The sequence below is a fragment of the Nyctereutes procyonoides genome, unplaced genomic scaffold (assembly GCF_905146905.1).
Source record: "Nyctereutes procyonoides isolate TBG_1078 unplaced genomic scaffold, NYPRO_anot_genome, whole genome shotgun sequence".
Taxonomy (NCBI): Eukaryota; Metazoa; Chordata; class Mammalia; order Carnivora; family Canidae; genus Nyctereutes; species Nyctereutes procyonoides.
In genome coordinates this window covers 3,718,280-3,775,047 of record NW_026575029.1, presented here as the reverse complement: position 1 = coordinate 3,775,047, position 56,768 = coordinate 3,718,280, and the positions used below count along the sequence as shown (strand labels likewise).

The window sequence follows — 56,768 nt, the reverse complement described above, 5'->3', positions numbered from 1 at the left end:
CCTTTTGCTTGCTTTGTAAATTGTTATTAAAGAGTTTAAAAAGCATTCTGTCCCAAATGAAATGAGATTTATGATGGAATTTCCCATAGGCTGACAATTTCTGCCCTGAGAGAAGTTTTTAAAAGAGGTCAGCACATCTCCCCTTTGGAATGACAGTCTGCCAGATGTTACAGAAGCTAGTTGCGAAGTATAGGAATCCCCCAACCTCATCTGCCATCTGGCCCTCATCATTGAGAGAGCAACTCTGGTTCAGAGAGTGGAGCTCTTTGGTCAGTTGAAGAATCCCACCTTCATCAGAGGGCAGGGAGGGAAAGTGAGTCTTTTTGGATATTGCTCAGCTTTGCATCTTCCTAGAAATTAAACAGTAGGCTGAAATGCGCATCTCAGAGAGATTAAAAAACAAAACAAAATGAATTCAAGTGAGATCTGGACAAATGCAACAAGGCATCCCAAAGTTTCTCAGACTCTCAGGCTTTTAATAAACTCAAATAAATCAAATTGCAAATCAAAACCAGTATCACCTAGAACTCCACCACCCAGAATTAACTGTTATGAATTTTAGGTACTCTCAGTCAGCTCTCTATGCATATATGCAGAAAAAAAGAAATTATTTTAGAATGTTGGGATCATATTATACATGTAACTTTTGATAAGTAGTATTAGATTTATGTTTATTTTAACAGAATAAAGAAAATCGCAATTAGTTGTTATCACTAGTATTCGGATTTTTTCACTACATGAAGGATTGTTTCCTATGAGATCCCTCTAAGCTAATGAAAGTATATCATGAGAAGGATTAAGAGATTGGAACTTTTATGTTTTTAATGACATGCACTTCCATTGTATTCAGTGTTGATTTAGCCCCTGCCAAGAAGGGGAGTAAATGATCAGAAAATTAGCATTACACTTGCTTTCACATTTACTCCCCACTTTTCATGATATTTGCTTATTACATTATTTTCATACTGTGATATTTTATGGTGTATTACATTTTGTTATGTGATCATAATTTCCACAAAGCTATTTAAACACAAAGATAGGACATTATTATAAATATTTTCAGCCTTCAACTTTATTCTTATGGATTTACTGTTCAAAATTCCATCTCTTTTTTGAATCTGCAGCACCGGGCTCCCTTTTATACACAGGTTTCCTTTGTCTCATTAGAAGGATTTGCAAGTTCAAGGCTAAGTACAGGATTTCTTTTGCTAAAACCAAGTACAAAATATGGGTCAAATTTAAAGACTTGGTAAAGGGCTATATATATACTGCTTCTACATATATTTCCCTCCTTCCATCTCTTTCTTCTTTTTTGACCATAGTATTATTGCAGTTACCATTATACTTCTTTTCATATGGCTCAGTGCAACCTGAGCAACTCTGCTCAGAATTTCTATTTTCTTTGAAATAGTGTAGATGTTTTCTCTTGACATCCTTCTCAGAGTCCATTGGTCTGTTCCTCTGAGATATAGTTTCAGGGCCAGTATGTTTTCCTATCCATTTTCTATAGCCTTAAAATTAGGTGATGGGGTCTGGGGTAAGAGACATCATTTGGAGCTGTGTTAAGCCTCTGTTGGAGGAAGTGATTTCTGTTGTTTTATTGTTGTTCCTTCAGACTGGTTAGAAATCTAGAGGAGATATATCTTATTACTCTATGGAGAGAACTCTCTTGTTTGGTATCATTTCCTCAATTCAGTATGGAGTCCTGGGACTAGGACTGCCACTGTAAAAGTTGTTCTTTACACAAGGGCTCCTGGCCTAAAGATATGTGTGGCTGAGATGCTCCACCACACTCTGCTAATTGGTACCCTATGTCAGTTTGCATATATCTAGAGTTGGATATACCTTTCTCTAATTCATGCAAAGTCAGAACTTCTTTCCTCAGAGCAAAGTAAGACCCTGTTGATCAGTGTCCAGGTTTACCTATCTGTTCTCCCAGCTGCTCCTCTCTACTCATCCAAACCTCAATCAGCAGAAAGGAAGACAGGAGAGGCATTAATGAATATTTTCAGAATTTTGACTTGTTTTATTGCTTTGGAAAGTCAGAAGTCAGTCTGTAGTTTGCCTTGCCAGAATCTTCTGTTTTATTCTTGGCCTCTATTTTCCAATTTTTTGTTCTTTTTCAGGTGTTGCTGGTGAAGTTTTTGCTGGTCTTCTAGTTCTTTTTTTTTTTTTTCTTTTTCATTTCAGTTGGTACTGGAAGAAGGAGATCTGGGATCTTCCTTGGCTCTAAAATCTCTACCTGAAAGTCTAGAATAATTTTTATAAGTTAATGATTTAGGGTTTTTTTTGTTTCACATTTAGTAGTTCATTCCTTCAACATAATTCATTCAAATATTGAGTGTCTAGTATATGGTATGCCCAGTTGTAAGTACTAGAGACACAGCAATGAATAAGACAAACAAAACTCCTGTGTACCTCTCGCAGTTCCTACATTCTGGAGAATGAACAGAAAAAAGAAGCAAACAAAGACATAAACAAAATACTTTCACTTTAAAAAAAAGATTTTATTTATTTATTCGTGAGAGACAGAGAGAGAGAGAGAGAGAGAGAGAGAGAGAGAGAGACAGGCAGAGGGAGAAGCAGGCTTTCTGCAAGGAGCCCAATGTGGGACTTGATCCCGGATCCGAGGATCACACCCTGAGCTGAAGGCAGATGGTCAACTGCTGAGCACCCAGGCATCCCAACAAAATACTTTCAAATAGTGATAACACAAAGAGGATAGGCTATTGTGAAGATGAAGATAACACTGGAGAGACTGGTTAGCAGAGGCATATCCCTGGACTGAATGTGGCGAGTTTTAGCTAGATGTGCTCTGGACTGCTTGTGAAATGAAACTTGTCATCACCTCCAACAGAACCGAGGCCCTGTAAAACTCTGGTCAGGAGATATGATGTGGGCAGGGGTTTGTGCTGGTTTTCTGAGGGAGGAACCTGCCATGCTGAGATTGAAGCAAGCATGTTTGAGAAGGGCAATTCCACTGGGTTCAGCCAAGATTACTATATGATGAGAAGAGGCCAGCTATGGGAACATCTGTAGGAAGATATTTGGAGCAGAGGACATGGCAGGGTCCTGAAGCAGATCTGTGTTTGCTGAACAGAAAATCAATATGGCTGTGGCTTAATAAGCAGATGGAAGCCCATGATGATTAGATGTCATAGGAGGACACAGGGCTAGATTTTATTTAGGACCTTGTGGACCAACCTGAGGAATCTGGCTTTTATTTTAAGTGAAAGAGGACTTCAAACACAAGAATTATTTGAAAAAAAAAAAAAAAGAAAGAAACATTTATAGGTCACTGTACTACATGATAATGGTTATACGGTGGAAATTGTGGGACTACTGCAGTAATCCAAGTGAGGGACAAAAGTATCTTGGACTAGAATGGCAGAGGTAAAGATGGAGAAAAATAGGTGCATTTAGAATAGATTTTAAGAGATAAAGCATTACTAGGGGATTAAATGTGGCTAGAAGAGATGAAAGAAGGATGATTCCTGACTTTTTGGTGAGAGCAGATGGATGATGAATGATGATGTTATTTACTAAAATGGAAAAGAATGGAGTTGGAAGATGTTTTAGGGAAAACTTTTAGACAAGTTTTCTGTTAGTTGTCAAAGTGAACATCAAAAGGCAGTGGGATATTCCCATCTCTCGTTCAGGGGAATGGTTATGAACACTGTATTGGAAAATACAGATGTTACTGCTGGCCTAGACAAAGGCAATTTCTATGCGGTGTCAGGCACAGAAGTTCAACTGAAGTAGCCGGAGAGAATGAAATGTAAAGATTTGTGGGCATTGAGTATACGGAGCTCTTTTGAGCTTTACTGTGGAAATAAATATTAGGGTGCATATTAGAAGAGACGTGCAGGTCAGGAAGAATTTTTTTAACCATGGGAGATTCTAACATGCCTGCTTCCTATTGGAATCATGTAGTAGAAAAGGAGAAGAGTAATTCTGGAGAATGAGGGAGGTTAATTGCAGAAGCTGAGTACTTGAGAATTCCAGAAGAGCTAGGATAAAGGGGAAATGAGCTTTGATTGAGCAGGGACAATTCTTCCATTGAAACTGGGGACAGCAGGAAGAGGAGCAGGAAGATGATGGCAGAGTAGGACCCTAGGCTCATTTTGTCCCATGAACACAACTAGATAACTATCAAATCATCCTAAATACCCCAGAAATTATCCTGAAAAGGATAAAAGACTGACAGAAAAAACTCCACAATTAAAGCAAGAAAGGAGGCCATGTTGAAGAAAATGGGAAGTGTGGAAACATGGTTTAATGGAGATCACAGCTGCAGGAGAAGGAGCCATGGCTGCAGAGAAGAGAGAGAGAAAGAGGAGCACACAGGGGAATGCACAAGGAGAAGGTTGCCCCAAAGCCACTTGTTTAGAAAATGAGAGGGGCTGTATTCCATGAGGTTTTGAAACCACTGGGGCTTAAAGCCAGGAGTTTTAAATATCAGCAGGCTTGCCTGGGATAGAGCTAAGAGAGGACTATGCTGCTCCTAGGGAGAAGGCAGGCAAACAACCAGGGGCAGTCAGTATGGAAATTACAATCTGAAGAGCACCTAACGCACACAGTGAGGAGATTATTTGTTCTTCTTAGAGTATGTTCCTGAGAAACAGCATTCACAGGGACACCTCTGAAGGAACAAAGGAGTTTGCCAGTGCCATTTTCCTCCCCCATCCCTCAGCATAAACACACAGCCACCTGTGGGAAGCAGTGCAGCACAAGCAGTGGTTGCCTAACTTGCTTACCCCAAGCCCCACCGCACTGAGTTCCAGTGGAATAGCCCTTCTCAAACATGCATGACTCAGTTCCAGCATTGCATGTCCCTCCCCCAGAAGACCAGTGCAAACCCCTGCCCACACCATGACTCCTGACCAGAGAATTTTGCAGGGCCTCAGTTAGAGTGGAGGTGATGACAGGTCTCATTTCACAAGCAGTCCAGAGAATTCTAGCTAAAACTCACCACATTCAGGCCAGGGACCAAACACTGCCCAAAGCATGCAAGGAAAGGCTCTGCAGAAGAATGGCCTGAAGGACAGAGCAGCCAGGACACAACAGCAGAGTGCACACACTGCAGATACTCTTTGAAGTGCTAGGCCTTGGGCACTACATGACCTCTTCTCTATAAGGGTATTAATTTCAGGAGGAGGAGGCATAACTGGTTTTTCTAACACAGAAAGAAGGCAGACTTAGATAAAATGTGAAGACAGAGGAATTTATTGCAAATGAAAGAGCAGGATAAGGCCAAGGCCAGAGATCTAAGCAAAACAGATATAAGTAACATGCCTGATGGATAATTTAAAGCAGTGATCATAAGGATACTCACTGGGCTTGAGAGAAGAATAGAAGACATCAGTGAGACCCTTACCACAGAGGTAAGAGTTAAAAAATAATCGGAAATGAAGAGTGCAACAAATGAGAACAGAAACACCCTTGATACAATGAACAGCAGGCTGGAAGAAGCAGAGGAATAAATTAATGACCTAGAACAGAGTAATGGAGAGTAATCAAGTTGAACAAAAGAGAAAAAAAAAGAAGTACAGGCATACTTTGTCGTGCTTTGCAAAGATTGTGGTTTTTTTTTACACACTGAAGGTTTTTGGCAACCCTATGTCAAGCAAGTCTATTGGTGCCATTTTGCTGACAGCATCAGCTTACTTTGTGTCTCTGTGTCACATTTTGGTAATTCTCACAGTATTTCAAAAATATTTGCTTTCATTATACTTGTTATGGTGACCTGTAATCAGTAACTATAACTTGCTGAAAGCTCAGATTATGGTTAGTATTTTTTACCAAAAAAAGTATTTTTTAATTAGGGTATGTACATTGTTTTTTTATAGACATGATGCTATTGCATGCTTAATAGACTACAGTAATATAAACATAACTTTTGTATGCATTGGGAAACCAAAAAATTCATTTGACTCACTTTATTGTGACATTCGTTTTATTGCAGTGGTCTGGAATCAAACCCACAATATCTCTGCCTGTATTAAGTGCATCCCTGAAGCTAAGAGACCAAGGAGAACAAATCAGGCAAAGGAGAACAATGAATTTTTAAAATGCAACATAGTAATGATTCAGTATAGGATTTTAGATACTGGGTAGTCAAAGCCTTATAATTCTCAGGTTCAAATGCAGAGTTTTGCTATGGCAATTCAAATTAATTCCTAGAAGGAACTGTTTTACAAAGCCTAATGAGGTGTGACACTGCATGAGGCTCTATCATGGAAGCCACGGAACCAGGCTGCCTGTGCTTGAATCCTGGCTTTGCTATACATTTGCCATGAGGGATAACTCTAGGTAGTTGCCCAGTTTGTAGAGAAAGCCCTTTGCAGAATGCATGGTGCAAACTAAATGCTCACTACTAATCACTACTGCAGAGACAAAGGTATTACTGATATGATGATGATTCGGTAAATTTAAAATTCCAATTGCGATGGAGGGGAGTGATGACTGCTCAAAACTCCTTGTTTTCCATTTTGTGCCAAATAACCCTCCAGATCCTTACATGGAACTACCGTGCTCCCTACCCCAATTTCCTTTCTGATCCTTTCTCTTACCCCTCCCCTTACTCAATTCTGCTCCAGTCACACCAACTGTTCCTCAACTGTGCCAAGCTTCCCCCTCCCTCACGGCCCACACAGTTGTTTTTCTCTCTGGCTCTTTCCCTGGAAATCCATAGTGATTTCTCCTTTATCTCCTTCGGGTCTTTGCTCAGATGTGATCTGCCAAGTAAAGTTTCCTACCACCCTATTTAAAATAAAATCGCACAACTCATTCACCTCTGACACTCTGTGTTCTCCCCCACTCCCTGTGTACCTTACTTTTCATCATGGGATTTACAAATCCTATTTTACACGCAATCGCCTTTGTTCCTTCCAGTGGCAGGTATGCTTCATGTGAATGGGGATTTTGCATATTTTTTTCACTGTTGGATCCCCAGCACCTAGGACAGCACTTGCTCAAAAATATTTGTTAGATGAATGAATGAATGGATGAATGAATGAAGACTTGGTGGAACAGGGGTGCTAAAAACACCACACTGGGTATCTTGAAGCTTCAGAGTATCCTTCACATCTCCATTCCAATCAACCAAGGGTTACATAGGCTAACCACTTACTCTTTTAAAATTAAAGAGACCTCAGAAATATTATAGAGTTTCTTTTAACTCAGCATTATTTATGTAAATAGGGTTAATAATCTGTTGGTTAGTGTCGTAGATAAGAGAATAGAAAAACGAGAGGGAACGAAGTCATACCTCCTAATTTTGCAGTCCAAGGCAGCACCTGACTTCAAATCCATGGTATTAAACAGCTGCCCTTGCTACACTCTGTTGTAATCCCTCTGCTTTAGCAAGATAGACTGTAGCTCTTAATTAAGCGTATGTGCCATTTTGCAAGTAACTTCATTTTCTGTTATGCTGGCATCTTCCCCCAGGGCCCCAAATCTCACTCATGTTGGAGACCATGTGATCTTGCCAAATTAAAGCACCTCAATTTCTTCTCATCTTAAATGCTCTCTCTGCGGTGAATATTGAGCTGACTCAACCGCTAAACTCTCTGTCAAGACTCTTTCTCCTGGTTGCACAAGGATGTTTGCATAGAAGAGTGGAGAGCTGGCGGGTCAGTGCACTGTCCTGAGGCCTCCAGTGAGATACCGGTGGTCCCTGGACATCCAGTTGTCTTTGGTCTGCTGAGATGTGGCTGCTCCAGTTCTTCTCTCAGGGCCCGTGGCAAGGCATTTGAGGGTCCTGGATTTCTGAAGGTGAAGAAATCCTCTTCTGATCTCTGGTCACTTCTGTCGGTGCTTCTGTCTCTGGATTCCCCATAAGCCATGTGTGGGTTTTGGGCAACTGGGGGGCTTAACTTGGTGCATCACTCTAGATACAGCCTTCTACCCAGGGCACTCTGCTCCTTCCCGGGCATGTCCCACTGACCACCAGGCTCTTCCAAGAGGTGTGTAGCCTCCTTGGGCTTCTCTCAAGGAAGTGAGAGTCCAGCTTCAGTGTTCTCAGTATGATACCCCTAACTGGGACTTTACACACATCTTATTGATAGTTTAAGTGGAGCTTGAAATTGTAGCTTCTTGGTTATTTCAAATACCCTCCCTATACAATACCCTGTAGTCCACAAATATTTATTGTAAAAAGTAGTTTCTTTTGGGAAAAGTATATGTCTTTTCAGAATCTGCCCCAAATATCATTCTTATTGGTGTTCAGAGAAGCTGTATAGTATTGCATGGTGTTTAAGGCCTGGACTCTGGAGCCACCCTGCGGAACACTGGATTTTTCACTCCCCACCTATGTGACCTTGGGGAGTTAGCTAATCACTCTGTGCCTCAGTTTCTTTATAAAATGTGGATGATGGTAGCACCTACTTCATAGGGTGGTTGTGAGGATTCAATGAATTGAAACACTCAAATGCTTGGAACAACATCTGGCACGAAGTAAGTGCGCTGTGTTAGCTATTTGGAGCGTCATAACAATAATTACCCGAAGTACCTATGTGCTGGAAGCGCACCTGTCGGGCCAGTGGATTTAGGCAAGGTAGCCCTTGCCTATGGTAAAAGGCGGAAACATCACTGCCGTGGACAGTTTACCTGCTTCACTGCCACCACTTTCCTTTACCCCGTCAGAGGAATTTAGGATCTTGGACGCTGAAAGGAGAACGCAGTCCACTTCATCCTCTTCCTCGTGATGCTTCTCTGTAGCAGAACCACAGGTGGCCTCAGCTTGGTTGGGAGGCGGCGGCCAAGCGTGCGAGTCGGGCCGCGGGCGCCCTAAGCAGCCACGGGAGGGCGCGCTGGGGCCACGCAGCGCGGCGGGCCCCGGGGCCGCAGGGGCTGGAAGCGAAGGCCGGGGCTGGAGGCGGCGCTCTTCTCCCCGCGCAGCGCAGGGTGCGCGGCTGGTGGGCGAGGGCGGCGCCACGGCGGGGACCCGCGCTGGGGGTGCGGGCGCCCTCCACTGCGCGCCCCCTCCCCAGGGCTCCCCGTCCAGGGACGGCTCCCCGGCCTGGCGCTCACCCGGGCTCATTCCTGCAGCTCAGGGGCTCCTCCCAACTGTCTGCCCCACGCATTCCGCCCACTAGCTTCGCGCCGGCGCGGCCCGTTGCCTGGTAACCGGGTGGCCGGGCGTGGAGCAGCTGCGGTGTGCGCGCGGGGTGCGGCGGGGGTGCGCGCGCGGGGTGCGGCGGGGGTGCGCGCGGGGTGAGGGGAGGTGCGCGCGGGGTGCGGCGGGGCTGCGCGCGAGGGTGCGCGCGGGGTGCGGTGGGGGTGCGGCGGGCATGCGCGCGGGTCTCCCGGGTCCCGGGGGGCGCTGCTCGTCCCGCCCGCGCTGGCCCAGCTGCCTCGCGGCGCGCCCCCCCGCCCCCCCCCCCCCCCCCCGCCTTCTCCGCGGACCAGGACTCGATCTTGATCGTAGGCTGACGCTTAAGACCGCACCTGTTGGACCGCAGCTGTGTGGACCAAGGGAGATGCTTGGAGAGCCCGCAAGCACCCAGGAACTTGCTCTGCTCTTCATTCCATTGTTTTTGTTTTTTGTTTTTTTTTTTTTTTGCTTCCCTCTTCGTTCCCCCCCCCCCCCCCAGTCCATCCGCCGCCCGAGTAGTTTCAGGGTTTGGGTATTTGACCGATCCAAAATACAATACTGTGAAAGGATTTTAGTTTGCTGTGGTGAAAAGATGACCCCTATTTCTAATAAGGACCTTCAAATAATAATGAAATGTATGAAAATGTGCAACTTAAAGCTGTCGCGCACCCACTGATCTCCAGATGTCAAAGCGCGCTAATTTCCTGTGCACCTGCGCAAACCACTTGCGGAAGATGGATGTTGCATTGGAATCTGGAACTTGTTCAGTTAAGGACCGTCTGGCGTGGCTGCAGTCCATACGTTGTGCAGACCACAAAATGACGCTCTTTAAGTAAAGGTTTTAATGAATATATATTACTTATTTTGCAATCGCAGCCGTTACAGATAGACTATAAAATAATTGAAAATTCAAATTTTAAGTCACAATAAGGGATTTAAAGTCATGATACAATGATTTATTATATCATGATTACATGTTTTGCTTTTATGGAAATGAAACTCATCATGATAAGTCTCAATGTTGACTTGCTGTACTTTCTTGTTTCCTATAGAAATAGTCTCTAGAAGATTTGATGATCTTTCTTGTGGCATCGTAGACAATTTCAATAAATTGTGTTTTGAGAATTTATGTTCTCCATTGATGACTGGTAGTGACAAAGCTAGCTTTTTCCCCTGATAGCTACACAAGTTTTCAGCAATGTGTCTGTTAAATTATTACTCTAAATAATTCAGAGTATTTTGAAGTGAGAATGTAGATAAAACACTACTGCAATTTAATAAGGTAATTTCTATACCATTGTCATTTCCATAACAAATATTGTATTTCATGTAACAAATTAATATCTAACAATAATATGTTAATATAATGTAAAGTTCTCTAATAACTCTAATTTGTCTGTGTGATATATGTAGATGATGATGGCAAGTAAATATTGGTTATTACACAGAAATTTCTTGGGGATTTAAATGGGAGGATTTTGCCACACCATTTAGTATAGAATATAAAAAGCAGATGGTGAGGGCAGCCTGGGTGGCTCAGCAGTTTAGTGTGGCCTTCAGCCCAGGGTGTGATCCTGGAGACCCGGAATCAAGTCCTGCGCCGGGCTCCCTGCATGGAGCCTGCTTCTCCCTCTTCTTGTGTCTCTGCCTCTCTCTCTCTCTGTGTGTGTGTCTCTCATGAATAAATAAAATTAAAAAAAAAAAGGCAGATGGTGAGTTACAATGTCAAACTCAAATTTAGCCAGTGCTCTAATTTCAGTAGAGACGTACTTTAAGATACTTCCTCATCAGTCAGAAAGGCAGTTCTTTACTTAGAAGGACAGTTTATTTTAGAAGTTAGGTCAACAAGGCCTTTGGTTTTCAAACTTTTTTTTTTTTGTAAACTAAGTCATGTATATATATTCTCAGAAGAAAAAATAATTCATCAGAAACTTCTTATAATTAACATAAAAAAGCCCATCTTTGAAGCCTACAAAATTATAAAAATTAATACATTAAGAAAAATGTTTTAAATGATAAAATGTCTATGATATGAATGGCATCCTCTCCGAAGAGGCCCCTTGGGTAGGGCCTCACATCAAGACCCTCTTTGCTGATGACGGAGAACTTGCAGGTTGTAAGAAGAGAACATGTCCCTAAAAAATGAGGGTGGATGGTGGACATATCTCTCTGGGGGCATTCACTGCATTGGCGAATATACATTGAGGAAGTCTTATCTGAATACTCGGGATCACTTAAAACTATTGTCACCTATCACAGCCTATACTTGAAATTCTAGTCTGAATCTAGCAGTGATTCAATGACTTCTCCGATCTGACCATGAGTTTACTTCTCTGAACAACAGGGCACCAACAAGATTGTTCTGAGGATTAGTGGGATTCTGTGTGACGGGTCCCACTATAGTAGGTAGGTACAGTAGCTACATAGGAGGGTGACTGTGAACCGGAGCTCTAGACCTCAGAGTCTACGGTGAGATTTCATGAACTGTTGATATCTTTTCCTTATTTAAAAAGATTCGATACTTCAATTAAAAAAGATTCAACAATTCTAGCTCAAAAATAAAAAATGTATATTTTAAAAAGCAGGCAGGTGTGTTGTCTAATTTGTATTGTATGTTAACTTTGTTGATGCGTTTACCAAACTTCTAAAAATTTTACAAGCTTCTAAGTAAATGTACATTTAGATGGCCTATAAAATGTAAAGTCTTCATTATGTTTTATTAAACTATTTTTGATAAGTTTTATAATATTGCTTCCATCTCCCAGAATTAATAATTATAACTATTGACATATTTGGTTTATATTTATTTAGAAAAATTAAAACATTGCATAAAAGTAGACTCCCTACTACCTCCTATCCTGTTCCTCCTCCCCATGTTCTTCCCACAAGAAACCACTATAATGAATTTGGGGTATAGCCTTACAGTCCATTCTTATATTTTTAGAGTAATTACTTATGTATTCATGAGTAATGTAGATGATTGCACTTGTTTGTTTTAAAATTTTTCAGAAACGGTATGATAATTTATGTTTTATTCTGCAGTTTGCTGTTTTTACTCAAAATTGTATGTTTTTTAGGTCTTTCAGTATTAAAAAAATAAGTCTTTAATTGAGTTTTGAAAATGGGCTTGAAATATATTTGAGTTCCTTCAGCATTTTTGCCTTTTTGGTCTCCGTTTATTTATTTATTTAAATTTTTAAAAAAGATTTTGTTTATTTTTGAGAGAGATAAGAGTGAGAGAGTGCATGTGCACATGCGCGCGCGCGCACACACACACACACACACACACACACACACACCACAAGAGTGGGGTGGGGAGGGGCAGAGGGAGAGAGAGGCAGACTCCCTGACAAGCAGGGAGCCCAAAGCAGGGCTCAGTGCCAGGACCTCAGGATCATGACCTGTGCCGAAGGCAGATGCTTAGCCGACTGAGCCACCCAGGTGCCCCAGTGTCCTTTTTTAAAAAAATGTTTTTAAATTATCACCAACTTTTAGTAAAATTGGAGCTACATGCTTCATTTTTTCTTGAAACATTAGGAGGGAGTTGCTGACATAGTGTGCCATTACTCCTGAATATTTTGATATGTATCTTACAAGGACATTCCTCATTATGAGCACAATACAGCCATCAAAATCCAGAAATTGGCACTGACACATTAGTACTATCTAATCTTCAGGCTCCACTCAAGTTCCACTGATTCTCCCAATATTGTCCTTCTGAGCAAAAGGGTTCAGTCCAAATTCTTGCACTGCATGTATATGTCATGACATGCATCTTTAATCAGAGTCTCATAGACTCAGTTTCCTATTTTATTTGGTGGATTGCAATTGATTATCTTCTTTTGCTAACGTGATCAATACTGTTGCTTAAATTTTCCTAGTTGGGTCAGTGGGCATTTTTTTAGCTGGCTTCTGTGTACTTTTGACATGTCTCCTTTATCACTAGAGCATTTTGTCATTTTTTTTTTTTTTTTTTGGCTAGACAACCAGATGTTCCAGTCTCATCCCATACTTTCCCTACCCTCACCTTGAAATCAGCCCTTTACCGAAGGCTTCAGCCTTGGTTTCTTTTAGAAGAGAATGGTATTTAGGAACTAGAATGTGAGTGTGAGGTGTGAGTGTTGTTATCTGGTTATAGCTGCTCCGGGGCCATCTTAGTGGACAGAGCTGGGGAATCTCTGTACGTGTGTGTGTATGTGTATTTACATAGATATGTGTACCTATATTTGCATATCTGTGCACACATACATAGACACATCCATCTCCATATACATATACAAACACATGAACATTCCAACTATATTTAGTTCTCTATCTCTGTGTACTGAGAACCACGAGTTCATGATACCTCCAATTCCAGTCCAACATCACAGTCTCCTTCTAGTCTTCTCTCTTTCCATATTTGTAATTTCCCTTGCCAACAGTGAGAAAGTTGACTCCCATTATCTTTTATATGTTTACTTATATGAGCAACACCTTTGTAGATATCCATTCTCTCAATGCCAGTCTCTCACCAAGTCCCCATGTGGAGGCTCTGACTACTTACTGATGCCAGTGCTCCCCCACACATGGGTGTTCCCTGGTCCCTCTTTGGGAATGGATACCCAGTGTCTGCTTTTACAAGGTTGTGAAATGATTCCTCCATTTTTTTCCTAAAAGCTGGATTGTTTTACCTTTCATATTTAGATTTACTAATTCATCTGGAATTGATATATTTTTAAAGGTTTTATTATTTATTTGGGAGAAAGAGTAAGTGAGGGGGGGCATGAGCAGGGGGAGAGGGAGAAGCAGACTCACCACTGAACAAGGAGCCAGATGTGGAGCTTGATCTCAGAACCCTGGGATCATGACCTGAGCCGAAGGCAGATGCTTAACCGACTCAGCCACTGAGGTGCCCCTGGGAATTGATCTTTATATAGAGTGTGAGGTAGGTGTCAACATCCATTTTTAAAATTATGGCTATCTGTTTGACCCACCATTTATTGTAAAGAATATAATTCCCCATAAAAGTTATATGCTTTATATTAAAATGTATTTTTTATTATATGTGCTCTCATTCTACCATCCTGACCCTAAATTTCCTCATTGCCAAGTTGCTCAAGTCAAGTAAGATGATTATTTGCTTACCTAGAACTTAGAATTAGGTAAAAAGGAGAGTATAACACAATTTCCTTTAGACTTCCAAAATGGGGAAAAGCTCATTCTCCTGGTCCTCTGAGATTCTTGTGGGCTCTTCGGCTGCTGTTAAGCCTTCAGTGTCCTCTACAACACTCAGATTTTCAATATTTAGAAATGAAGTCACTGATGAACAGAAAAATCTGGCAAATTATGCATTATACTTGCTGGAGCCTACCTGTCACTGTTCCTGCTCCTGTAACACTGAATGAATCATTATCTTATTTAAAATTGATAAACAAAGTTTATAATCAGAACACTTACTCTGAGGGATGTTAACTTTCCTCCCTCCCTAATGTATTTATTTCTCCAATAATTAAGCTTTTGGTGAAATATTTTTACTTCTACTTACTGGTATTGAGAATTGTGGAATTTTATGAAGAAAATAATTTTCTAGATTGGTATAGGAGAAAACTGAAACATGGGAACGTTTAGGAACTTTTGAAAAGCTCTATAACTGGTCAGTGACAGACTTCCTGATTCTGACACACTGGTTTTGCCCAAATCAGTTTATTTTAATGTTTTTTTCCCCCTATAATACATTATGGTTTTATGAGATAGGACAACATTTCATCTAAATTTTATAAAAGTATAGAGGAAGCATAAATATAATTAATGCTAGAACTCAAAGTTCCTGTTTCCTGATGTGATATCACAGTTCACCTGTCCTTTCTCAGTGGGGTGAGACTGTTTCTATTTCATCTGACCTTATAGACAGTGGAGCATATTCTATCAGGAGATGTGCTATCTGGGGTCACATGTCTCTGTTGATTCAACAACTTTCCTGAAAATGTCTGATTATTTTTTTTTTGATTGTGAAATTCATTGCTAAAGGACAGAGTTAGAATCTGTACTGACAATGAAAAAAGTCTGTGAGTCACAGTATTTCAAAATCTTCAAATGGTAGCTCCTCCTAGAGGATCCGCTTTCACCTGTTGATTAACAGCTGAAGATTCAAGAATCTGGAACAGATTCAAGAGAACTGCACAAACACAAGCTAGTCAAATCTTTTCTTAGCAATCCATTACCAGACTAAAATACTTCTTGTTTTTTTTTAGCCTTGGAAGATCTTGTTTTAAGCCTGAGATCACAAGGCTATCAACCATAGCTGAGATCTACAGAAGTGTGAAAAAGTGATCAAACTTCTCCCAAGATATAACACATTTGGGTAATTTCCGTAAGACAAGCACATTGGTCAGAGGGAGGAGACACCACAGAGGAGGTCTACTGTGTGGAGTGGGCCATTGACAGCTCAAGGGCTTGCTCCAAATTGAACACCTCTACTCTCCCTCCTCTAAGTTTCCTTTAGTGTTGATTTTAGCCTGATTTCATCTGTACAGAATGAAGCCCACAACTCACTAAGGATGGCCACTAGCTTCTGCTCTCAGGAAGTTGGTTGCCATTTTAAGAGGACTTACGGTGGTAAGCTGGGGACACTGTGAAAATGGGTTGACCTAACTCTGAGAAGTTTGGTGTGCTAAAGGGGTAGACGTAGGTCACTATCAAGGTAGCTTGAGAAGGAATAGTTGTTAGGGAAAGAGATATTATTATATCTCGTATAGTACTTGAGCACCCTCACAGACTGGGAAGAGTCAGCGACAAGGACAGCATGGGAAAAATAAGTTGGGAAGACAACTTGAGGAATGAAGTAATGAGCATGATTTGGACCAAGAAGAAGACAGAAAACCAACAGTCTCTTTGAACATGGGAAGCTTTGGCCATTTTGTACAGATGATATGGAGATTTCCTCCTCCTGACAGAGGCCAATGATGGGGAATGAATGCCCTTTCTTTGGAACAAGGCCCTTAAGGCAGATCAGCCCTCTGTGAAGCTTGCTGAGGATGAATAGGTATTTATTGGTTTGGGCAAATTTAGAGGTAGCGGTTTCTGTATCCTGCTCTAGACTGAGGAGTCTAATTCAGCCTGTACAACTCTGAATATACTAAGAAACTTCACAGGGGTGGATTATGTGGTATGTAAATTATATATCAATAAAGCTATTATTTTTTAAAAGAACACAACATAAATATGTATTTGTCACAAGTCTGTTAAATAGATTCTTAAGATTAGAAATGGTTAGGACCAAAAGAAACAACATGGGTAAGAAGGGGCGCCAGGGTGGCTCAGTCAGATAAGCATCTGACTCTTGGGTTCAGTGCAGGTTGTAATTTCAGGGTCATGATCTCAGGGTCACGATCTAAGGGTCATGATCTCAGGGTTGTGAGATGGAGTCCTTTGTAGGGCTCATGCTGGGTGTGGAGCTTGCTTAAGTTTCCCTTCTCTCTTTATCCCCTCTCTCTCTTAAAAAAAATAACATAAATAGAAATGTTCCTCCTTGTTCAGATCATTCATAAATTCCTTTTCTGGAAAGTGCTTGATCAATGCTAAAATAATAGCAATATCCAATGCTCTTGCTATGTACCAAGCAATAACCCCAGTGTTTTACATGTATGAACTCATTCGATCTTCACAGCAGCCCTGCGAGGAAAGCATTATTTTTCTTCCCATTTTACACACAAGGAAACGGAAACACCAAGAGGTTTCTCCTATAGTTAACGATGGAGACAGAATTTGAACCTGAGTCATCTGGTTTTAGAATCCATGCTCTTGAATACCTGTCTCTGCTGCTTCATGTGATTTCTGCACAAGAGATGTAATAGCTTTTAAGTTTAGGATGATTATAAAGCTTTCATGAGGGACGCCTGGGTGGCTCAGTGGTTGAGCGTCTGCCTTTGACCCAGGGCATGATCCTGGAATCTGAGATCCAGTCCAATATTGGGCTCCTTGCAGGGAGCCTGCTTCTCCCTTGGCCTGTGTCTCTGCCTCTCTCTCTCTCTGTCTCTCATGAATACATAAATAAAATCTTTAAAAAAAATAAAGCTTTCATGGGACAACAGAGCCCTCAGTAAGCTTTGTAAAAATTATCTCCTAGATTTCATTTCAATATAACTGACTCCAGGTATTAGAACTTGGCGATTATGAAAATGAGCTCTGGACACTGGCAAAGCTGAACCCAAACTAGTTCTGCTATCTTCTAGATGTAAGCTATAGAGAAATCATAAAATCTTGCCAGACCACAGTTTCATCAACCACGAAATGAGGATGATTATCCCTACTTTTCAGGGTTGTTCTAAGGCTTAAAATAACTCATAAAAAATATCTGACACATTTCCAACTAAGTAATGTGTAAACCCCTAAAAACTATTATGATGTATACTTTTCACTATTTAATCCCGGGTTCAAAATGGTGTTTTATGCCTTTTAAATATTCTTTGGTGTCAAAAATCAAGAGCCAATTAAATGAGGACAGCTATATCAAGCCAGAAGATTCAAGAACTAGATACCTATTCCTGATGGTTCCAGGAGAGTTGCCATTTCACACTGAGATGGATCAAATACATGAAGTTCGTTGGAACTTCTCTTCATGTGAAGAGGGTAATTTTATTTTTTTAAAGATTTACTGGGATGCCTGTGTGGCTCAGCAGTTGGGTATCTGCCTTTGGCTCAGGGCATGATCCTGGAGTCTCGGGATCCAGTCCCACGTTGGGCTCCCTGCATGGAGCCTGCTTCTCCTTCTGTCTCTGTCTCTGCCTCTCTCTGTGTGTGTCTCATGAATAAGTAAATAAAATCTTTTTCAAAAATTTACTTATTTATTTAAGAGAGAGGAGTGTATATATGTGTGTATGAGAGAGAGTGGAGGGGCAGAGGAAGAGAGCAGACTCTCCACAGAGTGGGGAGCCAGACAAGGGGCTCAATCCTAGGACCCTGAGATCATGATCTGAGCTAAAGGGAGATGCTTAACTGACTGAGCCACCCAGGTGCCCCTGAGGAAGGTAATTTTATTTATTTATTTTTATTTTATTTAATTAAATTCAATTTGCTAATATATAGTATAATCCCCAGTACTCATCACGTCATACCTCCTTAATGCCTGTCACCCAGTTATCCCGTCCCCTTACCCACCTCCCCTTCTGCAACTTTTTGTTTCCCAGAGCCAGGAGTCTCATGATTTGTCTTCCTCTCTAATTTTTCCCCATTCAGTTTCCCCGCCTTCCCTTATGGTTCACTTACTATTTCTTATATTCTACATATGAGTGAAACCATATGATAATTATCTTTCTCCGATTGACTTATTTCACTCAACATAATACCTTCCAGTTCCATCCATGTTGATGTACATGGTAGATGTTCATCCTTTCTGATGGCTGAGTAATATTCCATTGTGTGTGCATTTATTTATTTATATATTTATTTAAATATATATAATTTATGTATAAAAATTACATACATATTACATTACATATATTATATATATAAATATAAATTACACCTTCTTTATCCATTCATCTGTTGAAGGACATCTCGGCTTGAGGAGGGTAATTTTAAAAGCTTGAGTTCATGCAACCTGACTGCACCAAAGATTCACGGCAATATTTGTTACACCCAATGGTAAGTTCAAAGCAGTTCTTATATATTTTAAGAATTTAAAAGACTAACAGAATTAAGGTTGACCCCAAGTAAAAATTTTTGTTTCTCAATCAAAGGCAAAGAATGACAGCAACGACTAAAACTTTAGTTATAATTTTGTAGCTATAGAGAGGACGAAGTTCCCATTATTGACTATATGCATTTTATTTGAGTGTGTAGATTTTTAACTGAATGCTTACAAAATTCATGACATAATACCAGTCACATTTATACATTATTTCTAATTCTTATGATTATGCCAAATAAATATTTTACAGATGAGGCAAAGTATCAGAGAACTTAACTTTTGTACAAGACCACACAATTAGAGAAGAAAAATTTAAACTCACTAATATTCCCTAGTAATAAGTAATATGTTTTGGAAATCTTTAAATCTATGAATTCTAAACACTATTATAATTCTTTCTCTCCATAGTTTTGTTTTTGTTTATTTATATCAGTATTAACTTGTAGTCCATGTTTGTTCTCTTTATAATAAAGTACATAAGTACTAGGTAATGTGGAATAATAAAAATATTAAGTAATGATTTTATTAAGTAATGAGTAAATAAGGAGATTGTCACAGAATGTGCTCTGAATAAGGATCTAGATTCTTTTTTTAAAAAAAGATTTTATTTATTTGTTTAAGAGAGAGAGAGAGCATGCAAGCGAGAGAGCACAAATGGAGTGAGGGGCAGAGGGAGGAGCAGGCTCCCCTGCCAAGCAGGGATCAAGTGAGACTTGATCCCAGGACTCCAGGATCATGACCTGAGCCAAAAGCAGATGCCCAATCGATTCAGCCACCAGTGCCCCAGGATCTGGATTCTAACTGCAGGCCTGCCACAGGGCTTTAACACCTTAATCTTCAGGACAAGGGAGATAGACTGGACAATCTTTGGGACTTTACCAGCCCAAACAGTCCAGACTTGCACTTGACATTGTGTTTATCATGTTAACCAGCTGGCTATCCCATTCAGTGAGGGCATGCTATCCACGTGGCTAGGTTCTTGATTCAATTTAGAAGTCTCATTCTGTTGCAAGGGTCATGGACACCACCTCTGACTCATGTCATAGCTTCTAGCTGAAGGCAAGCAAGGAATATGGATTTCTTTTTTTTTTAATTTTTATTTATTTATGTTAGGCACACAGTGAGAGAGAGAGAGAGGCAGAGACACAGGTAGAGGGAGAAGCAGGCTCCATGCACCGGGAGCCCGACGTGGGATTCGATCCCGGGTCTCCAGGATCGCGCCCTGGGCCAAAGGCAGGCGCTAAACCGCTGCGCCACCCAGGGATCCCAGAATATGGATTTCTTATGGCAAATTCGGGGGTTGGGGCAAAATGGCAGAAGAGTAGGGTCCCCAAGTCACCTGTCCCCACCAACTTACCTAGATAACTTCCAAATCATCCTGAAAACCTATGAATTCGGCCTGAGATTTAAAGAGAGAACAGCTGGAATGCTACAGAGAGAAGAGTTGGTGCTTCTAACAAGGTAGGAAGATGGAAGAAAATTAAAAAAGAATCCAGTGGGGGACGGACCCCCAAGAGGAGCCGGGCTAAGGCCGGGCAGCGAGATCCTCCAGGACAGGAAAGCCCAGTCCCGGAGAAGCAGGAACTTTAACAGTCTTCTTATGGCAAATTCATTTGCTCTGTTCAAAGTACACATTAATGGTATCTACACATAGCAAAGGAAACATACTATTTTTAAAGTGTGACAAAGTGGTCCTTGCCAGTGCAGCTCCTTTAGTGTGCAAGAACCAGAAGGAGTCTAGCATCAGAAAGAAGGGGGTCACATACTTTCAGGAATGAAAAGTTTTGTAACATGAAGTAGTGCTCTGAAAGGGTCATGGTTGGGAGCTTCGGGAACTCAGCAGCAACTGGAGCCCAGATACATAAAAGGCAGGCCTGAGCCACTAGTGCATCCATGGGCATGATTGTGCCTAAAGCAGGCTCTTCTTATATGTGACATTAGTTGCATCGCCTCAGTGGTTTTGTGAACCAGAGATATGTGCACACCTTGGCACATACACATATGATGGCCAATACACACTCCTGTGTTTTTCAACCCCTATCCTGCAGACAAAGAGACAGAATGGGGATTTATCCTCATGAGAGGTAGTTCTCAAACTCACAACATGGTTTTGCTTTTGGTGCAGAAATAATAACTTGCCTATACTCTCTCACCACTGAAAGATTGAATAAATGAATGAATGGAATAATTTTTATCTCCAACTATTTGGCACTTTGTATAATCTTAATTTAAAATCCATTTGTGCTTAATATTTATGGTATAGGTAGCAATTAGGTTTTGAGAGCAGATATTGTATTCATCTTTGAATAATGGACAAGGGAATTGTGCCTTGGATTTTCATAAATAAAACATGCTGACATGCCTTATTTCTAGAGAAAGGAAAACATGCTGTTGGACATTCTCTGCATATTTAGACAAAGTTTTCAATTAATTAAAAAGGTAATGTTGGTATCTGATTTTATGTTCTTCTGAAATGAGTGTTTGATAATATTACTGGAAAATTTGAAAGGAAATAATTATAAGCAACCACTTCTTATAAGTGCTTTGTTTTAAAATTAAGCCCACGAAGCATTCTAGTTGGCTTTAAAACATCCATTTGTAAATGTACACAAATGTAAATGTATTCAAAAGTCCTATAAAACATCTCTTACTTGGTAGGTTTTCAAGTAAATATTTACTGAGTGCTCTCCAAAATGAATAAACTTGAGAGGATTGTCTTGAAATGGTCATTTAGAGAAGATAAATGGTTTATTTACTTGAATTATCTAAACATCTCATTCTTTTTTTTAAATCGCCCATTTTATGCTTATGGTTCAGATGGCGCAGCATAAATAGTAAAAGAACATCAGGTTCTGATGGCATGATCATTAAGAGTAATGTTTAAAGTTGCAGTTATCTAGGATGGAAATAAAATCCGTTCAAAGGTCAACTTGACAAATTTTGGCAACTACAGTTGTTAATAGAAGAGACCCAGAGTCACATTCTGTTTATCTTGGAGTGTTCCCATGTTGGACAAACTGGAGATTATCTTACGAAGAGATGAGTAAACTGTCCGTGTGTCACATTAACCACTATGTTTTACTCTGCTTACACAGGTGCAAGCATATGTGAAAACTAGTACTGGTTTTTATTCAATCATTCATCCTATTGGTAGAGAGTGTAGCAACCCTATCCTGTGCTTACTCTGAAAACAAACAAACAAACAAACAAACTTGCAATTTAGTTAATCATGAGTCCAAAGTTCATAGATGCCCAGTTTTTAATCTTAGTGGATAATTTCATTGATCATTGTTGACTTTAATAAGCTTGTAAATAGGAACACAGTGATTAGTTTTTTACTAAGAAAATATGTTATTCTGTGAGCTAAATCAAAACTGGTTGGCACTCTTTCTTCATAGCATGAATTCCTTTTTTTTTTTTTTATGAATTCCTATATAGAATCTGGTGTGAACTATTGAGAGAAAAATACTGATATAGGGGGACATATTGCTGTCTCATTTTTTAAAAGTTTTAATTCCTTTTCAACAATGCTATTCTTATTTTGTACTATATGTATTTAAAAAAATTTTTCCGATTGCATTCATTTCTTTTTTATCTAGGTTTTATTTTAATTTTAGTTAACATACAGTGTTATATCAGTTTCAGGTGTACACTATAGTCATTCAACAATTCCATACATCACCCAGTGCTCATCATGATAGGTGAACTCCTTAATTCCCCGTCACCTTTTTAACCAATCCCCTACTTGCTCCCTTCAGATTGTACTCTATAATTAAGAGTTTCTTACTTTCTCTCTCTCTCTCCCATTTTTACCGTTTGCTTGCTTGCTTTTTAAAAAAAAAATGATTTTATTTATTCATGAGAGAAACACAGAGAGAGCAGAGACACAGGCAGAAGGAGAAGCAGGTTCCCTATGGGAACCTGATGCTAGTCCTGCATCGGGTTCATGACCCCGGGTTCATGACCTGAGCCAAAGGCAGACACTCAACCACGGAGCCACCCAGGTGTCCCTGCTTGTTTGTTTTGTTTCTTAAGTTCCACATATGTGTGAAATCATATAGTATTTGTCTCTCTCTGACTGACTTATTTTGTCTAGCATTATACTCTCTAGTTCTATCCATGTCATTGCTAATGCAAGATTTCATTCTTTTTTTTAAGACTGAATAGTATAATATAATATAATATAATATAATAAATATAATATAATAATCACATCTTCTTTATCCATTCATCAGTCTATGTGTATTTGGGCTCTTTCCATAATTTGGCTATAATTGATAATGCTGCTATAAGGCTTGGGGTGTATGTATCCTTTCAAATCAGTATTTTTGTGTCCTTTGGGCAAATATCTAGTAGTGTAATTGCTGGGTTATAGGGTAGCTCTATTTTTAACTTTGTGAGGAAACTCCATACTGTTTTCCACAGGGGCAGCATCAGTTTGCATTCCCACCAACAGTGTAAGAGGGTTCCCCTTTCTCTGCATCCTGTCCAACACCTGTTGTTTCCTGTCTTGTTAATTTTAGCCATTCTGACTGGTGTAAGGTGATATTTCAGGGTAGTTTTGACTTGTGTTTCCTTGATGGTGAGTGATGTTGAGCATCTTTTCTTGTGTCTGTTAGCCATCTGTGTATCTTCTTTGTAAAAATGTCTATTTGTGTCTTCTGCCCATTTTTAAACTGGATTATTTGTTTTTTGGTGTGTTCAGTTTTAGAAGTTCTTTATATATTTTGGATACTAGCACTTTATCGGATATTTTATTTGTAAATATCTCTTCCCATTCCAAAGTTTGCCATTTAGTGTTGTTTATTGTTTCCTATGTTGTGCAGGAGCTTTTTATTCTGATGTAGTCCCAATAGTTTAAGTTTGCTTTTGTTTCTCTTGCCTCAGGAGATGTATCTAGTAGGAAGTTGTTCCACCCAATGTCAAAGAGGTTACGACCTTGTTCTCCTCTATGATTTGATGGTTTCAGTTCTCAAATTTAGGTCTTTCATCCATTTTGAGTTCATTTTTGTGTATGGTGTAAGAAAGTAGTCTAGTTTCACTCTTTTGCATGTTGCTGCCCAGTTTCCCCAACACCATTTGTTAAAGAGACTGTCTTTTCCCCATTGAATATTCTTTCCTGCTTTGTCAAAGATTACTTGACCATATAATTGTGGGTTTATTTTTGAGTTTTCTATTCTGTTCTATTGATCTATGTATGAGTACTGTCCTGTTTTGATGATCACAGCTTTGTAATATATCTTGAAGTTCAGAATTGTGATGCCTTCTCCTATGCTTTTCTATTTCAAGATTGCTTTGGCTATTAGGGTTTTTTTGTGGTTCCATAAAAATTTTAGGATTGTTTGTTTTTGCTCTGTGAAAAATGCTGTTGGTGTTTTGATAGGGATTGCATTAAATGTGTAGATTGTTTTGGGTAGTATAGATATTTTAACAATATGTGTTCTTCCAACCCATGAGCATGGAATGTCTTTCCATTCCTTTGTGTCATCTTCAATTTCTTTTGTCAGTGTTTTATAGTTTTCAGAGTATAGGTCTTTCATCTCCTTGGTTAGGTTTATCCCTAGGTATCTTACTATTTTTGGTGCAATTATAAATGGGATTGTTTTCTTAATTTCTTTTTCTGCTGCATCATTATTGGTGTACAGAAATGCAACAGATTTCTGTGCATTGATTTTGTATCCTTTGACTTCACTGAATTCATTTATCAGTGCTAGCAGTTTTTGGTGGAGTCTTTAGGAGTTTATCTATATGTATATTATTGCATTCATTTCTTTTTTTATATTTTATTTATTTATTTATTCATGAGAGACACACAGAGAGAGAGAGGCAGAGACACAGGCAGAGGGAGAAGCAGGCCCCACACAGGGAGCCCAACGTGGGACTCGATCCTGGGTCTCTAGGATCAGGCCCTGGGCTGAAGGCGGCACCAAACCGCTGAGCCATCCAGGTTGCCCTGCATTCATTTCTTTTTTAAAAGATTTTATTTATTTATTCATGAGAGACAGAGAAAGAGGCAGAGACACAGGCAGAATGAGAAGCAGGCTCCCTGTAGCAGCCCAATGTGGGACCCGATCCCAGACACCCAAAGCCAAAGGCAGACATTCAACTACTGAACCACCCAGGTGTCCCTATTACATTCATTTCTATTTATTAATTCTCTACATGTTGAAATTTCTAGATTTGTCGAAAGAATAATTTTTATGAAATATAATGAACTTACAACTTCAGGGCATGCTTCCCAAGCCTTGGTCACATAGTCTGAATTACCAGATTTAAGCCATATCTCTCTCAAATTTCAGATTAGGACTATCCTATTTTTTTTAAACTGCACTACCCTTTTTCAAGTTCATTATTGAACATGTGAACTTAAGCTGTTCATAATTATTCTACTATATACTAAAATACAGTCTAATTAATGTACAACATAATGTTTAATGTACACTTTTATCATGAATCTTTCATTCTTAATTTAATCACTTTTTAGTACAATACGCATATCCTTAGCTGTGCTTCCTGACCCCGGCTGAGATGTTGTTTTATCTTCTACAGATAATACCTAGCAGACTTCCACTGGAAAGGGCTGTGAGATGTGAGAGAGGGAACAGCTCTGGGGATTAAATACTTCTTGAACAGTTTATACTTGCTTCTCCCAATCGTCACTCCACCCTTATCCTCTCACCCAGAAATGCTGGTGCTGTTAATTTCCACACCTTTGCAAGATACCAGAGGGTGGATTCGGTTGGTTTTAGTTTTCCCCACTGCTGCTTTGGATTTCAGTGTTTTTGTGTTTTCTAAATCGGTTACCATTTATTTATTTTCTCTCTGACTTCCAAACCTTTAATTTTATGTCCTTCCCATAACAAAATATTTTGAAATAACATCTGAACAAAAATTATAATCTATTTTTGGTACACCCATTTCTTTGATCTCTAAGTTTCTTCTTTATTTTATTTTAATGCCTCTGTTAATGAATCTGTTCTGGCGCAAGGGGCTCCAGTTGCAATCTATAACGCCTAAGGGGCCAGGTAGGTGTTGTGGCCCCTCTCACTAGATCAAATTCTTATATAGGTCAGAAATAATTACTTAAGTTTGGGGGAATCCCAGAGCAATACAATGTGTGCCCTATTTTCCATTTGGGACAATGGGAGATTACCTGCTTCAGGCCCATAGGGGAGGGTATAGATGTAGAGAGTAGGGTAATAGGGTCGAGATGATGTTGTGACCAGGGGGTGAGACCAAGGGCCTGAGACAGGCCCTACCTCCCCACCTCCACACCCTCCCAATTTCCCATGGTCTCTATGTGGAGGGGACAGTTTCAGAAATTTCCCATGTACCCCCAGTGAGGAGCCCTGGAGTAGGTAAGACATGCAAGGTAGGGGCATTGCCACATGGCCACCAAAGTGAGAGACGAGGTGACAAGGCAGAGCCAGGGGCCAGACGGAGTTCAGGTCTGAGATGCAAAGGACCCTTGAGTCCAGGGAAGGCTGAGCTGAGACTTCTGGAGATGATGCTGGAGGTGGGTTTGTTGCCTGTTTCCAACCATGAGGAAAAAATAGACCACAAGTGAAGCCATGGATTTTAGCAGTGGATACAGTAGGATCCAGGGAGACTAGCAGCCCCTCTCTTTCTCGGAAGGGCCCTAAGACTGTCTCCTCTTGGAGATGCTATCTTGAGAGGGAAGAGGCAGCAGTGGTGAAATTTTGACCATAAAGAAACACCCGTGAGCGAGGTCTGAGCCTTGTATTGATTGAATATTTCGTCTGAAAGAAACATTTATAAAATGCAAGAGACTATTTCAAAGCACAAGAAACTGTTTTTATGGGAAAGGGACTGAATTATCTTTAATTAGCAAATTTAAGTGTCCCTCCTATTAGCAGAAATTGTGGGCTCAAAAGAAAGAGTGAAGGAATTATAAAAACTAAAGAAGCCACATTTTTTCTTAAAATACCTAAGTTGTTAATGTACATGTCGAGATATGGTTGGGCCCTCTTGTTGGAATGTTGATTTTCTTTGAATTCATCGAGTGCCACTTCATTAGGTATTTTAAAAATATTTTATGTGTTTATTATGTATGTTGCATCTGGTGGTATAATTATTTGAATATGAAACTAGAGCAATCTAGGGAATTTCTTTCTGACATGCAGTATAGTAGTTAAAACAGGTAAGAGACAATTGCAGGTTGTGTTAGAATACAAGATTGTCATTTGGTATTTACTACATTCGCAAAATCAGCTTGTTAAGGAAAGATCATGAGACTCCCCCAAATATCTCGATGTCATAGCATAAATATAAATGGTGGAGTATGACATACAAAAAAAATATTGCTTTAAATGTTATTAAGTTATTGCTAGCCCCAGAGAGAAAAAGAGCTATGAAAAAAACATAGCTAAATGAATGTTTCCACATACATTTATAGCAGGCATTTGTCTCGCACTCCTTTTCTTCAGTAACAATAAGATAAATGTCTAAAAGCCTTGGTTTTAGATTTGGAGTCAACAGATTGCTCTACGTCTGCCCAAAGCCATCGATGTGTTCCTGTGTACGTGCATGTGAGTGTGCGCGTGCTCAGGGGTGTGTAAGGCTTAATTAAGCTTTGGGATAAAGAGTAACTGTGTCGTAGCCCTCTGGGGGCCTCGTGCGAGCTCTTGCATGAGTTTCGCAGTACAGCTCCCCCTCCACGAAGAAGTAGCCCTTTTGTTTGAGGTTGAGGTTGCAATCAGCACACACGAAGCACTCCGGATGCCGGTACTTATCCCGCGCCTTCACAACAGCACCACTGTTGAGAAAGAGGAGATGAAGTGAAAAAACACAAAGCCCCAAACATGATATAGGGGGAGACAACACTGCAGATAAGGCAGGTGTTATCTGTTTCACACTCAGGAAACAGGCTCCAGCTGTAAACCCAGCACAGCTGTGAAATCAATGCAACTGTCAGGGAGACCCCGGGACAACGCTCTCTGATGTCACCCTGTGAATATGTCTCAGAGTTTTCAAACAAGTCGTTTCTATAAAAGTTATAGGATCTTCCTTCATGACCTTTGCCCATTGTTTCTTTGAAAGAGGAAAACATGGTATAGACAAGGCAAAACCTCTGCAAAGGATTTTGATTTTGACCAAGCTTGCCTACATGACCAAACAGCCCTCTGATTGCCTTCTATCTTGGTAGTACAGCCTCTATTCTTTGGAGCACAGAGAAAACAGGTCAAAGAGCAGAGATGGAATTTCCATGGGTGGATGGACTCACCTCTACTGTCAAAGCAGTTCACCCCAACATAGAGGCAGTGATTGCTTTGGGTACCATCATAAACTATTGTGTTTTATGAGATCCTCTTTGCTTCTGAGCTTGCTGTCCTCATTCTTTCTTTCTGTGTCACATTCCCCTCCTTGCTCTAACCAGGCCTATCTCCCCTGCCCTTCTGGGATAAATCCTGGATAATTGGACAGCTGGTGCCTCAGTGCGTGAGCTAATCGTAGAGGAACAAAGTAAAGGCTGGAAGAAGTGGCCATGTGGGGCATTTGCAGTAGAGAGATTGAAACGATCTAGTTCACTTGAAGATTCAAACTAGCAAGGGTGGCTTTTCAAACATAAGGGCCCTTGAAATGTAAGCTGACTGTATTTTAAAAAAATTATATTTCAATATTTGTGCAGCTTAAGAAACCGAGTAAAGATAAAGTGTTTTAACTAACAACCTTATGGCCTCTGTGTTTGGTTCCCTCAAATTATACAAAAAAGGAAGTATTTAAAGACTATACATTAACAAAGGGAGGGCTTTTTAAAGTGAAGTTATGTTTCTTGGAAGCAATTTTAAAAATACACTTCTAGGACAGTTTTTTTAAAAATGGGACTATATCTGAAATTATAAGTCCAGGTTGCTGACTCACATTATATGCCAATTTTAGGTTACGTTGAAGGCATTCTGGTCAAAATGTGCTAAATGTTGTGGATATATTTCAAGTCACTGAATAGAAATAGAGAACAGATACCGGGATTTGTAGTGAATTCTCAGGTTATAAGTGAAACTTACACAATGCCACTCCCACATTTGTCGCAGAGTGGCATCTTCTGTGTGCTGCCAGCACCACCATGGACTTTTGTAACTGGAGCTCTCACACTCCGTGTTCCAGCAGGACGATCATCTGAAAAACAAAGTGTTTCCATTTATGGCAAGGGAACAGCTGGCTACGGTTTGTATTCGGCTTCTATTTTAAGGTAGGCACTTTATAACCTAAGGAATTCTTAAGTTGCCCCAGTACTATCATTTCAAAAGGAGTAGGACCGGTTCAAGCATAACTTGTTCTGAAATCGGGCCTTTCAAAAAAGAATCCATTAAAATTTGTTATTGTCGTCGTTGTTGGAGGGAGCTGTTATAAAATGCTGAAAGGAGTGGAGAGCATTTTGCATCTGTTTCTGATGGTGGCAAAATATACATAACATAAAATTGACCGTCTTAACCATTTTTAAACATGTATTTCAGTAGCAGTAAATACACTGACAAGGTTGTGCAATCATCGCCAACTGTTCTTTCCAGAACCCTTTCATCATCCCAAACAAAAACTCTGTATCCATTAAACAGTAATTCCCCATTCCAACTTCCTCCAGGGTCCTGGTAACCTCTATTTCTTTGTGACTTGCCTATTCGAGGTGCCTCACGGAAGTGGTTGTACATAATACTTATCTTTGCGTGTCTAGCCTATTTCCCTCAGCAGGTTTTTAAGGTTTATCCATGTTGAAGCCTGTATCAGAATGTCACTCCTTTTTGAGGCTGAATTATATTCCATTGGGCGGATAGACCTCATTTTGTGTACCCATCGATCAGTTGATAGACATATGTGTTGGTGTACGAGTATCTATTTGAGTCCCTGCTTTCAATTCTTTGGGTATATACCCCAGAGTGCAATTGTTGGATCATACAGTAATTTCTCTGTTTAACTTTTTGAGTAATCATTATATTGGTTTTCATAGTGGCTGCACCATTTTGCATTCCCGTCAACAATGAACAAGGGTTCCAATTTTTCTACATGCTCACCAACGCTTGTAAATTTCTTTAAAAAAATAATAACCATCATAGTGGGGCATTTTGCAATTTTGTGCAACTTTGAAAGGACTGCAAAAATATTTTTGGGGTAGAAAAACATTGATAAGAGTATGAGCTCTGAGGATAACGGGAGTGGGCTAGAGAATCAGCCCTGCTTCTTACTGGCTGTCTCTTTGTACAAATCCATTCTTTCTGTGTGTCTGTTTCTTAATTGTTAAAAGACAAAAAACAAGTTCCTATCTTCACAAGTTATTGTGAGGACTAAGTGATCAAGTATGCAAAGTATTTAGCACAGGGTTTGGAACATAGAAAGGGTTCATTTATTTCAGTGTTATTTTACATTTGATGATGATGATACCCTGGAGGGGGCAGGTGCTGAGAAATTTTGCATTATCCGCTTAAAATTCTAACTTACAGCTTTTGAGCCAAATTAGTCCCTCCACTCCTATAGGTGGAATTTGCCTTTGGTGTCCTTTTGTCACCAGGTTGGTGGCTACTTGGATACATTCTGGAAGCTCCTTTCCTAAACCAAGCACCACCAAAATCTTTCTGAGGAAAGACTCATTTGATCACTGAATCCTGTTCATATGAACACTGAATTCATGTGATCACCGATCACAAATCAGTTTTTAGATTTTCATTCCCAGTATGTTTATCCCAGTATATATCCACAATGTTTAGCTCCCCTTCCTTGACTTTTCCAACAGCCTCCATCAGTACTGTTACAGCAGACATTCATAGCTGCTCACCAGGCCCATCATTCACTAATTCCTGGAGCACTCTGAAAGAGCCCGACTGGCGAGGCTGAGTAGGTTCATTCCGATTGTCATGGAGCATCCGGTACACATCCGACTGGGGGGGCACCGAGGTGGTTGTGGGTTCACTGAAACACAGGATGGCACATAAAGCAGTGTCAGGAGTGTTGTGAGGCATGGAATGTGCAAGAAGACACAAGACAGGAATAAGCAATAATCACTATATTTGCAGTTACTCCTCAACAAAGATTCAGTATTTTCAAGTTAATCTCTATTACAGTTAAAAAAAATATGAGTTCACATGAGTTACCTTAATGATGCCATTCATTAACCTGGGAGTCACATCAGCACTTCTCCATCTGGCACAATATGTTAGAGGGCAACTAAAATGTGATTGTTAGGGAATAGCAATTAAAAAAAAATAACACTCGTGCCTGATGGATATATAATTATAATGTGAACAAAATTATTTTCTCAGAAGAGTCAACATACACATTGTAGGAAGTGCAGGAGTGAGCCCAGTTTGATTATTCTCAGTCATAAAATTGTCAGTAAAATTCAGATTCATTATTGATATTAATCTGAAAGATATGGTTTAATTTTATTTTTAAGGTTAATTTAACTACTGAAAGTGATAAAGGTATCTTTTTACTTATAAATTAAATAAATGCAACTTGTATGGGGAAGTACATAATGTCAAAACTTTCATATATATGTCAGTTATATTGGCTACATTGTTTTTTAATAATACATTATAATTTATAACAATGACAGAAGCTTTATTTTAATATTCTTCAAATAGAATTCATTAACAATAAGAAAATACCTCAATAATGCTACATGTCAGGCTACAGGCTTTATTATTCTATGTCATTTAGTTGCATTATATAGAAAAGTTAGTTGCTATCTGCATATTTTTACTACCTATATCATATTTTAAAATCATCATCTTATATATCTGAAATTCCTTGCAAAAACCCTTTGAGATACATCACACAATTATTATCTAATTGTATTCATCCCAAGAGATATGTTGGACTATTGTTACACAGTACTCTAAAACATTAAAAAAAAACTTTAATTTGTAGAAAGTGGTTATGTAACACTGAAAGAAGTAATAAGATTTTGTCTTATAATAAGTCTTTTTTGAAGCAACTGATGGCAAAAGTACTTTGAACAAATGTTCATAGTAAAGAAGCAATTAGTCAAAATAGGGACCAATAGAAATTAAATATTTACGTTAATAGCTTGAGCTTATAAAACCTTATTCATGGTAAAAATTCTAAATGAAAACATGATTACCTCTCCACAAGCTACCATTAAAAGAGAGAAGAGGTGTCATTCCTCAAAATTCTTCTGAACTTCCCATTCCTTTCCCAATTTTTGACCCCCAAAGAAGAAACATAGACTATACTAGGTTATAAATCACTTTGAGAAGCATTGTACCGCATATTTGTAAAGAATGCTGTAGCTTTCCTAAAGACATAGACATTTGTTCCTTTCCTGATTGCATTTTATTGTGATTTGTCACATAAAATTCTATTTAGTTAATTCTTGAAATCACTTTTCTCTATAGGTCTAGATATTTGCAATACACCCTTAGTCTTTTTTCTCTCTTTAAAGCTTTCCACATAGCTTTCCTTCAATGAAGACAACCTTAAAAGACACCCAGTAAAGTTGACATTGCCCATGTGTTTAGTTAATACGCCCATGTTTCAAAAAGACTCGTATTACCTCATTGAGGGTGCTTCCCCTAGCGCTGTTGAAACCTGACCCTGAAGTGTTTCCATTATATTGTCATCTGAGTACAACTGCATAGGTGTATTAAACTGAGCATGTACAATCTTCACACCAGGAAGTTCCATTTCCAAAGGAATGTTAGGGGCCATCTTAGCAGCAACTTTCAAGTCACCTGGGCAAATTGTACTAAGAGTACTGACAGAAGAAGGGGTGCTACGTCCACTGCCACCGTCAATACCGGACGGAGTACTGCATCCACTGTGTTAATGACCACGTGACACAGACATGACACAGGAATCAGAAAATCCAGACAGAAGAACACAGAGAACAAGTATAGAAAGGTTAAAAGAAATTGAAGACAGAAAGTAAGAAGTGAATTAAACCAAATTCAAATGAAATACTTATTTCTGGCTAGCATGTATTTTACAAAGGCAAGACATTTCAAAATTTGTGATTGCAGAAAGTTCAAGAAAATGAAAAAGTACAGGTGATACTGCATTTTTTGGCTCTGTTCTACTAGGCAATATGTTGAGGGTTACACACAGAGTTGTATGTGAAGTAGAAAAGATGCAACTATCTTTGCTTTTTTAAAAATAGGCCAAATAATTTTAAGCTTGCCCACGTCACAAATAATGCAGGGGAAGGACATTGGCTGGATGTCCTTTTACATTTATGAGCTGTGGTATTTAAAATTAAAATATTACTGAATGATCCTTCATAAATAGTAAGGAACTATGCAGCCTGAAGATCCCATCAAAAATTTAGGCTAAACATTTCAAAATAAGAAGTATGTTTCAGCAATGCAGTTATGCTTTTATTGAAAAGTAACTAGCAACTTAAAGGTTCCATGATAAACATTATGTTTTAAAGCTATTTTGTAAATGTCTTATAGTTGCCATTTTAACTTTCTCTACTTTCATTCTTTAACTTTGTGAAAATACACTTTAATAAATTGTTCAGTGATTTGATACAGGCTCTAGAAACAGCCAATAAATGCTTGTCACCTTGAAATTAATTGATTAGAGTGCAAATAAGGTGGTCTTAGACTCTTTGGATATTACCTAGGGCTAAGCTATATTTCTTTCATAGCTATTTCATGTAACATTTTGGAGGCACACGTGTATCTACATGCATATTTCTCATTTCCTTTTAAAGATCAATTGAGGAGACTTATTATTAAAACATAAGAAAGGCCAATCATGCAAATTGCAAGAATAACTAGAGGTATTTCATATTCTCTATGAATCTAGATAGAAATCTAGTCACAGCTGGCACACCAATAACTTAAAATGTCACTTTTCTACATGCATTTTAAGTGCAGAATAAGAAGTTCATTTTACAAGAATATGCTAAGATTTCTTTTTTAATTAAGCACAGTCATTTAAGACTAAGCCAAAAGAAATGTTAGTATTTGTAAATTTCTATCATGCTTGCAGGTTAGTGTTGCTGTAAACCCCAGACAGAAAACAGTTTGTATGACATGTTTATGTCAAAGTTCTTTTTCTCTTAGGGCTGAAGTATGGCTGTTACATTTACTTTCTAGGGCTACTTATGCTAACCTGAGCGCCATATAGACAGCAAAACCCGAAAGGATATTGGACATTGATTTTGTTGACTTCATCAATGTTGTACCCTGTTTAGTCTAGACAACCCATGCCACTAATGGATTTTTAAATTTTTTGTCTTGTGTTATCCAGTTAAACCACCTTGATGACCTAAATGAGGCAAGTACATACATATGGATGTGCTCCTTCACTTCCTGGCTGTTGAGAGCCTATTTAAAACCCAATCTGTAAATTAGCTAATCACATACAAAATGCAGAGTGGTTTATTTACCATTTTTGTAGGCTCAACACTGTCCTAGCTCCTGACCTTGACCTCAGTTGGTAAAAGAATAAAAGTGAATTTTCAGTTATAGTGCAGTTTACTCAGGCTTATATTGACTTGTCCTAAGTAAAATGAAGCATATTAAATTGTGATTTTTAGGACTTGAAACACTGAGTTGTATCTTGGGAGAGTGGGCTTAAAATAGTGAACCTTGTCAGCTAACATTTATAGCTCCTCTGACCCTACGGTGTGCCAGGCATAGAGCTAGACATAGGGTAGATAAACTACGAGCAATCAGAACCTACTGATAGACCTTATTTTATAATTGTAATTAGTAATCTTTTTCTATTACTAGTGTTCTTGTGTATAGCATGCTTGTGTATGTAATTTTATTCAAGCAAGGATTGTGCCTTCTATTGCCTGGTTTCTTTATTATTCTATTCAGGGGCCCATGGTTATTGAAATGATAAGAAATAAACCCTAAGTAAATAAGAACAATCTTTATATGAATTTCTGAGACAATTTCTCAAGATCTCTTGAACTGATTCTTTAAATAGTTTTCATTGACCTCATTCACTGTGGGCAGTATCATGGGTCACCTGTGACCTGGAAAGGTAAGTACTAATGAGATTCTTGACTTTGACTTAGTGACTTAGCAAGACCACCTGTAAACTTGATGATACACTCAATTACTTCTTGCCTCCATAGATCATCAGACAGAGAACTAATTTCCCTGGTCTTTTTGGGGGGATAAGCTTCTGGAAGTGACCTGTCCAAAACCACTCACAGGATTCTATTTTATCATTTGGATCTGTAAAATAAAAATTTAAAATGTACATATTTGCCCATGAAAATAATGAATTTTGAATATGCTTCAATTATGAAATAATTAAAAGAACCATAACTAGCAGTATGGCCCTGAGGAGATTAACACAGTAACAATTTAGCATCTCACATTTCCTTCTGATTAAAAACTTGTTCATTGATCGTTGGGTGCAGCCACCTAAAGTTCCACTTTGACAATCATTTGGTAAAGAGCAAGAAATTCAGAAGCTAGGGCAAATAGTGAGGGGACACAGGAAGAAAGGAAAGGTAGTAGAGGTATTTTTACAATTCTTTAAGATTTGTGTTCTGGTGCCTGTCTTAAAGGAAACCTTTTCATCCCTGTTCCTCCTCTCTCCTCTCCCAATTCAGCCATATTGAAAGGTACCTTTCAATGACAAAAGTATGAGTGGCTTGTCACCATATTAAAATTAAAGTGAAAAATATAAAAGAAGGCCATGAGCTACCTGAATCTCTCTGACTTCCCCTGAATTTTTATAGAATTCAAAGTGTTACTGGTCTTTAGCAAAGGCAACATCTTGTGTGACTCTAACCATGAAGTCCTATAGTTCAGATTAGTGAATTTATAGTTAAACCAACCTCAAAAGAATGCAAGTGTATTAATTCTACTGTGCTCCTTTAGAAAGTTGTATATATATTTATTGAATAGTAACATAGCATTTTAGCTCTTTTTTTTTAATTTATTTATTTATTTATGATAGTCACAGAGAGAGAGGGAGAGGCAGAGACACAGGCAGAGGGAGAAGCAGGCCCCATGCACCGGGAGCCCGACGTGGGATTCGATCTCGGGTCTCCAGGATCGCGCCCTGGGCCAAAGGCAGGCGCCAAACCGCTGCGCCACCCAGGGATCCCAGCATTTTAGCTCTTAATCTAGTGTTATGATTTTGACGGCGGGGCTGGGAAGCTGTTGAATGTGGACAAATAGGGAAGAAGATTCAGAGGAAAAGGGAATGGGAACCAGAACACAAAAGAAGGGAAGTAAAAAAAGGCTTGTGCAGAGTTGCATGTATGAAGAGGGGCGGGGGATAGCTCTTGATTCTTCTTGCCACTCAGACAATATTATCAGGTACTCTTGGGATTTTGTTCCTTTATCTAATGAACATTTATGGAGCATTTGATCTGTCCCAGCCTTGTTTCTAGGTGCTGGGAAGACATAAGGTGCTCCATTCTAGTGGGGGAAGATGTACTTGGTAGCCATTACTTTTTTAGCATCGTCTCCTCCTCTTCGACTCTATTGCTCCTGTCTGAGTCTGATATGACAAAATTGTCCAGCTTATTTTGAGATAATCCTCTGGCCCTGACTCCAGCTATGGAAGGGTCTGAACAAGGAGATCATCTATCAGTTGATGACTGACCATCTAGACCAGGTATCATAACTTGGATCCCACTAGAGGCTAGCAGGGTTACACATGTATGAAAATGAGCCAGGTATCAGGAGTGATGGGCATCTTGACAGGATGGGGAGTAGATATTTCAGCTTATGGCATTTACTTAAGTTCATTTTTTTTTTAAAACAACAGGAAGATTACACAAAACACTGTCTGTAAATTGGATGGGTCACTAGCTTGGGACACTGGATATAGATCATTAGTCAATAATCCTAACCACCGACGTCCTTCCTTTGAGCTGACTAATGTAGCTGAAGTCAGAGGAATGGGTTTAAGATTTCCTAAAGTCACTCTTTTCCAATGTGCCAACACAGGGCATTAATTTCTCCCCCCTTGGGTTGGAGTACAATTTCTAGAGAAGATATTTATTTTGAAAAGGATCACCTGAAGATTATCTGTTTCTCTGATTGACAGCCAGGAAGAGCTTGCTCATTCTTACTGCAGTGAGTACACAGTTATCTGTGAGGGTAACCAACATACCCCCTTTCTCCCAGCTCTCTCCTTATACTTATTTTCCCCCACATGGAAAATACCTTTTCAAGTGGCCTCTCTTTCTTGTAAAGTATCCATAAGATGTTTATATAAGAGCTAGAATGAGTGGGGTTCCCCAGCGGGCTGGTGGTGCAGGGAGAGGCAGTTGTTTAGGTGGGCTACTGCACCAGTGCTCCCACAGGGCCCCATCTGCTTCCTTACTCCTGACCGGGGGCTGATTTCCAGATTTGTTTCTGCTGGCTGAGTCTTCCTGACCTGGAAATGGGGTACACCTGCCTTCCTCAAAGGTCACTGTGTTCTGGATGGGATCCTCAGAACAGCAGGGGTATTAGTTATAAATATACAAGGTGATTGCCTAACTTTTCACAGCTCTATAATCTTGTCAGTATTTACTCTCATAAATGGAGATGAGTCGCCTCCTATGCTGTGTGAAATGAGTTTGTTTCTTTTGCTTTTGAAATAAGCTTCAAGATGAGCAGAGTCACTCCAAACACCTACGTGTTACTCTTTTAACTGATTAGTAAGGATTTATTAAAGAAACATGCACTCCAGACATCACAATCTCAGAGCTTATGACCTGCTTCGGCTAGGGATTATGAAAGGTTTGGGCCGAACATTGTGCTTGTGTTCAAAGTAGTTCACATCCTGTAACAACAAAGGGTTAAAAAGTTCCTCAGTGGAAGACAGTTGTTTTTTTTTTTGTTTTTTTTTAGATAAAAGTAAATGAATGATAATTGTACAGAGAGGATTATTTACCACTAAACACTGACATAACTAAAAGGGTGACAATGGAACCAGAGCAATTTTCTTTGTTTTAAGCATCTGTTCACTAAAAATGTTCAGGAACTGGCAGATTGGACTCTCCAGAATATTACCCATGTTCTAGATGCTTGTCTTTAAAAATCTGATCATGCCTTCAGGAAAGTAAAAATAAAACAGCAAGAGCTGGACTTTTGAAAGAAAAAGAAACCGCACTGTCACTGGTAAGAGCATGGTGGCCAGAAGTACTGGGTTGGGTACTTACTTTTGAGGTGAGCTAGGAATGAGACCCCGCAGCTGTCCATGAAGCGCATCTTGTATATTGCTAGTTGAATAGAGCCCAATTGGTGAGTTATAGGAAGCGCTCACTACCTGTCTTTTGTCATCAATGTTTGCTGCTGCAACAAAAGGCTGGGCCCTTCTGTTGTGCGCGGTACCAATGGGTTTGAACTCCTGTACAATGGCAGACAAAATACACAGAGCCACAGAATGCACAATAAAGCCGTTAATGAGCAAACCAACCGCATCGCTATTGTTAATCAAGGCTTCTTTCCCCTACTGCAAGACTCATGGTGAGGTTAAAGGCGGAGGGAAGTGTAAACCTTTCTACATTTTCCATGAACTTTCCATGTGCTGTACTCAGCCACCAAATGGTGCAAAGGAACTGACCTTGTTTAAATATTCTGAAATAATTCGAACCTTATACTTTTCACTTGGCCCTGCTGACTTTGACTTCAATAGCTTTTAAGCGAGTCTCCTATGACTCATTTGAATACAGAAATTCTGTGTCAGAATTGAGATTCGGGGCTCAGAATAATTATTATACTTAACATTTTCTCAAGTAGGACTTACATATGCTTTCTCTTCTATTAATATCTTAATAAAACGTCCTCCATTTTAGGAAATGGAAGAGCAAAAAACAGAAAGAGAGGGAGCACTTATGAATAACTATACTAAATCATTTTAACTAATCCAAGTAAAAGTGCTGTTTTTTTCTTAATACCTACCACAAAACACAAAATTCTTGATTTGCCCTAAAGTCTAACCTTAAATTTAGAACAAGTAATAAGAATTAAAAGACTGAAAAAGAAAAGAATTAAAAGACTGTTTTTCCTCACAAGAGGTTTTCCAGTTTTTATATATAGATTTATAATTTTGTAAAGTCATTAAATATGTTTTTCTTTTAAGCAGCAGAAGAAAACCAAATGGGAAGGCTAAAATACACACAAACTGATTCTCTTTCCAATTTTTTTTTCATTTGGCAGCATCAGGAAGATAAATCTTTCCAATATTTTCACTCACACACTCACATTGACTTCGTTTAATTTTGTGAATGTGCCACCAGCTTTTCACACAGATTTCAACTAGTACAAACATTTATGATTCTTTGAAAGGTTACTGAAAAGAGGCTGTTTTTATTAAAAAAAATAAAAAGGTCTTGTGATATTCTGCTCATGTCACTTTTTTCTCTTCTTGTCATCACAAATGAAGACGTTGTGGGATGGTGCTTTTTTTGTTAGAAAAACAGGTTGTCTTCCTTTCTTTGGGATGGAACCAGAGTTTTGTACAGAGTCTTGTGCTTGAGAACACCAACCACTTCCTTTAGGGACCCATGCCACAAATTGCTTTGTTTTGGTTCTTAGCAAACAATCACACGTCTTGTCCCTGTTCCCCCATCTAGCTAGGTCTATTGGCAGAGCTCACTTAAAAGAATAGTTATAAGAGGCAAATGAGGTGCAGCTTCAAATACTAGTTGAGTTTTTGACTCCAGTGCCTCAAATCTCATGGTACCTGAAAAATCTGTGAGGTGGTAAAGAGTAGATTTTCTCCCATCACCTTGGACAGCATAGTATACAACAGCCTCTTGAACCGAAAAGTCTGAATTGAATACAGTAGCCTGTGATCCTATAGTGTGGTTGGATTGACTAATATCTTACTGATTCATTATTTTTACCTCCAGAATAGTGGCTCATTGCCTAGGAGTTGGTTGGGTGACAATATAGTTTCTGTTCTTAGGTTGCAGAAAAAATGAAACAACCAAATGTGGCTTTAGAAAAACGCTGATTCCTCAACATGTGAAAACGTGTGTCATCAAACATTGATATGGTGGTACCATCTGATTGTTTTGGCTGATTGAATAATGAATTTTGATTGGCTCTTTATGATTAACCATTCTGATTAGTCATTATTACCGCATGAAGAAAGTGAACTGGAAATAATTGTAAGTAATTACAGTGGTCATGACTCAAACTTTTGTTCCTCTTTTTGATATGAAAATAGACAGAAAGCTAATTGCCTCATTTAGTTTTGGTATATTATAAATTTCTCAAGCTAATTAAAAGAGTGACTCAGGCACAACTGAAGGACTCAAGCTTTGTGGATTTTTTTTTTTAACTAAGTGTGTTTAAGTATGCCTTAAAGACCTTGGTAAAGAGAATTAAATTCAAAAATTAGCTAATGTAATATGATGGTTTTGTGGTGAAAAAAGTCTCTGCCCTTATCACTTGTTAGTCTTAAAATGATAAATAAACATGGATGGTGACTGTCCTGTAAATGAGGCAACTTCTTTGGAAATATTTGTGCACTAATAATATCTAGTAGTGCTTCTAAAAAGCAGCATCTGAGTTAATGAGTGCCAAGCTTTTTCTTTGCTGTTTTCAGTTTCAGTTACATATTGTAAAAGTTGCAAATGTGTAATTTGTTAAAATAAAAAAAACCCTTCTATTTTCTGCACATAATCATAAAAGGATCATGAAAGGAAGTGCTTCTCATACAGCCTTCAAACATTTGTATTTAGGCTTTGCAAAGCATTAGTTTATGGGCTGCTAGAGTCATTCCAAAAAAAAGCAGGATGAAGTGGATACATCAAAGGTAAACAAATTTGAGTATGGCACAGAGAGGGAACATTCTATCCGAGTGTTACATCATTGTTGATGGTCAAATAGAATCAAGAGACAAAACCAATGAGAAATTTGCTATTCCCCTTCAATTCCTTTTCACTTTTTCTGGAAAATCATTAGTAATAGAAAATTCCCATAAAAAATTATATACCAGTCAATATAGTCCAGCTCTTGTGTTTATTTTACCCTGACAAAAGCATCCGAATGATTCTCAGCGCTTAGGAATTCAATAATTAATTCTTAATTAATGCATTTTCAATAGTATTTTTAAATGTTAGGAGCTTATATTAAGGAATAATAGCTTGAATTCATAAAATGCTAGAGCTGCCAGAGAAAAGTTAGGCAGCTGGATAGGGATTTGCTGATCCTGGGGAGAATGCAGGTCGTGACAGCCATCTCCTAAGCCCTTAAAATGACCTTAGCAGTGAAGCATTCACAGACACTTCCACCTTTCGACTTACTTGAAGAAGTGGTCCAGGGATGGAGATTCAGGCCAAGAACTGAGGCAATTACCAGCTCCAACAGAAACATGGTTTGATAACGTGGATATATGTATTATTTACTTATAAAAAAAGTGGTGGGGAAATAACACAAACTATATCAAGTGACCGTATACTTGATCAAGCCATACTGAGAAACTGACAGTATTTTATCATGTTTGTAATTTACGAACAATCATAATTGTTCATAAATTATGCTCATGCTCACCCCTCAAATGAAAAATAAAGTCACCGTTATAATTTTTTTTTAACGATCTGTTTCAAGTGTTTCCCATGTATAATAGGGGAAGAGTTTGGAGAAATGGGGATTAAGAAACCATGTTTTGTGTAGTCAGTCCACCTTCCAGTTCATCAACAAATTGTAGAATAAAGGTATCCTTTGAAAATATAAGTGACTTCATTCAACTCGTATCTCACTTGATTCTATGTGTAGTTCTAATACATCTTGATTATCAAATCTTCTATGCAAGGATGCAGTCCTTTTATGGAAATAGAAACAGCTATCTTCTCATTTAGAAAAGAATGATTTTTGTTTCTGAAAAGTATCTTTCTTGTATGTGATAGCTACATTGTAATTTTGAGTTGTTCAACTCACATTAAACAAAGATGGGGGTAATGTTTTATTTGAGAATGTCAGCTTTGGAGAAGGACACAGAGCTCTAAAAATATACCTTTAGTGTAGAGCAATAATGCTTTGTATGGGAAAATGCATATGTCTGCTCATAGGCCACAGTTAGGATTATATGGAAGGCATTCATTCAGCGGCTGGAACTAGCTTTTTATATATAAATATATAACTTTTTATAAATAAAGAACACTTATTCAATGGCTTAGAATAGCATCTAAGGCTTTTCAAGCCTAAGATTCAAGTCTAAATTGATAAAACAAAATTTATTAAATCATTAAAACAAAGTTTAACAATTTAATAATAGTATGGATAAATAAAAAAAAACCCTCAGTATTTAAATTTCATGTCAGTTATTACTGTACCTGTGTATGAAAAAGTCCTCAAGATCTAAAGCTAGACATAGAGAAAACACTGAAAAGAAATACATTAACTTTTTGTTATTTGTGGCTGGGTTTGGATGGTAGGATATAGTGTTCTTTCCCCTAATGGATATATATTACTTTTAAAATGAAAGAGTGTTATATTCTAATAGCAGAGTTCACAAAACTTACAGTAAACATTTCACTTGGGTTGAGAAACAAGAACTCAAATATTGTATTGCTCAATGACCTTTTCTATTAATCTACAGTAGCATCTGAAGGCATGATATATTAATAGCATTTGTTTCTCAGATGACACTCTTTGTTGTCCAGAAAGTTGTTTTATTTGCAGAGGTCCCATTTTTGGAGGGTGGGGGGAAGACCTCTCTTTGCAAGACCTCTTTTTGCATGGAGTGTGTTAACTAAAAAGATAAAATAAGACAAACATAACCTCAGTTTAGGTTTTCTCCACTCTCATGCTACAAGTTAAATTCACTGCTTTTTCTTTTTTTATCACTACATTTTGTTAAGTTTCTGCTTTGGCATTTCAGATAGCAAGGATTACGCTGAAGTTTAGCTATGTTTGTAGGGAATGTCCATCCTGAAGTGCCAAGTTATATGAACGGATCATGCAGAAATCTGGCCTGAGGATCAGAAGGACAGGAATCCTTTGGCCCATTAGGGGAAGGATTGAAATGGTTCTTATCTCTGAGACCTTCAAACACTAGCCTCTTGGAGGGAGTGCCAGTAAGAATTAGTCATGACTCAAAGTAAAGGAACGTTCAAAGGCTCCATCTGACTGGCTTCTAGAGTCTTTAACCTAATCTTGACCTTTTCTTTTTTTAACCTATTTCATTTTCTATCTTTTCCCCATTTCATATCTTAAATGTCCATATTGCCAAACCCCAAAATGTAGGACGTGTGGGCTAATACATGACTGATGAGAGGGTAGAGTATTTAAAATTAGCGCTATTTAAAAAAATCCAGTTCTTAGGATAATCATGGTCATAAATTAGTACTTGCAGATTTATAAAAGGGGGTTCTTCTAGAAGGAAACTCAAACAATTTCCCCTAAACTCCAAATGCGGAGAGATGTTAGCAAAACACAGGCTCCCGTCTTGGTCTAAGCTCAGCCTCATGCTTAATAAATACTTGCTGAGTCACCCACATGCTAGAGCAGGCCCTGCAATATGATCAGGGATCACTGGAGATTTGGTACTTTGGTCAGATCTTTCTCATTTAACCCATATCTTAGCATCTCATACTGGTGAAATTGGATTTTAAAAATTAGGAGAAATTTTGAATACGTGAACGCATAATTTACAGAGAGTTTTGGATGTGTACTATATATGGAGAGGAAATTCAGAATTTTATGCATTTTTTCCTGGTGATAATGAGATTGGGTGGTCAATAAATGCATATATGTGAGCCTTAAACTTTGACTGCTTTCTGTTGTTTTTTAAGACACCACATGACGATCTCTTTTTTTCATGTGCTGCCTCTAAGTGATGAATTGATGAAGGTGGGAGGAAGCTGGTGGGCTTGGGCATTACTGCAAAGGACTATCTACAAGTGACAGCTCTGCCTGGAGAGTTTTGCTTTTTCTTCTTACAATCTTTCCTTCTATCAAAGATAATGCTGATTAGAAGTATTGTTATTATTCACCAATCCACGTCCGATGCCAGGGGGTAAGCCACCAACATCATTCAGATCCCTTCTCCCCACATCTATTTATTTATTTATTTAGTTATTTAGTTATTTATTTATATTTATTTATTTATTTTTCTCTCCACATTTATTACCTATCTCATCCATTTCATCTTTTGCTCTCTCTTCCTGAAGAGCTGAGCTCTTACCTGAACTAAATCCCACTTAACCTGCATGACCACTCTTAGCCTGCAGCAGCTGGGGCTCGAGGCAGCTGAGCACCATTCTGAGAACTGGTTCCCAGATGTGCTCCTGGGCAGGGTTAGAAAAGGCACTGCATTGGTAGAGCCTCACCTCCAGATCCTTTCACTCATGGGTCAGCTGTTTATTGAGTGCTTGCTATGTGTCATACCTGGGAGACTCTGAGGGAAGAGAACAGACACAGCAGTTCCCATCTTCGTGGATATTCCATATCCTGCTCCTTCAGTTTGGGGGCCTGTCTTTTCCTCCTTTAATCATAGTGATTTTTAGGCCCAGGCTCTTCCTTTCTTCCACTAGAAGTCTAGAGCAAGGACCTAATAAACTCATGCCTTCTAAAGACTAAGCTACTGAGGATGCTTCTTCTCCTGGAGGAGATTGTATCTGAACTGAATATAAAGTTTTAATCCAAAGTAATCTGTAACGACCCTTGCAATAGTAATGTGGAAGGCATTCCTGGTGTCCAGGAAGTCCTATCACATGCCAGGGGCCTGCCCATCACGGCCTGGTGTGAGGGCATAGGAACTAGAATGGTATCACCGCAAGCTCCCACTAAATTGAATACCTCTATGAACAATTCTATGTACCAAGTTCTTTTTCTACAGTGTTTTATTTAAAAATCATTTTATTTCAAATTTTAAAAATTTACATTAAATAGTTTAAATATTTTAAATTTAATTTAAATTTAATTTAAATCTTTGCGAAGCCCTATGAGAAACAGGTACCTGTTACACTAAATGTGTTTTATCAAGGAGAAAGTGGAGGCTTATGGAGAGGATGAAAAATTGGAAGCACGAATTCAGGAGTTGGTGATCCTGGAAAGGGAAGTGCTGCTGAAGCATAAGTGACAAATATGTCTTCAATGCATTGTCAGGAGATATATAGGGAAACTACAGCTTGGGGATATTTAATCCATTTAGCATGAATACTTGTTTAAAAAAGGATACCCAATTTATATTTCTGTCTCTCTAAACTTGGGAAACCTCTGGCTAACGAGAGGTTCTAAAATCCTTTTCGTAATTACATTTTCCCATACAGCATAACTGAGGGTTGGCTTAATTTCAGTTCTTTTGGAGCTCTTGAAAGCAGACATAATCAGATAAACATCAGATTATTAGATTAATTTAGCTCATTAGAGTTGCCTCAAGGGAAAATCCTCTATCTTTTGTAATTCTACTGCATGGATAGAATTTCACCATCATTACATAATGTGAAACCCTTTTTTGTAGAGCAAACTTAATCACAGATCACCAGAACTGGGAATTTAAAAAGGATGTAGAATAAGATCTGAATGAAGACCTCGAAGAATTGAAGTTCACAATAATTATTAGATTAGAGACACCTGTTTCAAATGGTAGACCCTAATTTCATTTTGCTTTGTTTTCACATTTTAAACTTCTTGGATTATGTCATAGTCCTTTGGGAGAAGTCCATCATAAAGAATGAAAAAAATAAGTGGACTATAGGTAGACATAGCCAAATTTATCCCGAGAACCTATTTGTCTTTTAACAAGGCACTTGCCTGGGGATACTTCTCTTTTTTTCTTGATGTAAAAAGACATGGATAATATAAAGAAATCTCACAGGGTAAAGATGGATAATGGCTCCATCATGTGGCTTATTCCAATTTTTTATATTTGCCACTTCTGTCTCTTGGAAGGCATCCACATGATTTAAATGAGAATATAATATGAATATCATTTACTCTAAAATTCATACCTGTGGTTCTGATTCTAAGTTGATTTTGAAAGGATGAGCCTTTCCATCTTCAGATACCTGCGGAGACCATAGGCGAGTTTCTCCCCTGTAAATAAAAGAAATTTTGTAAACTCTAAATTCTAATGATACTTCCAGTTTTAGTATACTCTAATCTCCCATAGCATTTATGAAAATACTATCAAACCTTGATAATTTAAGCAAAAGCAATACTCTTTGCTCAATTATTCTGTATTCTCCCAACTAATTAGTTTTTTTTGGGTACTTTTGGGGAAACTCGAATGAATAAACATTGCACGGGGGACTTCTATACACTGAAGTTTGTGTCCCCCTCCCCACCAAGTTTTGATGCTGCAACTCTACCCCTCAATGTATTTGGAGGTGAGGTCTCTGGGAGGTAATTAGGATTAGATTAGGTCCTGAGGGTGGAACTGTCACGATAGGGTTAATGTCCTTATATAAACGGAAGAGACAGGAGATCTTGGTCTCTGTGTCCACGCACCAAGAAAAGGCCAAGTGAGGAAATAATCTGGAACCTGACCATGCTGGAACCCTGATCTCAGACTTCCAGCCTCCAGGACTGTGAGAAATAAATTTTTGTCTAAGCCACTCAGTCTATGGTATTTTTGTTATAGGAGCCCAAACTGACTAAGGCAAAGACATTGCACAGTCTCGGTAATACCTGCAGGGAACAGCCCAGGAGAGGAAGATTCTGGGGGCAGACTCCCTAGGTTTCCTTCCTATCCTACCCAGGCCACCACAGGAGTGGTGAGTGGTTTGCCAGAGGGATTTGCTGTTGGCATCAAGGAAATGAGCTTTAGTCAATCTCATGTCCTTCTCATGTATCTGTTTGGGACCATGAGCTTCTAAAGGACTGTGCACTTGGCAGGAACCTTAGTTATACAGAAATAGGGAAAGAGTCCATTTTACCTCTGAAATGGTAGATTGGCTGATTGATTGTGCCTTCTGAACCACAGCCATTATTTTCACAATTCTGTTTCAGATCAGGGTTATGATGGCCAAGGATCAGTTTCAATTTCCATATATATATGGAAAGGTCTCATTTCCATTTATTTATATATATATAATATAATATATAATATATAATATATAATTATAATATATATAATAATAATAATATATAATATATATAATATATATATATAAAGGTCTCATTTCTAACACTTTCACTGCATGTGCACTCTTATACACCTTGTCAGATTCTTCTGGACTGAATTCTGTACAAAATAGCCAATGGCATACAGGGTATTAGCCACCAATTTTCAATATGATCATGTTTTGGCAAATCGAGAAATTCTTTTAAGAGACTCTTTAAATTCCATTCCATTCTCTACCACATTTAGAACAGCAGTACCAGTAGCTATGCTGTGCAGTGTTTCTGTGGCCAATAACTTTAGTGGTTCTATTTTCATAGTCACTTAATAGGAAAAAGAATTCTTTTAGCTTCTTTACTTATGCTGACATTCCAGGGAATTCTTTTCAGAAATAGTTCGTTAACAATTACTAGATTGGCAGGCATTCATGAAAAGCAGACCAAAGTGGTCGATACATTAAAAAAAAAAAAAAAAAAAGTCAAAATCCTAGGTCCTGTGACATTCTTTCTTACTGGGAGGATAAAATCATTTATAGTTCTGGTTTAGGTTCTCCTGCAAAACAGATCACATTTTTAACACCATTAATTAAAGAGCACCTGTCAATTTTGAGACACAGCTGGTGTGCTGCTGCTTTAATCCTGTCCTGTGCATCAGCATGAGTCATGGACTCTGTACCAAAGCCATCAATAGCCAGGATGACATCTCCAGGACACAGGTTGGCAGCTGCTGCCTTGCTTCCTGGAGTAATCTGGAAGAAATCATGGCATCATTTAAAAACCAACATTCTGCAATATCTTGAATTTTGTGCCTGAAATTTGTATTTCAGTTTGGTAACACTTTAAATGTTTCACTGGCAGGGAATTTTAAATCTTACTTAAAATAACTCTTCTAAGACATCTTCCTTAACACCCTGTTTGAATCATATTTTCTTTGCTTTAAACAAAATAATGTGTTCTTTAGGTTTTTTTCACCCATAACTCTCTATTTGGGAGTACAATTTCACACCAAATTTAGGGAGCTTTTATATTTGAATTGAAACTACTGTAGCATCCCTGTAAGTAATGTGCTTAAAATTCACATGAAGGAGCATCTAGGATGTAGAAAGCTGGAAAGAGACTTACTCTTGCAGTAATAAGAGTCATATCATATACAAAATTATAACTTTTCATGAACGGTTCAGAGAGCTGAAGCGTCAGGGCAACCAACTAAGCCTGGATCAAAGGAAAGACAGGTGCCTCCAAGGAAAGCCAAGATGTAAGCAACTTGTATTACTTGTATCAGAGCACAGAGGAAGATGGGGGCACCATTCTAGCAATAAAGAAGAATTCAGCTAAAATGATGACAAAGTAGTAAAGTTAACATTGGGAGTCTAGAGCCCCTGGGCACTGTAAACACAAGAAAAGTTTATTTTCACACACAGCCTCTTCTCTGTGAATGAAAAACAGATTGAAAAAGAAAACAGATTGAACAAATAAAAAGCAACTAACAAGACACTAAATTGTGATTAAACCTTATCAGAAATTCCACTAAATGTAAATGGTCTAACCACATCATATTCTGTGTTTTAACAGAGATTGTCAAACTAGGTTAAAAACAAAACAAAACCAAGATCCAATTTTATGCTGTCTACACGAAACCCACATGGATTTTTCTTTCTTTTCTTTTCTTTTCTTTTCTTTTCTTTTCTTTTCTTTTCTTTTCTTTTCTTTTCTTTTCTTTTCTTTTCTTTCTTTTCTTTCTTTTTCTTTCTTTCTTTCTTTCTTTCTTTCTTTCTTTCTTTCTTTCGTTGACAAGGTACGTGGGGGGGATGAAAGGAATACTTAAGAATATGGGAAACATAGTTATTAAATGTTTAAAAATACTTACTAATATTGGAAACATATAGGTATGAAATGTTTAAGAGAAAAAATGTGAAATTATTAATTACTATGTTGAGTATCCAATTTTTGATTGCTATACCTACTCCTAATTTTTCTGGGTAAATCTCAATTATTTACAACTGCCTAATTGTCCTTACCTGGTCTTACCCTCCCTACTTCTTTAACACCATCTTACACTATTCCTGCTGCCCTCCACCCACTGTGTTGTAACTATTTCAATTTCCTTCCAGTTCCTCAAACAGACCAAGTGTATACCCTCTTCAGGGTTCTACATGTTATTTTGGCCTGAAATGTTTCCCCTACTCTTCACCCAGTTGCTCCTCCTCATCCTTTAGGTCTAGACTTAAATGTCACATTTTCAAAGAGACTTCCCCAAACATCTGAAGTGGCTTCTCCAGACCCTCTACCATTATTTTCCCACCATTACATCTTGTTCATTTCCTCCCTGAAGACAAGTTGTACTTGTTAATTTACTTGTGTGTTGTTTGTCTTTGCAAGTAGACTGGAAGTTCTTGGAATTAATGGATAACTGAAAATAAATGAAAAGGTTATTTAAAGCAGAGCTCATGAAAGAAAAAGAGCTAGTCCCTACATATCCAAAGATTATAGCTATTAATCAATGCATTATTGTTACATTTGCAAGTTCCAACTGTTTAGAGCAGAAGAATGCACAGGACTTGAGTTAAACCTCAAACTGCTTCAGGAATAAACTAGATTGTTCCTGATATTTTACTTGAGGATCAGTCATTCAATCTTTTTTTCTCTATTTACTTAATTAATCTAGCTATCAAGTCTATTTAACTTTGTGGCTCCAAGGAATAGCCATGATTCATAGAAGTTAATAAAATTGTGAAGGTAATAAATTCTTACATGTCTGAGATCTTCAGTCTCATCACTAAAATGTTTATTGTACTCACTTCATTTCTGTGATCATATCATTGTAGTGATCATGATTATTTTTCAATAGGAACCGTTGATAGAAGCTTGGTGAAGACAATGGGGATTATTATATCCCAGACTTTGGAGGTATTTCATAGCTGTTTTCCATTTGGAAATTCTCCCAGACCCAGAACTGTTAGGAGAATAAAAGTTTCCATCCCCATGTGACTTGCAGGGATAAAAATAATCTTAAACTTTTAATTTTCTCTAACTATAGTTTGTCAAAATCAGTACTATCTTTAAAATTTTGAGACCAGAAGTCTTTTCTTTGAATTAAAAAATAAGAAAGAATGGCTCAAAGTGTTTGTTTTTTAAAGCCTCACATAGTTTTTCTAATATACTTACATAGATTTGTTATATAATGTTCAATCTTGATTTAGAAAAGCCTAACATTATTTTTTAGGTCTGGTTGGGATAAGTGGAAGGCAGGATTATTGTGTATCTGTCTATATAAATTTTAAACTGAGACATCTGGTGTGTGTTGAACTTCAATACTGAACATTACTAAGTTTCACTGAGTATTAATATGTAAGTATTAACACTGTTTTATATTTACTCCAAATATCATATTTGTAAATATGCACTTTCCAATAACTTTGACCATCACAACAACTTTAAGACAGAGTGGACAAAGAAGACTATTTTTCAGAGGAGGATAAATGTCCAAGTAACCTATGGCTTCCTACTAAGATGGGAACAGCTGTTTGGTTATATCAACAGTGGTTTAAGAAGTCAAATAAGAAAGACGGTTGATGGTGACGCCAGAACCCACTTCTGACTTTGCATTCAACCTAGTGATTGATGTTTTGGGATCTCTATGGGGGGAATTGATAAGAAAAAAAAAAGGATGGGGAAGAGAAGGATGGGAGAGAGGGAGAACACATGGTCCTCTCACTTTTGGTTCTTTAGTTCAACTAGGCTAGTGATGAGAAAACGACCATTAAATTGGCCCGGTTTTAGCAAGTAAAACTATCTTTTTAGACATAAAAGTATGTTATGTCCCAGCATTACATTATAGTATTACTGTGTAATATATTATTACTTTATGTTATTGCTCATAGTTTTTTATTAACATTTCCCCCAAAAACAGGAGAAGAGAGAACTAAAATGAAGCAAAGAGTTTCTCAATGGATTATTCATTATTAGCTTCATTACAGTCTCAAATATCAAATGCATTAGAGAAATCATGGAAAATAGTACTGCCATCAGTCATGTAGCACGTGTTTTCAAACTTGTCTAATTAGAAGAATAGCCTGAGGTCCTTGCTGGACATAAAGACTCCCATTCCACTCCAGATGCTTGGAATCACAAATCATAAGCTCTAGGAAAGGAACTAGGGAATTTAAGTTTTAACAAGTGCCTTGGATGTTCCCTATTATTCATATCAACCTATTATGTAGGTCCTTTTGGAAAAAACTAATTTAAATCACAGATAGAGCATCTATAATATTCTACTTACTATAGGAGACAAGAGGAAAACACAAGATATGGCCCTGCTGAGACTTTTTAAAAAAGATTTATTTATTTATCTATTTATTTGTTTGAGAGAGAGGGCAGGAGGAGGAAGAAGGAGAAGGCAAGAGAGGATCTCAAGTAGACTCCCTGCTGAGCATGGAGCCTGATGTGGGGCTTGGCTCAATTTCAAGACCCTGAGATCATGACCTGAGCTGAAATCAAGAGTCGGACACTTGACTGACTCAGCTACCCATGCATCCCCTCTGGTGAGATCTTTATGTTAAGAATAAAAGTGAAATAATTATGGGCAAGACAAGTATACACTGAAGGGCTATGCTGTGGGACATGGACCAAAATAGTGAGAAAGCTCATTCAGTTGTTCTCTGTTGCCTACCAATAAACTCCATTGCCCCACTGTATTCTGCATCTCTAGGCCCATACTTCAGAACCTCTGCAAGTAGCACCTGGGCATGGATAGTTTCATAAGTTATCTGGATGGATCTAATGTGCAGCCAGGGTTGAGAACCATTGTGGTATTGTTATTATTACCTTCATTGTATTACTGAGAACCGTTATCTCACTGAATTCTCAAGACATTCTTTTAAGATGAGAAAACTGATGCTCTCAGAGTATAAGAAACTTGCTTAGGATCACACATCCAGTAAAAATTTGCAATTCCTCATAGGGCTAACTCTGTTGTTCAAACTCTTCCGCTATTCTACAAGGACACTCCTGCAGGTTCATCTCTGCCCTGACTCCTCCTATCTCTTTTGCCATGCTTTTCTCATGGAATCCTGAACAGGATGTGTCATGGTAGTTTATGTACTTGTATGTCCCTTCTCTTCTCATATTGGAGCATCTCAGGGAGTACAAACCTATTAAGTTATCATCGTATCCCCCAAAGTGCCTTCCACATACAGTACATTCTGCACTTAAGAGATATTTGTGGGACGTAGGACTGTTATGAACATATGACCCAGCATCTCCATTCAGCTATATCTTTGGTAGAATTAAAATTAAATAGGTTTTCCCATCAACCTTCCTACTACACTTAAATCCTGGTAAAGGATTGCATTCACCTGTGAAGACTTCTTTCTAAAAGGTCGAATTTCAAATTGTTTATAGTAAAGTAAAATATTTTTCTATGCTCAAGCCTGCAAAAGTTAAGACTATAGTAACGTTTTCATATTGATACCCAAGTCCATGTAGTGTTCTCAGTTACAGTGATGTTGACTCTGAGTGTGCTCTGAATAGGAAGGAGGGAGGAAGAAGGGGAGGAGGCTTTGAGTGGGAAAGGACACACCAGCATCAGATGTATATAATAATCTTACGTCATATACACAAAAGAAACTTGTACTTTATTCCAAATTGGACCATTTGTGAAAACAAACCATCTGTAACTTGGCTGTGATAGTAGATCTACCTTCTGGGTGGTCCAAACGCTTAAAAAAGAAAGACTCCTTAGAATCTTCTTGCCAGAAAAAGAAAAGCTGCTCACTTAGAGATGTGAACCTCAGATTTATTCTGTGAAAAGCAGAGGCCAGATATATACGGTGTTTGCAGTAACAACCCTTTCACATCCACGAGCCAAGTTTATATTGCACAAAGGATAGCACACCTATTGCCTGGAAACTATTTTCCTACAAAATATGTATATCACAATGCATTGCTAATTTTTTTTGAGAATGTCTGGTGTTTGGTTTACCTTACTTCTGATGTCTTTTATGATACAGATTCACCCAGCTGATTAATTGTATTGTAAATTATTTCTAGGGTGGAGACCCTTTGTCCTAATTTTGTGAATTGCAATTTCAATTGCTGGAGAGAGTTACATTTGTAAACCCTTCCCCCAACTCTGGCGGAGTAGAGACCCATTGCCTAGGATCATTTGCATTTGCAAAATGTGAGGTAGGTAGGGAAGGTGATAGCTTGTAGGAAGGAAGACAAAAATTGATTTGACTTGAGAAACGTATCTCATTTATAGGAATTTTTGTGTGGTAATAAGTGCAGGCATTGGTTTCTTTATTCTTTGCATATATAAGAACTTATCTAAAATAGATTAATTAATAAGAAAGCAATTCTCACTTTTGTCTTGGAGAATATCTTTGAGGATATACTCTGCACCTATTATGACAATAATAGTTACATAAAAAGTGAACAATTTAATCAGTCATTCATATTGTCTATATTCCTATAACATAGATGACATACTAGACACTATGCTCAGCACTGAGTAGCCTCTAAATTTAAAAGTTCCTGCATGCAATTTGTGGGATACAGATGTATTCAAGCATCTGTGGTACAAGGCATGATGTAAAAAGAGGTTGTAGGCAAGAGCTATGGTAACCAAATGGATGAAATGCTTATTATGAGTAGAAGGCTAGGGGAGTGTTGTTTGATTGAGTTTCCTTAGAGAGAGGACAGTGAGGTAGGGCAGAAAGGAAAAATCTGGAGAAAAATGATAGCAGCTGTGAACAGATAGAGGAATCATAAGTTGTCCGGAGTAGTGACATGACTACCTAATCTAAAGGAAGAAGAGAGAGGAAATGAAGTTGGAAACTTGAGTTTGGAAGGGAGTGAAGGCCGTGAATGTGCTCAGAGACCACGTATTTTATTCTCTCTAAACTGGCATTGCATTGAAGGGATAAGAGGAGGATAGAAGCAACCTAGCATTTCCTGAAGTGGCTGGTCAGACAAATGCAGAGTGAATCGGAGAGAGGAGACAAAGACCTAGGTGTGAATTTATGGAAGCTTGAATAAGGACAGAGGTAGGGGAAAAGGCAAGTGGTAGATCCTAAAGACAGAGAATCAATAGAACCAGGGGATGATGAAGTGGATGGCGTAAAACATCTATTTGGAAAGATCTGTACAATAAACTGTTTTGTTTTTGTTCATTTGTTTGTTCTACATGTGGAGACTTTAGAATGCAGCCTGCAGAGGCAAGTAGAACTAGTGTTAAGTTCTGTCCCACCATTTGTGATCTTCAGCAGGTTGGTGAAACTCTTGAAGCCTCATCTCTTATCTGCGAAAAGAATAGTAACTACTCTTACAGGATTATTGTGAGGTTTAAGTGAGTTAGTATAAAGGGCTAAGAGATGTGCATGGCAAGCATCGAAGTGCAATAATACGCATAAGATCTTATTCACTACCATTTAATAAAGTACAAAAATTATAAAAGTAATAAAATTTTACTATTTTATTACAACACTGATAATTAGTTTCATGTAATATCTTTTACTCTTCTTACAAGCGATTTTTACTGTTCTTATGATTTCACTGGGAACATTCTCAATTAGGTTTTCACTAAGGCAAAAAGGTTGAAGTGAATAAGCTTTCATTTATTCAACATGCATCTGCTATGTGCGTGGTTTGGGGAACACTTGGAATAGAAAATAGTTGAATTTAACCTGCTATTCTTAAGTTAAATTAATTGAAATTAAATGAGATAATCATTTATAGTCATGCATTGTTATTGAAAATAACAAAATGAAGGATACAAATTAGTAATGAATTAGAAATTCGAAAAAATGAAAAAAAATTAGAATTGGTTTCCCAGATAATAATTGTCATATCAAATACATTTGCCAATAGCTCCTGTAGTCCAACTGGGATATATAAGCCCTGCTTTAAAATAAAGTTTGTTTGTAATGTCAACAACTCAACATTTCAAACATAGGATTAATCATATTGACATGTTACATAGTAATAGCAAGATATTTCTTTTATAAATCTCTTAAAAGGTTTTGGTGACAAAATTATTTCTTTAGGATTTACTAGAAATGTGATTTATCCTTTGTTAGGATTCAACAGCTTATTTTCCTTTAATCTAAACAAATGAAAACTATACTTCAGAAACTTTAAAAATATTTCTTAGTAGAGATAATGGAAACTGTTTTGGTTGGTAGTTCCATAAAAGGCATCCATTGCTTGGCCCAGATCACTAAACCATTTTCTGCTTAATTTACTTAGGAACATTTTGGGGGGTATGTTAAGTTTTCATGTCTCATACAAAAACACATGTCAGATGTGTTTATATGTTTTTGAAAAATGTAAAACAAAGCTTGAAATGTTCCATGGTATGTGTATGTGTGGCACATGCTTTGAGATATTTACAAAAAGACATTGGTTCCCAAGTCTCATAGATATATAATTTTAAGTAGAACAGAATTTAAAAGATATTACCTTGTTCAAAAATATATATGAGTAAATCAGATTACAAGGCATACATTTATAAAATACAATATAAGAAGTAAGGAAGGAAAGAAAACATAAGAAAAGTATAATATTCTGAAAGTTTATGCTTTTAGATGTGTTTAAAAATGCCTTTTAGTGGTAACAAATAATTTTCTAGTAAGACAAACACTTGCGTTAGAAAAAAATCAACTAGACCAACTAGAAATTTCCTAACAGGCCAGAAATCCCTAAATTTCCCTTTTCTTTCTTTTTTTTTTCTTTTTCTTTTTATCTTTCTTTCTTTTTTAATTTTTTCTAATTAGACAATACTCTGGGGGAATATTAAGTAAGGCAAACTTGACTCTGACAGTCAAGTATTACTTTTCAAAGTCATCAGGCTGACTGGTGACTTTCCATCAGGTAAACTAAACTATCTGCTCGCATTTTCTTTGTAGTTTGAGTTATAGGAGAGGCTTCCTAAGCCAAATTCCCAGCTTTGGAGACTTTTTTTTTTTTTCCAAAATGCTTGGAAACCTAGGAAAACACATTAGTAATAGTTTCCCCGTCTGGGCTGATAGGAGCGGCCCCAAGTCGGCCGACCCGGCCGCGTCCTGAGCTCCCCCTCGCCGCAGCTCCGTCCGCAGGTGAAGCGCGCTCAGGTGCGCATCTAGGTCCCAGGAACCACCGCAACCCCCGCCGAGGTCGATCACTCCTCCCTCCTCCCGGGCCCTCATTTCTTTTGTTCCAGAAAGGACCCCGGGGTGGCTGGGGCTGAGGGCAGAAGCCCCCACCCAGCCTCCTCCGGGCCGAGGCGCGGTCGCGCTGTCAGTGCACCCCTCCTGGGCAGTTGCTGCGGACCCAGGGGCTGCGGACCGAGAGCCCGGCGCGGACTTGGTGAAGTCTCGGAACACCGCTCTGCATCCCCCAGCTTCGGCTCGCCAGGTGGCTGCCGCCCCTCAAGCTCTGAGCCGGGGCCGGGGGACCACGCAGCGCACCCGGGGCTCGCGGGCCGCCCTCGGATCCCGGGGGCCCCGCGCGCGCCAGCCCCCGCCCCGCAGCCGGAGGACGGAAGGCACCTACCCTGGTGATGACCAAAGGCTGGTTGAAGTCTATGCCCCCCGAGAGCCTGAAGCCCCAGGGCGCGGGGCCCGGGAGGACCACGTTCTGCGGCATGGTGCTCTTGGCGCGGCCCGGAGCGAGCGCCTGGGGCTCCCCGAGCGGGGCGCAGCGAGGGGCGGCCCTGCCCGCGCCCAGGGTCCCCGAGCCGGGCGGCCGCTCGGCTCCCCAGAAAGTGCCCTCGCCCGGAGCGCGGCCGGGGAGCTTTATCCCCGCTCCCGATGACGTCACCCGCCTGCCCTCCTCCCCACCGCCTCCCACCAAGGAGAGCTCCAACTTTGGAAGAAAGAGCCGCGCCAGGCCCGCGGGAGTTTGCAGCCGAGCCCGGGCTGGGTGCAGCCTCCGACCTCCGGGCGGCGGCCCTGGAGGAGGCTTCGGGTTGCAGCGTCCCCTGGTCTCCGAAAGGGGCACCTGTCCTCCTGCTTCTCTCCTGGCGGCTCAGCGGCGCGCTCGGTTCAAAGCTCAACGCACTTAA

The 56,768-nt window shown here is 38.8% G+C and overlaps 2 protein-coding genes across 4 annotated transcripts in view; both read right to left on the bottom strand.

Moving 5' to 3' along the window:
• Positions 1–9,043, bottom strand: part of CCDC110 (coiled-coil domain containing 110) — a 14,408-nt gene extending 5,365 nt beyond the window's left edge. Inside the window, exons 1-2 of the mRNA XM_055315682.1 lie at positions 9,034–9,043; positions 8,611–8,715 (exon numbers count right to left, since the gene is read on the bottom strand). Of these exons, the coding sequence (XP_055171657.1) occupies positions 8,611–8,715; positions 9,034–9,043 (115 nt within the window). The remainder of the gene's footprint in view (positions 1–8,610; positions 8,716–9,033) is intronic.
• A 17,449-nt stretch (positions 9,044–26,492) lies between these two features.
• PDLIM3 (PDZ and LIM domain 3) lies at positions 26,493–56,479 on the bottom strand. 3 transcript variants are annotated; one of them, XM_055315730.1, is made up of 8 exons: positions 56,258–56,479; positions 47,327–47,478; positions 45,619–45,703; positions 37,426–37,493; positions 32,293–32,556; positions 30,553–30,686; positions 28,793–28,904; positions 26,493–27,543 (listed from the first exon to the last, which is right to left on the bottom strand). In XM_055315730.1, exons 1-8 carry the CDS (start codon positions 56,348–56,350, stop codon positions 27,354–27,356), a joined length of 1,098 nt encoding a protein of 365 aa, XP_055171705.1. In that variant the 5' UTR covers positions 56,351–56,479; the 3' UTR covers positions 26,493–27,353. The 3 variants fall into 3 exon arrangements, with proteins under 3 accessions (XP_055171705.1, XP_055171706.1, XP_055171707.1); XM_055315731.1 differs by lacking the exons at positions 32,293–32,556; positions 37,426–37,493 and adding an exon at positions 37,873–38,060; XM_055315732.1 differs by lacking the exon at positions 32,293–32,556.
• Between the last annotated feature and the right edge of the window lie 289 nt (positions 56,480–56,768).

Bases quoted from the DNA above. Each gene is read 5' to 3' on its own strand.
- PDLIM3 (XM_055315730.1), bottom strand. From the start codon at position 56,350: ATGCCGCAGAACGTGGTCCTCCCGGGCCCCGCGCCCTGGGGCTTCAGG. The intron at 47,479-56,257 runs GTAGGTGCCTTC...GATTTCTTCCAG, and splicing joins AGCCTTTGGTCATCACCAGG to ATTACTCCAGGAAGCAAGGC. The intron at 45,704-47,326 runs GTGCTCTTTAAT...TTTTATTTACAG, and splicing joins CTGTGTCTCAAAATTGACAG to GGGAGAAACTCGCCTATGGT.